Here is a 70,927-nt window from a genome sequence, read left to right as displayed (position 1 = left end):
GGTGTTATGGTAGCTGCTGATTCTCGAGCTAGCATGGGAGGATACATCTGTATGTTTCTCTTTGAATATGCTTTTATGTTTATTTCAGATTTCTGTATGTGTTTAGTTGTGACTTGTGACCTCTCTAAAGATTGAATTAGATTCTTGCTGGCTTTTATTTATGTGTTGGATTGTTAAACGAAGTTCTGATCTTTATTATGTTTGCCAGTGATATTGTGGGTAGAAGAAACTAGGCATTTGTGTGATTGCTGATGTTTTGTTTGTGTGTTTTACTTTTTTTTTCTAATCCAGCGTCGCAGTCTGTGAAGAAGATTATTGAAATTAATCCTTATATGCTTGGTTCAATGGCTGGTGGATCTGCTGATTGCCAATTCTGGCACAGAAATCTGGGAATTAAGGTACCTAACGATCATTTTTTGCTAGCTTTCTGAATTGATGACTACGTCTATCAGTTATCTTCATTGCTGTGGGAATCTGGTTACGTCTCACCTCTCCTTTTTTCATATAGCTAATCTACTGATATCCAAAAGCTGCTGGGTCATTTGTTGGAGACTTAAATGTTTTCTATGCCGTCTGGTGACCTAAGAACATGTGTCTCTTTATATTCTAGGCATGTATTTTTTTTTTTTTGGTTGGTGTGGAGGCTTTAGCTCCTCTGTACTGTGAACTAAACATTTCTATATGGTTATGCATCAATCTTTTTTGTTATGGAGTTGATGTAGGCAAAGGGCATACATATGGGTTCTTTGATTTCTTGTATCTAAAAGCTTGTCCCAGTTTATGCTATTGTAGTTTGTTTCCTAACTTGTATACCAAAACTGGACTCTATGTCTCTAATAGAGAGTGTGGTTTGTTTGTTTATCCTAGTGTCGTCTACATGAGCTGGCAAACAAAAGAAGAATCTCTGTTTCAGGAGCTTCAAAGCTTCTTGCTAACATGCTCTATTCATACCGTGGAATGGGACTTTCCGTTGGCACAATGATTGCTGGATGGGATGAAACAGTCAGTACCCCAATCTTTATATCCAAACCGTTATTTCCTTTCCGGTCTATAGTTTCACTCAGCAAAGCGAAATGTTGAGACGCTAAAATTGTATAATCTTTATTGAAATAGGGCCCTGGATTGTACTATGTTGACAACGAAGGAGGAAGACTTAAGGGAGACAGATTCTCTGTTGGTTCCGGTTCACCATACGCCTACGGTGTTCTCGACAGCGGGTATTTCTCTATTTCAACCCTACTTCTCTTTTAGTCACAATCCCACACCAAAGTTTTAGTAGTATTATAACCACTCAATCTTATGATCGTTTTGTCAACAGATACAAATTCGATATGTCGATTGAAGAAGCCTCGGAGTTAGCAAGGAGATCCATCTACCACGCTACATTCCGTGATGGAGCTAGTGGTGGAGTTGCTAGCGGTAAAAGAACAATCCTTTCTTCTGCCAATACATTATTTTTTGTGATTGTAACATTATAGATGTATTAAACTTTCCCTAATCTCTATTATTGATCAGTGTACCACGTTGGGCCTCAAGGATGGACGAAACTCTCTGGAGATGACGTTGGCGAGCTACATTACCATTATTACCCAGTGGCTCCAGCCACCGCGGAACATGTTATGGAAGAGGCCGCCTAGTAAACACAGTGATTCTCTTATCTTTTAAAGAGTTTTAATGGCTAGTTTTCTTTGTTGATGCTAAGAACAGAATCATAGATTCATGTTTCTCCTGTATCGTTAATGATGTAGACTTTAGAGTGGCCACCATTTTCCGTGACCCTATTTATATGGGGATTGCATGCGGGCAAACATTTCTTCATCGGGATAAAATGTTTGAGCAAAACTTTCTATGAGCTTTTCTTTTCTAGCCAATTGAAGTTAAATTATGCTACGATGATTATTAAAGTAATTAATTAGACTTGATTGCTAATGGAAACCCAATTGCTCTCGATTAGCTTCAGTCTTGTATTAGGTCTTGTGTTGGATCAACCCCTATGTATTACACTATTCCAGTGTTATATTCCTGTCTTTGTGAATCCTTTGATCTTCACTTTGACCTTGCGAAGCTTTGGAATCAGATCAAAATCATTACATGTTTGCTACGCTAAAACAATATCATTAGTCATGACGTAAGTCAAAGGTTTTAGCCTCCTGTAGAGATATTAAAAAATCTATGATAGTAGTTTTGATTTTAGATTAAAACAATATCGTGACGTAATTTTCAATTATAAATTTTTTAAGTAATTTTTTTTGTGTGTAAACTAAAATAAAATGTGGTGACAAATAATATTCTTGTGATTCATGTGATTCATGTTATTGTCAGAATCTTGGATTCTTTGGTCACCTAACCAAATTATTCGACTTTTTTATTTTTTTTCTTCTAAAATAGTACTTAACGATTTGGAATGGTTTTATTTTGAATAAAAAAATGTAAATTATTTTTGAGTGAGAAGAATTGTTTGTAGAAGAAATTGTTCAAGGACAGTAGTTTGAAGATCATAATTTGTCTTCCTTCGTCTCAGAGCACATCTGCTTACTCAATTTAATTCACATCTCTTTTCACCTGAACTTTTTTTGTAACCAAAACTTTATCAAATTAAGCTGATGTGTGTGTAGGTGTACTAAAAGAAACTAATTTAATCATTTTATACAGTAAAAGAACCCATGACACATATAAGGTTTTGAAAAAATGATTTATTATACATGCAAATTGAGTTAAATTATTATTTCTTTTAAAAGTTAATATTAGTGAAGATGTCAGAAAATAATTGAAGAGAGCAATATTGCTATACATATATGTCTTTCTTTCCCTTCATCAACCATCAAATCAACAAATGGCTACAATTTGGTTTCTATCACTTCTCTTTCTCTCTTGTATTCTCCTTCTTGCCGCTTTGAGACTCAAGAAGCGGCGGCAACATCAAGGGAAACCACCGTCTCCGCCTGGATTTCCGATCATCGGAAACTTGCATCAGCTCGGAGAATTACCACATCAGTCTCTATGGAGACTCTCCAAAAAGTATGGTCCTGTGATGCTTTTGAAGTTTGGAAGTATCCCAACAGTCATAGTTTCTTCATCTGAAACAGCAAAGCAAGCTCTGAAAATACATGACCTCCATTGTTGTAGCCGTCCTAGCTTAGCAGGTATCACTCAACACATACTTAATTTTTGATTTTTGGTTTCTTTGTTCATAGGATTAAACAAAACACATGATTTTTTAGGACCAAGAGCGCTCTCATACAACTACCTAGACATAGTTTTCTCTCCTTTTAATGATTACTGGAAAGAGTTAAGGAGGATTTGTGTCCAAGAACTCTTCAGTGTCAACCGAGTTCACTTGATACAACCCATTAAGGACGAGGAAGTCAAGAAACTGATGGATTCCTTCTCGGAATCAGCTGCTCAGCAAACTCCGATTAACTTGAGCGAGAAGTTAGCTTCTTTAACTGTAGGCGTGATATGCAAGGCAGCATTTGGTGTGAGTTTCCAAGGAACTGTACTCAACAGTGACAATTTCGACAAGTTGATTCATGATGCATTTTTGTTTTTGGGGAGCTTCTCTGCCTCGGATTATTTTCCAAGTGGCGGTTGGATCGTCGACTGGCTCTCGGGTTTACAAGGGCAGAGAGAGAGAAGCGTGAGAGGTCTCGATGCGTTCTATGAACAAATGTTTGATATACATAAACAGGGGAACAAAGAAGGAGTTGAAGATTTTGTGCACTTGTTCTTGAGGTTAGAGAAAGAAGGAACTGTTCTTGGATATGGCAAGCTCACAAGAAACCATATCAAAGCAGTCTTAATGGTAAATATACGCAATTCAGTTGTAGGATTGTGTATTACCTGATTATTATAATAATTCTTTTAATGGTCTTATTACAGAATGTTCTTCTTGGAGGCATCGGCACATCTGCAATAACAATGACATGGGCAATGACAGAACTTATGAGAAACCCGCGAGTAATGAAGAAAGTGCAATCCGAAATTAGAAATCAAATTGGTAACAAGTCAGTGATCAGCTTGGATGACATAGATCAGCTCCACTATCTGAAAATGGTGATCAACGAAACATGGAGGCTACATCCTCCAGCACCTCTTTTGGTTCCAAGAGAAGTTATGTCTGAATTTGAGATCAACGGCTACACGATTCCAGCCAAGACACGACTTTATGTGAATGTTTGGGCTATCGGACGTGATCCTGATACTTGGAAAGACCCAGAGGAGTTTCTTCCAGAGAGGTTTATTAATAGTAACATTGATGCAAAAGGACAAAACTTTGAGCTATTACCATTTGGAAGTGGTAGGAGAATGTGTCCTGCCATGTACATGGGGACAACCATGGTGGAGTTTGGTCTTGCTAATATGTTGTATCATTTTGATTGGAAGTTACCGGAAGGCATGGTGGTCGAAGATATTGACATGGAAGAATCTCCTGGCCTCAATGCGAGCAAGAAAAACGAGCTTCCACTTCTTCCTGTAAAGTTTTTACATCACTGATCAAGTAAAATAATATTTTCTTGATTTTAATAAATATTGTAGTATAGTATCGATTGTACTAAATAAAACTAAATGGTGTGTTTCCGGTTTAATCACGATTGTTATGTCAAGTTTGAGAAAACCCTAGAAGTATTTGTTTTATTGTTTTCTTTACATATGACAATAAAAACTTTGAAAATGCAAATCCTGTATCGTATATATGTTTGTAAATCAAGTTATCGATTAATATTTATATAACAAATTTTTTTGTTAGTTCCTCGGTAAACAAGATTCTTGAAGATGTGATGATTGTCTTAGGAGATTTAGTCAGATGTACCCAAATTAGGTAATATTACAAGAATCAACAAATCTTTTTTTTATTATTAGGATATTTAAGATATTTTTAAAATACCCAGCGTGTCCTTGTTTTATCGTACAGAAAAAAACGTAATTATAAAAATGTCATTGTCACGTCAGACGACACGTCAGAAATCGCTGACGTGTATTAAATAACTCAGCCGTAATGCGTTACAGAGGTAATGACGGCTGAGTTATGGTATGTTGCGGCTGATTTATGGAAAAAACAGTTGAGTAAGAGCGGACGGCTGACTTAGAGCATAACTCAGCCAAGCGTTACGTCAGACTTAATGAAATCTGGTTGAGTTATGCCATAACTCAGCCGTCCTTACGGCTGAGTTATAATCCGATGGTTGAGTTGTAAAATTTTTGGTTGAGTATCACTACGACACGGCTGAATTATCATTCTGAATCTAGTTGAGTTATGAACAACGACTGACTTATGAGATGTGCTTATGGCTGAGTTATGGTTAAGTTTTATAACTCAGCCGCCATGAGCTGACTTATCGTAAAACTCGGCCATTTTACGGCTGACTTAGTAGCAAAAGATTAATTACTAGAATATCATTCAGTTACGGCTGAGTTACAAATTTTCAGTTGAGTTATGACATTAAGCGGCTGAATTTGGCAGCCATTTTTTTGCTTTTTAATTACTGTAATATTATTCATGTTGCGGCTGAGTTATAATTTTGTTTGATGGCTGATTTAATTAGGCTGATTTACATGTTCGTTTGGCGGCTGACTTGCCACTTCGGACGCATCATCCATGTCAGCATTCCATGTCATCATGCTGACTACAGATTGAACGCGATAAGCCATGAGCTAAATGCATGTTCTCGATGTAAACAAGTTGGGCGCAAAGCGAAAACTTGTCCGATATAGTATTATTGTAATATATTTGTTTTATTTTGTGCAATAACTCAGGCATCAAGCATTATAACTCAGCTTTTATATTAATTGACGAGACCTTTCGTTTTTCGCTTTCAGATTATTCCTTGTGATAACTCAGCCACAGAGCATTATAACTCAGTCACAAAGCATTATAACTCAGTCGTCATATAAATCGATGAGATCTTACGTTTTTCCGTAAATACTATAACTCCGCCGTCAAGTAATATAAATCAACTGTTTGCTTTCAGATTATTTCTTGTGATAACTCAGCCACAAAACATTATAACTCAGCCGTCATATGAATCGATGAGATCTTTCGTTTTCCCGTAAATATTGTAACTCAACCATTAATTTTTTTTTTTGGGGTTGTGACGTGGATTATGGAAGATGACGTGTATTTTAATTTGCTGATGTGTGTTTTTTATTATTTTTTTAATTAAAATTGAAAAAATAAACCCAAGGGGTAAATTGTAATTACACCCAGGACACTAAATATCTGAGCAATTTTTAGAAAATGTATTCATATCAGGAATAAACCAACTTTTGGATACCATCTGTGTAATTTTTTCTTGTCTTATAGACCAAGCATATAATCTCATTTTTTCGTGATTTTCATTTCCATAGCCCACTTTAGCTACGTGGCTTGATGCCATAGCTGTAAAAATTAGAACGACGACAGGCCAATCCCCTATATAATAAAACAGAAGTACACAACATTGTTTTATAGACTATATAATTTTAATAAGTTGGTTACAAATATGTTATAGATTAAGTTTTATATTATTTATATAGTCCGAATTTATTGTTTCCAAAAATCTTAAAGAGAATATTCTAAAGAATCATTTGATATCATCTAACTTACCATATTAATTTCTTTTATTAAATTATTCATCAAATAAAATCCTTTGATATCTAACTTAACATATTAATTTGTTAATTATCATTATACTTCACCTTTCATTTTTATATATGAGTCTATTTTGTGAAACAAATAAATTATCATATTATTTATTATAATTAAAAAAGAGTTTTATTTCTGGATATACCATAAGTTAAATTTTTAAAAACAAATATAAATGATTCAATTTATAAAATATTCAAGTTTTATTATTATTATTCTTAAAAAATAATATCTATTGAATTAAAAATTTTACTGAGTAACGGGTCAAAATTTGAATATTTAAATTCAGTTATAGACTTTTTTGTTGAATTTTATAATTTTATATAATATAATAAACTTTATATAATTTATTTTGAAATATTTTTAAAATATTGAAACTTGATATTAAAGTTAGAAACTATAAACACTCTGAACTGGTTTGTTATAGCAATGTCAATAATATGTCACTATAATATGAAAGAATTTCAAAAAACCAAGTATATTAAAACAAAAAGTATAACAATATATTAAATTACTCATAATATAATAACTCGCTTTTTAAAAACCAAATTCACAAAATTATGTCTTATAATGTCATTCAAGTCATGAGGTAGAATATACATTTTTGAAATAACTTCACGTACATAAACTAATACAACATATTAAATTTTTATTTTAAAATAGAAATATACAAAATTTTGTATAAAATAAATTTTAACCATTGTTATAGTACGAGTACTTATCTAAAATCATTAACAATAGAAAACTTACAAAGTAAGTGTCTTTTTCAAGTCATCATATATAGCATATGATTTTATTGCAAAATATTTTATCAAAAAAACTTTCAAAAATAATCTTATAAATTATATTTTATATAAAAATTATAATATAAATAAAATAAATTTCAACCCGTGCTCTCTAGCACGGGTCTTAATCTAGTCTATTAAATATTTCCATTACAACCACACATAACTTTTATAAAAACAAATTTGATGGCGCAAAAATGTATTTTTTCTTCTCATTATGTGATAAGGAAATTTTTGAAATTTGGGGAGGTCAGCTGGTGATTCCCCATTCATTAATTTACATAGGTCCGCCACCGTTTACTAAGAGACAACATTTCTTATCACAATCAAAATATCTTCATGCTATTTTCTTTTCCTCTATAAAAGAACAGTAGAGTCCATCATCTATAGTGCATAAATCATAGCAATGGCAAACATTAAAGAAAAGAGTGGAGAATATGGAACCAAGCTCCACGTAGCAATGTTTCCATGGTTAGCCTTTGGCCATTTGGTTCCACACTTGCAGCTCTCTATGCTCATGGTTCAAAAAGGTCACACCGTGTCTTTCATCTCCACTCCTCGTAACATCGACCGCCTCCTCCCACGGTTACCAGAGAACCTCTCCTCCGCCCTTAATTTCGTCAAGCTCCCATTTGCCGGCCACAACAAACTCCCGGAGGACGCCGAATCCACTACAGACGTACCATTGGATCTCGTTCCTTATTTGAAAATCGCGTTCGACGGATTACAAGTTCCGTTGACGGAGTTTCTTGAATCTTCAAAACCTGATTGGCTTCTCCAAGATTTCGCGCCTTATTGGCTTCCTCCAATAGCTAGCCGCCTTGGAATCAAAAACGGATATTTCAGTGCTTTAAACTGCTCGTTTCTCGGAATTCTCAAACCTCCAGGGTTCGAGGAGTACCGTACATCGCCGGAGGCTTTTCTAACGCAGCCTAAATGGGTTCCATTCCAAACTCCGGTACCTTTCCGGTTATACGAAATCCAGCCCATGTTCGAAGATATAATGCTGGAACACACCGAAGAGAATATCCCCGACATGGACCGTCTCGCCGGCGTAATCGACGGTTGTGACATCATCGTCGTACGGAGCTGTACCGAGTACGAAGCAGAGTGGTTTAGACTTATTAAGGACCTTCATCGGAAACCGGTTATACCGGTGGGAGTTTTACCTCCGAAACCGGAAGAGAAGTTTAAAGATACCGACGCATGGTTGTCTACTAAAAAATGGTTAGACTCACGGAAAACTAACTCCGTGGTTTACATAAGTTTCGGTTCAGAAGTGAAACCGAGTCAAACCGAGTTAAATGCGATCGCTCTTGGTTTAGAGCTTTCCCGTTTACCTTTTTTTTGGGTGTTAAGGACTCGCCGCGGTCCCTGGGATACCGAACCGCTTGAGCTTCCTGAAGGATTCGAAGAGCGTACGGCTGAGAGAGGGATAGTGTGGAGAGGTTGGGTGGAACAACTGAGAACGTTGAACCACGATTCGATCGGTTTGGTACTAACTCATTGCGGTTGGAGTACAATGATCGAAGCTGTAAGGTTTGCTAAACCGATGGTGATGCTGGGTTTTGTGCTCGACCAAGGATTTAATGCTAGAGTAGCCGAGGAAAAGAAAGTTGGACATATGATCCCTCGGGATGAAACAACAGGTTTCTTTACTAAAGAAGATGTTTCGAAATCGCTGAGGTTGGTAATGGAGGGAGAAGAAGGAAAGGTTTATAGAGAGAATGTGAAGGACATGAAGGGAGTGTTTGGAGATATGGATACACAAGATCGTTATGTCGATTCTTTCTTGGATTATCTTTTTGCTCATCGTTAACTCCGATCATTGTTTTTGATCCAATGACGGATCGACTGAATGAACGTATGATAATTAAATTTGATCAAGTGTTGTAAGATGATCAATGAGTATATGATGTTTTGAAATGGTCAAGGTTTACGAACAAAAAAAAGTTATAAGTGTTGGATGTACTATAGTCCATGTGTTGAATTTAATATGAATGTCTTCCATTCTTTTATAACTATGTAAGAGCATCTCCATTGGTTGCATTTAAGCAAAGTTGCTAAAAACATTAATTTTGAATAAAAGTGAAATTAACAAACTTCTTAAAAAACTTTCTATTTTTATGGCCCATTTGTAGTATCTAAAAATGTGGTCCTTAATTTAAATTTGTTATTTTGGAAATTATTATAGTATAGTAAATTTTGTTATATATTTTTAATATTGTATATATTTAAAAACTTGAAAATGAATATATTTCATAAGATTTTAAACAAACAATTCATAAAAGCATATTTAAAACACATTACAAACGATTAATTGTAATCTTAATTGGTTCCGAATTTTCGCAAATAAGAAGGAAGGCCACTTACCAACACAAACATACAAGAGAGCGGGAGTAGAGTGGAACAGCTGGTCGTGGAAGCACAGGAAAAGAAGAAACCATTGTCAAGGATTTGGCAAAGCCATGAAGTGATGAATTACAAGAGAGACGTAAATCTTCCAGTTTCTGGAGAGAAGAATCATAATCCTGGAGAAATACAACCTCTGGTTATGAATCTAGCAAGGGAAGCACTTGATGCATTCAACGAATCCTATGAGGAACTGATGGATATAAACGACTACTCAGAAGATGATTTACAATGTGAGAATGAGCGGCAAGAAGAATCTTCATTGTCTTTGACAAGCAAAAGTTCACCTTGGAGCCATAAAGATTACGTTGTCCTCCGTTCTTGGTGTTGAACTCATCTAAGAAATAGTCATAGTGAGGCTCATACTTCTGCCCAACTTGGTAGTGAAGAACTTGAAGACCTTCTCCATTTTCTACAAAACAAAAGAGCGATCCACAAACTCACAAAAGGCTTTCCAAAGTAAACACAAGACAAGATAGCAAGAGTAACTGCAACCAGTGTTTTAAGATGTTACAATACTTCCTACAGCGCATCAAAGTACTGGAGAACTAAAGCAAAGGGCAATTACCAACAGGAATGAAGGTGAAATCTGAAATCCTTTTCTCAATCACCTTGACAACTTCTTCATGTCCTGTTCTAAGGAAAGTTCCTGAGCTAGTCCTTACTCTGCACAGGATTGAACTAAAAACAACAAACCATTCCAAGTTAAACTAGAAGGAAAAAAGAGAGGAGTGGCTACAAACCTGCTATCTTTGCTCCCACCAGTTTTCTCATCAACCACAGTTGACTTAACCATGCTCGGTTTCGCAAGGCTGATCAAGTGCTCGCATTCTTCATTGGTCTAAATACACAGAAATTATAAAAGAAAGCTCAAGATCACATCTGATTTGCGAATTTGGGATTGTTCTCCCATATTCTAATTTTGTTAACATCAATTCACAATAACAATTAGCAATTCCCAATCGACTAAACAATTTCCAATTAGCAATTCCTAATCTTAACCAAACAGATCAAAACAAAAGAGTAAACAAACAGTAGAGAGATCACTTTCAAAGATCTATTTTTTTTTCAAATCAAACGTTGATTGACAAGAGAGAAGTGTAGAAATTGGATCATACCTCGTTAAGATCGATTAGACTCCTGCTTGGGTTTCCCGAATAGTCGATTCATGATAGTGCTCAATTTCACCGAAACCCAATTCGCCAAGAACACAGGCCACTAAAAATTTCAGATTTGGGCACCATACTGATATATACAAGCCAAAAATCTTCCTAAATCAAGCCAAAAAATTCAGATATTGATCTAGATGGATGTATGATGAGTTTCTTCCTCCATCCAGATGAAACTCTTCTTCGATGACGAAAAGAGAAAAGACGACAGAGATAAACAAAAAAAGAAAAACACCGCTTTTTTTTTTGTTCCTAAACTTTTACTCAAAAGGCTGACACGTGTTAGCTAAGCACCGTTTGTTTCTAAATTGTCTAAGCTAAAGATTGATTGTTAGTTAATTAAGATTTTTGATTTATTTTTTTAGCTTTTTAAGCTAACAACTTTGCTTAAATGCAACCAATGGAGATGTTCTAAGAACCAAATAGACCACTGATTGTCACCTCTATTGCATTCTCACTAATATATAGAAGATGTTTTCTACTCAAATTTAAAGTGTAAAAAAAAAATCAAAGCATTAAATATACAGTCATTTTGAAAGATTAAAAATATGGTAATAATAGAGAAGTAAATCTAGAAATCATAGATATTAAAATAAAAGGAAGGGTGATTGATTTAGTGCTTTAAAGAAGATGAGGACAAAGAAAGATATGTATGGCAAATGTGATAGTATATATATATATATATATATATTTAAATGATTTACAAGCTGTATTGGATGTTGGAACCTAGACCTATGATTATCTGAGTATGGTTTTGGAAAGATGGGTAGAGAAGCCGCCTGAGGATAACTTCAAGATACTTCCAATCTAAATTAGACTTTAGATTTTTTTTCTGAAAAATGGTAAGAATCAGGTTTTCATTTGAGGAACTCAAAGAACCTTTTAAGATTTTTTTTTTTGTATGGGACACATATATAGTTATATACTAGTATTTTTGAAATAAATATTAATTTTCATAAGAATTATAATCTATGTCAGTGCTTATATCCATATCAAAATAATTTTATATCCCTACTATCCATATAACCAAACACAGTTAAAAAATGTTCACATTAATAATAAATTAGAAATGTTCGTATAATGTTTCACAATTAATATTATTTAGAAGATTAATATTAACCAAAAAAAAATATTATTTAGAAGATTTTATCAAGATTTAAAATCAGAATTATCTTATCATTTTTGTTTGATTTTTTTAATTGTTTTGAATATTTCATATAATAGATAAAGTTAATAAAAATATAAAATTTGTTTATTCATATATCGTGATTCAAATTTTAAAAAATGAACATATATTACTCTTTGCTTTATAACCATTGATAGCCGTTCTTCAATTTGGTAGCCGTTCCCGTACCGGGGACATGTTGGGAATGGGAACTCTATGGGGACGTCTTAGATGCTTTAGGGGTAGATAACATCAAATTTTTTATATTTGCATCCATTTCATTTCATTCAAAGCACTCGTATCATAAGCATAGTTTCATTTCTTTGTGTTTTTTTCTACTTTCTAGACTCTTTTCCCCTCTCTTCTTATCCCATTAGCTTTACTAATCAGCTCTTACTAAACGTATAGGTATCTTTTCTTATGTGTTTATCGAAGTACCCATACCGTACTAGCTGTATCTATAAATTTTACTTTGTCGTTTTCCGTCCCCGATTCCATACCTGTTTCTAGTTCCCGTACCCGTTTTAGTGCAACATAGATTAGACCCGTACTTCATACGGGAAAAATATAGCTTCAAAGATTAATATGAGAAAAATGTAAAGCTAGCCTGAAAAATTCACACAACGTTTAACTTGATACCTTATACAGAAGACTAATCCTCTAATCACTTTTCCATCTACACGGCTACACCATTGTGTTTGTATGGATAAAGCGGGTAATCGTCCACCTTCAAGAGATAAACATAATAAGATGAGATGAGAAAGATAGTTATAGCTAGAAACGTACGTAGAGTCAGAGTCAGAGATATAGCAAAGTCAAATCTATATATTTTTTAATCGTTACACATATATTATACGAAAAATACTGTAGTGCAAATGACAGTAGTCAAATTTATATTACCATGATCGGATATTTCAAGTAAACATTTGAATAACATACAGAATTGATTACTTTACCAAAGTCACCAACTCTCGTTAGTTTTCATTCTTGTATTGCTTGCCATATGAAAAAATAAGTTTGCGTGAGTTTGCTACCACAGAAAAGTTGCTTTAGATTGCTTACGATGTCGTCTTCATTCTATACCAGATATGAGGTAACAATCCATGATATCTTCTATGAAAATTTGAAAGGGCTGAGTGAGGATCAGTTATTGATATAAGAGAAGACAATTGTGAAAATAAGTGGGGTGAAGGTAGGGCTGGGCATTAGGATAACCCGTTCGGGTTCGGGTATTACCCATTCGGGTTCGGGTAAACTGGTTTAGAAATATAGAACCCATTAGGTATTTCTATATATATGGGTTCGGTTCGGTTTGGGTACTATCGGGTTCGGGTCGGTTTGGGTTACAAATTTTAGAACCCGATTAGTACCCGAACTACCGGATACCCAAAAAAATATAATTAAAATTAATTAAATTTAAATAAATTTAGTTAAATTTTGACTTATGTGACAAAATATTTTAGATATTTTGATTATTTTTGATATTTAGGTATAAAACTAAATGAAATATTCAAAATTATAATCATAATTTTGAGGTAATTACATTATATTAATGATAAATATTATAAATATGTTTATATGTTCGGATTTAATGGATACCCAAACGGGTACCGGGTATTATCCGATCCTAATCCGAATCCACGGATATTTGAAAATAGAACCCAATAGGGTTTTATAGGCAAACCCGTACCCAACCCGAACTCGATTTTTAGGTCGGGTTCCGAGTTGGGTATTCGGGTATGGTTTTTACGCCCAGGCCTAGGTGAAGCTTTTGAACAAAAAAAAAAAAAGGGGGGCGGAAAGAAGAACAACAAAGATGGTCTCGGTGATTTTTTGGATTTTTTTGATAGTTCTGTAATATTTAAATGATTTTAGTCAATTTTTTAAAAAAAATTGCAAAGATCGTGGAGGAGTGGGAGAACAGTAAACAAAATTTANCTTGATCCTTTTTTTTTTTTTTTTTTTTTTTTACTTTTTGAATTTATAATTTTGTTGTATTATTGTAAAATTATTTTTAATATAAAACAAAATCTATGTGGTAGATTTTTATTGGATAGGTGACTTGTGCTATGATAAAGGATTCTGAATAAAGCGTGCAATAATTTTTCTTGTAAACTTTATAATATATGCTTTGAAAATACAAGCTCATGTTTTATAAAGTTACAATATGAAACTTGATGACCCGCCCAATCAAGAAAAGTGAGAGGCTGAGTGAAAGAGTTGTGAATCCGCTGTTTCCTGATTCGTTTCCTCATTGTATCGTCTCCACCACTCCAAAATAAGTCATTTGTGTGAAGATCAAGATCAGAGAAGTATTCCTTTCCTTGTTTAAATGTATTTACTCATCCCCTCGAAATACACAAGTACAACAATTACTCTTTTTTTTTGTTTGGACAAAGTACAACAATTACTATGTAGAGAATGAACATTTTATAAAAGTTCTCTCCAAATTATTACGATAGAAACCAATCTTGTATTATATTTTATATATTTACTAGATAAGGGCTTGCACGATGTGCGGGTTTAAAAATTGTTGATGAAAATAAATCCTAAACCTTAAACAATTTTTTGAATATATAAAGAAATTTTATTTCCTAAAGTAAATTTATAAATAATTTAAGTTTCTTCATACATTTATTTATATTTATATATTTTTAATATATTATAATAATTATTTTAATAATCTAAAGCTAAATTATATCCCACTAAAATTTTTGCCAAATACTCATCATTACAAATATTATTATTGTCAAATTTCAAAAAACGTTTCACAACTTATTTACAAAATATTTTACATGCAACAAATTCATCAAAGCAATATTTAATAAGTAACCATGTATAATTTTACTCTATGTTTTATAATTAAAAATATGTTCTTACACCCAAAATTATTTTATTGTTAAAGTATGATCTTTATCACCACCTATAAAATGTCTTCTAAACAAATTAAACAAATTTTATGTTGCTTTACTTTCATTTTGGCATAATTATAGTTCTTATAATTTCTAAAATTGTTTTGTTACATAATTACTTTAACCATGAATTTTTTTTTACTCCAAAGATATTTTGGATGAACAACTGGTGAAAATTAATTACTCAATTACAATGATTTTATGACTAACCCAATAAAGTTAAGAAATTGAAAAAAAGTGACTATAATATAATAAAAATAAAAATTTGAAAATTATAATCAGGATGGTATATATAATTCTTAGATGATTCAGATTTACAAAATAAAAACTTTATATACAATCAAAGATATGACATATGTCATAATCACGTTAAGGATCAACGACATTTTTACTCTTCAGAAATATCCAATTTTACCAAAACAACTTAAAGCTATGACCTCGTCTCAAATATTCTCGAATCATAAATTCTCAACTTATTTTTACCTGAATCAAAAATTCTCATATATTTCTCTATATACCTGGTTTAAACGGTTTTGCGAACCTAATTCGATAGAAAACCACATAAATCCGGTTTGAAACCAATTTTAAAATGGTATACCATTCCAACTTCCCAAATTTAAAACCGCTTCTCAATTACTCGATCAAGCAGCTCTTGTCAATACCAGAATCATCAACATTATTCAGAAAAGACAACTCTAAATTTTGACTAAAAACATCAACCAACAACTTATCTTCCAAACTTATAATGCTACTAACAATCACTTTTGGAACCTCCATCAGTGTCTCCATTCTCGATTAAATTAGCGGGCTTATATACTTCAATTCTATTGCATCTCATAGCTTCCATTGAAAAACTCACACGAATGAAAAACCCACGCAATAGATCGACAAAATTATATAAGAAAAAAAAATCAAAGATCAAAGTTTTTGATAAAAACATGTAATGTTATGTAGATATAATGTTATTTTCTTGATTAGCTGTCTTATTATGTTTCAAAAATAATAATTCTTTTGACATAACTTATGTTATTCTTTTTAAATTTGTTATTCACTATTTATTTATTAATAAGCTAATAATATACATGGTTAGTGAATTACTTTTTTGTTTATACATGTCAAAATCTTATTGAAAAAAACGTATAATATAAGTAACGTACAATGGAAAATAAATTAGTTTTGTTAATTTTCTTTTTTGATTTAGATTTTTTTTTAGATATAAATATGTAAATTTCATTTAGATCTGTTTTGAAAAATAATATTTTTTTGACACGTGTCAGTATCTCATCAGTGTACTTGACATGTGTCATGATCATATTAATAGCTAATTTGAAAACCCTACTTTATATAGTAAATTAAAGTTTTAATATAATAAAAAAATTAGTTCAGACTTCAATTCAAGCTTTTTTTCCAAGACTGCCAATCGGTTCTTCATGATTTTCGTTTTCTTCGCATGTGCCTTCACAAATTGACACGTGTCACGATCTGATGAGTTACTAACTTTGATATTTAATCGTTAAAATTGACATATGTCACGATCTGGTGAATTTTTAATTTTGATCGATTAAAACTAACACGTGTCACGATCTAGTGAGTTACTAATTTTGAGAACCAAAGTTTATATAATAAGATATGTATCATGAATTTTTATATTTTTAAATTATTTATTTATTAATTTTCTAAACTAAAAAAAAAAATATTCACGTTTCATGGTGTTTTCAAACAAAACTTTATAGGAATTAACATTTGTATGTTTCTACGAATTTCTAATTTCGAAAACGAGAAACGTACGTCAAAAGAGAGGTTTATGCAACATATATCTCGCTGACACAAGAATAAATGATATTTTCTCTGCCTGGCTGAGATTATTAATCACTTTTTAATAATTTTTTTTAAGAGTGTCGTCTCTTTTGGGCTTACTTCAAGAGCGACGATGGACCAATCTAATATTAAATATTTCCATTACAACCACTCATATTAACTAACAAACTACATGAGTTATCACAATCAATAAATGAATAACCCTTCCCTTGCCCGTAAGAGAAGTAGGGTTATTAACCACACATATTAACTAACAGACAACATGTCTTACCGCTTTCCCTTATTCCATCTCCATTATTTTCTTTTCCTCTATAAAAGAACACTAGAATATAATTGATCATCTATAGACTATATAGTACATGAATCAAAACAATAGAAAATATTGAAGAAGAGAATGGAGATGGAACCAAGCTCCACGTAGCAATGTTTCCATGGTTAGCCTTTGGCCATTTGGTTCCACACTTGGAGCTCTCTAAGCTCATGGTTCAAAAAGGTCACACCGTATCTTTCATTTCCACTCCTCGGAACATCGACCGCCTCCTCCCACGGTTGCCGGAGAATCACTCCTCGGCCATTAATTTCGTCAAGCTCCCATTTTCCGGCCACAACAAACTCCCGCAGGACGCTGAAGCCACTACAGACGTACCTTTCGATCTCGTTCCTTATTTGAAAATCGCTTTTGACGGATTACGAGTTCCGTTGACGGAGTTTCTTGAATCTTCAAAACCCGATTGGCTTCTCCAGGATTTTGGGCCTTACTGGCTTCCTCCAATAGCTAGCTGCCTGGGAATTAAAAACGCATTTTTCAGCGCTTTTAACTGCGCATGTCTCGGAGGTCTTAAACCGCCGGGCTTCGAGGAGTACCGTACATCGCCGGAAGATTTTCTGACGCAGCCTAAATGGGTTCCATTCAAAACTCCTGTACCTTTCCGGTTATACGAAATCCAGCCCATGTTCGAAGGAATAATGCTGGAATCCACCGAAGATAATATCCCCGACGTGGACCGTATAGGCCGCGTAATCAGTGGTTGTGATATCATGGTCGTACGGAGCTGTAACGAGTACGAAGCAGAATGGTTGGGACTTTTACAAAATCTTCATCGTAAACCGGTTATACCTGTTGGAGTTTTACCTCCAAAACTGGATGAAAAGTTTAAAGATACCGACGCATGGTTGTCTACTAAAAAGTTGTTAGACTCACGCAAATCTAACTCCGTAGTTTATGTAAGTTTCGGCACAGAAGCTAATCCGAGTCAATCCGAGTTTAATTCGATCGCCCTCGGTTTAGAGCTTTCCGGTTTACCTTTTTTTTGGGTGTTAAGGACTCGGCGCGGTCCGTGGGATACCGAACCGCTTGACCTTCCGGAAGGATTCGAAGAGCGAACGGCTGAGAGAGGCATAGTTTGGAGAGGTTGGGTTGAACAACTGAGAACGTTGAACCACGATTCGATCGGTTTGGTATTGACTCATTCCGGTTGGAGTTCAATGATCGAAGCTGTACGGTTTGCTAAACCGATGGTGATGCTGGGTTTTGTGTACGACCAAGGGTTAAATGCGAGAGTAGCCGAGGAAAAAAAAATTGGGCATATGATCCCTCGGGATGAGACAACAGGTTTCTTTACCAAAGAAGATGTTGCGAAATCGCTGAGATTGGTAATGGATGGAGAAGAAGGGAAGGTTTATAGAGACAGTGTGAAGGACATGAAGGGAGTGTTTGGAGATATGGATACACAAGATCGTTATGTCGATTCTTTCTTGGATTATCTTGTTGCTCATCGTTAACTCCGGTCATTGTTTTTGATCCAATGACGGATCGACTGAATGAACTTATGATAATTAAATTTGATCAAGTGTTGTAAGATGATTTATGAGTAATATGTTGTTTTGAAATGGTCAAGGTTTATGAACAAAAAAAAGTTAAAAAGTGCTGAACGTAATAATGTACTATATAGTCCATGTGTTGCATTTTTAATATGAATGTATCTTCCATTTTTTTAAAACTAGGGTAAGAACCGTGCATGGCACAGTTAAATCTTATAATGTTTACTTTTATTATTAGTTTTATTTATTTGACAAAACTACTAGTCTATTTTAATCTATAAATGATGTTATACTCAAATTTAAAGTGTAAAAAAAATCAAAGCATTAAACATATAGTCATTTTGAAAGATTAAATATGGTAATAATAGATAACTAAATCTGAATATTATATAAAATAGAAGGAAGTGTGATTGGTTTAGTGCTGTAAAGAGGATGAGGAGTTGAGGACAAGGAAAGATATGTATGGCAAATGTGATAGTATATATATTTTTTTAAAACAATGATTTACAAGTTGTGTTGGATGCTGGAAGTTGGACCTATGATGATTGGAGTATGGTTTTGGAAAGAAGCAGCGAGAGGATTACATCAAGATACTTCTAATCTATATTAGATTTTGGAATTTTTTAGAAAAAGCGGGTTAGAATCGATTCTTATTTGAGAAATTTAAAGAATCCTTTAAGAATTGTTTTGTATGTGGAAGACATTTATACTAGTATTTTTGAAGTACATGTTTGAAATAAATCTTTATTTTCAAAAGAATTACAATTTACGTTATTGCTTATATCTATATCAAAATAACTTTACAATTATTTCTCTCTAATATTCATATAGCTAACAGTATTAAAAGATTTTAACATTAATTATAAAATAAGAAATATCCCTATAATGTTCCATGATTAATAATATTTAAAAGATTTTTTCAAGATTTAAAATTATGATTGTCCTATATATCATCTTTGTTTGTTTTGTTTTTTTTTTAATTATTTTGAATCATTCATATAAAAATATCTAAAACAATGGAAAGAGACTTATCTAAATTTTAAATAAAGAATAAAAGAGATTTTTAAATATTTGGAGGTTATCCAAATATTACGCATTTACGCTACATCATAATTATACAGTTTATATATTGTCATTATTTTTATAGAGATCATAAAATAAAATTATATATATCTAACAAATTTCATTATGCATAAATTTAAAAATTATAGAAATATTTGTTAAAAGATAATCATACTAAATTAATATTATTTAAGTTAATATAATAATTTGAAATTGATTAGGTAAAAATTTGAGATTTGAAAAGTTATATATATCTATATATATGGTTTGATATTATTAAAATTATATATATATTTATTTTATTAAATTGCACTAAACTATTAATACTAATAAGAGATTTAGTGTTTTTTACTATTTAAAATAAAAATAAAAAATTCTAATACTAAAATATATTAAAAATAATAATATTATATTAATAAGAGATTCATAGTTTTTTTTCTTTTTCAAAATAAACTTATATTGCTTTAAATATATATTGTCATTACAAAGAGGAACATATAGTCATTCTGGCACAAAGACAGACTCGATATAGGACTCTTGTGATAAGCATCCAAACTTTGCTAAAGTATGAGCTACTTGATTACAATTTCGTCTTCGAAATTTAAAAGAAACAATGTTGAACGTTGAAACCCCGTAGCTGAATATCATGTAACAAATTGGATAAAGATGCATTTTGTAAAGTACCCTTGACTAATTTGCAAATTAGTTCACTATCTCCCTCAAAGATGACTGAATCATAACCTTGGATCCATATTTGATCAAGATATTAAAGCCTTAGAGCATGTGCATTGGGGATTTCTCATGAGAATTTCTCACTTAAAAAAGAAATAATAAAATATGATATAATAATTTTTTATTATGAGAGTTTCTTGTTAAAGTTGAGAATTATTCTCATTTGAGAATCTTTGAGAAATTTTTTTTCTTGTTTTGAGAAATTTTATAATAAAAAATTATTATTTTTTATTTTATTAATATTTTGGTTAATGAGAAACTTGGTGAAAGACTAACCAATGCACATGACCTTAGTCTCTGCTTCCAACAGATTTTCTGCGTGATTTAAATTCTTTGCTCCCCAAACGACAAGATTTCTCGGGTGGTGTCCGGTGATACTATTAAAACATGCATCAAAATTGCATTTCATCATAGGAAAAGATGGAACAATCCATGTAGAAGAGGCCGTTTGAGTATGCCTGTTGTCATGAGGTCCTTCATTCTTCAAAGTATTTACCCACTCCTTTGTTTCTCCCATTGATATTAGTACCGTTTTGAGATTCATAGATTTTAATGGATATGTTCTTGCCAATATTTTCGCTGCTCGACGGGGTTATTAGTTACTCTCTAAATTTTTAAGAGTGTCGTCTCTCTATTGGGCTCTCTTCCTCTTCAAGAACAACGGCCCTGTTTTTTTTTCAGGTCGTGACGACAACAGTGCGACTGAAAATTCTTCTTTCTTTTTTCCTTTTCAGTTGTTGTTTTTTTCTTGATGGTGCTTTTTTTCCATTTTTTTTCCGTCAATATTGCTGAATTTTCTCGCAATTATTGAGTAGGTTAATTTTTATGTCGATGGATTGGATCGTTATCTGCAAAAGAAAATTCTAGAACATGAATGGAACGTGGATGATGGAAACGACGCAATCGGAAAACAAAGAGTGTTGTTAGCCACCGATGTTAGCATTGGATTCCGCATAAACCCTAATTCCACCGATGTTAGCCTATCTATTGCATCTCTGAAATTGAGAGTTCACAGTTTGGGATTTAGCCAATTGCGAAAAGAACAAGCATGAAACAACTTCAAGCCACCATCACCAAACCCAATTCGAAAGTTCAAAACTTGATCACACAAACACCGATAAAAACAGAGAATCATATGCACGACAATCCAATGTTTCGAAACAATTTACACCAAAAACAAAGAAAAGATTCGAATGAGGAGATTAGAAATCGAAAAACTCACCGGAATCAAAAAGCCGAGAAGGGCAATATCCGAATTCAATCTCCTTCGAGTTCAATCGAGAGAGAGAGAGGGAGAGGAAGAGAAAGAAAAAAAATCAATCGACCATCAAAAATATCCTCCGACCCCAACATCTTCGCGACTTCGATCGAGAGAGAGACAGAGAGAGGGAGAGGAAGAGGAAGAAAAAAATCGATCAACATCAAAAAAAAAAAAATTCTTCTATTATTCTGTTTGGCCAACGAATACGTGACACGTATGGTCTCTTATTCCATAAATGAGTATACTAAAAGAGGCTCTCTTATATTTTTTTGGTTTCTCTGATTTATTTTTTTTATTTCTTTTCAACAACAACCCCTCTTAAAACTTCCCATTGAGGATGACCTAACAGTCTAGTTTTTTCTTTCTCTTGGCAAACAGTTGCAATAATTGTAAAAACGTAACTTTTTTCTTTTTGAATCTAATTAAACATTTTATTCAAAAAAAAAGAAAAAAAAAATTCTTCTTTCTTTTTTCCAAATCTTTTTTCGTCAATATTGCTGAATTTTCTCGCTATTATTGAGTAGGTTAATTTTTATGTGGATGGATTGGATCTTATCTGCAAAAGAAAAAGGCCGACGGTGGACCAATCTAATAACAATTATTTCCATTACAACCCCCACAAACAGACAACATGTTATCACAATCAAATAAATAAATAACACGGACGAGAAGGGTAGGGTTATTAACCACACATTTAACTAACAGACAACATGTCTTACGTACCTTCTTGCCCTTGTTCCATCTCCATTCTTTTCATTTCCTCTATATAGAACACTAGAGTTGATCATCTATAGACTATAGTCCATATACCATAACAATGGCAAATATTAAAGAAAAGAATGGAGATGGACCCAAGCTCCACGTAGCAATGTTTCCATGGTTAGCCTTTGGCCATTTGGTTCCACACTTGGAGCTCTCTATGCTCATGGTTCAAAAGGGTCACAACGTATCTTTCATTTCCACCCCTGGTAACATCGAGCGCCTCCTCCCACGGTTGCCGGAGAATCTCTCCTCGGCCATTAATTTCGTCAAGCTCCCATTTGCCGGCCACAAGGAACTCCCGGACGCCGCCGAAGCCACTACAGACGTACCTTTCGATCTCGTCCCTTATTTGAAAATCGCTTTTGACGGATTACGAACTCCGTTAGCGGAGTTTCTTGAATCTTCAAAACCTGATTGGCTTCTCCAAGATTTTGCACCTTATTGGCTTCCTCCAATAGCTAGCCGCCTTGGAATTAAAAACGCATATTTCGGCGCTTTTAACTGCGGGATTTTCGGAATTCTTAAACCACCAGGGTTCGAGGAGTACCGCAAATCGCCTGAGGATTTTGTGTTGCAGCCTAAATGGGTTCCATTCGAAACTCCGGTGTTTTTCCAGTTATTCGAAAGCAAGGCCATTTTCAATGGAGCAGTGGTGGAATCCACCGAAGGGAATATCCCCGACTTTGACCGTATTGCCGGCGTGCTCGACGGTTGTGATATCATTGTCATACGGAGCTGTTACGAGTACGAAGCAGAATGGTTGGAACTTTTACAAGATCTTCATCGTAAACCGGTTATACCTGTTGGAGTTTTACCTCCAAAACTGGATGAAACGTTTAAAGATACCGACGCATGGTTGTCTACTAAAAAGTGGTTAGACTCACGGGGAACTAACTCCGTGGTTTACGTAAGTTTCGGTACAGAAGCTAAACCGAGTCAATCCGAGTTTAATTCGATCGCTCTCGGTTTAGAGCTTTCCGGTTTACCTTTTTTTTGGGTGTTAAGGACTCGGCGCGGTCCGTTTGATACCGAACCGCTTGAGCTTCCTGAAGGGTTCGAAGAGCGTACGGCTGATAGAGGGATGGTGTGGAGAGGTTGGGTTGAACAACTGAGAACACTGAACCACGACTCTATCGGTTTGGTACTGTCTCATTCCGGTTGGAATACATTAATCGAAGCTGTACGGTTTGCTAAACCTATGGTGATGATAGGTTTTGTATACGGCCAAGGATTCAATGCGAGAGTAGCCGAGGAAAAGAAAATTGGACATATGATCCTTCGGGACGAAACAACAGGTTCCTTTACTAAAGAAGATGTTGCTCAAGCGCTGAGATTGGTAATGGAGGGAGAAGAAGGAAAGGTTTATAGAGAGAGTGTGAAGGACATGAAGGGAGTGTTTGGAGATATGGAAACACAAGATCGTTATGTTGATTCTTTCTTGGATTATCTTGTTGCTCATCGTTAGCATTGAGCTGCATGTCTTTGATCCAATGACGGGTCAATATTGAGTGTTAAAAATGATCAAGTGTATACGATAGTTAAAATTGATCTAGTGTTGTAACGATGATCAGTGAATAATATGTTGTTCTGAAATGGTCTATGAACAAAAAAGTGTTGAATGCACTATAGTTCACGTGTTGCATATTTAATATAATTTCTCCCATTCTTTTATAACAATTAGGTAAGAACCATGATGACACATGTAAATCTTATACTATTTTACAATTAGTTTTATTTTATTTGACAACAAAAAATATTTCCAAATTACTCTACTTTAATATACAGAGGATGTTTTATATTCAAATCAAATGAAGTGTGATTGGTTAGTGGTCGAAAGAGAATGAAGATATAATGAAAGATGTTTATGGCAAATATGATAGTATACATAAGCAAAAGCAAAAAAAAAAAAAAAAACAGAAAAGGGTGTGAAAAATTGTGAGATTGCCACATAAACAAAAAAACCCTCTCTTTTTTTTTTTTTTTGAATGAAGGTTAAATTTATTCAAGCAAAAAAAAAGTTCTGCCTTGACAATATTTACAACTTCAAAATCTGAAAAGAGTTTGAAATCAAAAACAGAGGTAACCAAGTGATTAGTAGCGTGTAGCTAACCAAACGCCAAAAACATCCTTTGGTCGTGAATCTCCTACAGTGAGACTTGACAATCGATTACGGATGACTCGATCAAGCAGCTTGACAAGGTGACCATTAGGCTTAGGAGCCTCCCCATGACGACGACCATTGCATTCACCCGAGAGACAGTGAACGGTGGTTTGAAAAACATACTTGAGTATGAAACGAGTGACTGGAGGGAGAACAGTACCAGACAGGAGGGATAAGATATCACCAAAATGCAGCCTAAAGTGCATCTGCAATAGTGGACCTGCTAGATTCGCCCATACATTGGAAGAGTACGAGCAAGAGAAGAACAAATGATCCCATGTCTCCCACGGATCAGAGCAAAGAACACACCGTGTAGAGACCACCCCAGTCCAGCCAGAATACAATCACCCATGGTTAAACGATTAAGAGCAGCCAACCAAGTGAGGAAAGCATACTTTGGGGTTAAGTTGGAGAACCAAACCGCTTTAGACCATTGCTGTGGAGGCCCTCGACAACGAATTTGAGACCATGTCTCTTTGGTAATGAAATAAGGACGAAACTTATCACTCAATCCTCGCCAAAGAGAAACATCAGCCTCATCACCATGCTGCTTAGCCCGAACTCTATCCAGTTCGTCCTCAATCTGATTTAATATAAGCAAACGGTGTCGGCACTGCCTATGATAAAGAGCCTCAACTACCATAGCAGAACGACGTATTCCGAGGGCTATAAACCCAAAATCCCCTAAAGAAACATTGAGAGGACCTAGGGGACACCAATTATCAACTTCGAAGTGTTTTTACGCTCCGCACTTCCTTGCGCAAGAAGTCTCTAGCTGCAGCCGATATTTAAGGAGTTTCCTCCACAGCTATGAACATGAGGTTGTATTCCCCTTAACATACCAAAAATACTCGTCTCGTAAAAGCTCACGTTTTATCCAATCCACCCAAAGAGAACTAGCAGAGACGATACGCCAAATCAGCTTTGAAACGACCGACCCATTTTTTTTATAATAATAATAAATTGACTAGTGGTCACATATCCACTATCCGCCTAACCACAATCAAACCAAACAGCGGAAAATAACCAACAAATACTGATGTGTCTGTATTTTTTTGTAGATTTTAACCATAGTTTTAACATTTGTTTTGAGTCTTTTATTGAGTCAAAGTGTGCTTTTAGAGTCTTTTTAGTGCTTTGTGAGTCTGTACAGGTTCTAGGCTACTTTGGAAGGAAACTGAGTGTTTTGGGGATGAAGACAAGCATCTGAAGCCAATTTGGTGAAGACTGATCGGACTAGCAAGCAGATGGAGCAAACAGAGAAAAGCATCCAGGATCGGCTGATCTACATTCGGGATCGACCAGTCCCGTACCCGAAGCAACTTTTCCTTTTTTGTTTTAAACCGACTTTTAGGGTTTTATTTTGATATTTAAGTTTGAGGCTCGGCCTCCAGAGACATAAGCTTTATTTTCTGAGACTATTTGTATTGAGAGCTGGGGGAGAAGATCTCTAATCCTTCTTGACACTTTGGAGAAGATTTCTAAACCCTATTTCTTATTTCTCTTTGCAATTCAATTATGTTTTCTTCACTTTGATTTGCTGTTCTTTTATCTCCATGTCTGAGTAGTTTCACTATTGGGTTTTGGGCTTCAAAGGGGTTTATGATTTTCTAAACTTAGGTTGTTAGATTTGGGATTGATCTATTTTGTTCTTCATCTATTGTTGTTCTTAATGCTTAAACTAGATTAGCTACCTAGTTTCTGATTTTAGGTTTAATTCATCGTGGCACCAAAAGTGTTGTTGAGTTGCTGGAAAAGAAAATATGTGAGCAAGGTGGACTTTGGCCAAGGGAAGTTGAAGTTGTGGCACCTTGTGAACTAATCAAACTTGAACTAGTTATTGCTTGCTTGGTTTGCTAGATCCAAACGACGGTTTAGGGTTTAGTGAATACATTGCATAGACAGTTAACGCTGCGAAAGTAGGTTAGCTTTACAACAGTAATTTGAGTTCTAGAACAGTATCTAATGCAACCCCATCTAATTACCTAGATCCGAGAATCGAATCCCCCAATGATCCCCAACGCCCAATACTTTCCTTTCTTGAACCAAAACAGTTTATTTACTTTCCGATTTTTGTTAGTTGCTTAAAACACAAATTTTCTCTTTTTGCTTTAGCTATATTCGAATCTATACAATTTCATAGTGCATCGCTTGGTCTCTGTGGATTCGACCCTGAAGTGTTACAACGATACCACTAGATCGTGGTGGAGTACACATTAGGTTATTAATTGACCTTTGATCAGATACCAATAATCAATAACCAATAATCAATAATTATTAAACCAATAACAATAATAATTCAACCAAGTCATAAAGCATAAAACCAGCAATGTTCTACTAAATCAACTCTAGCAACCTAACAGAAGCCAAACAACACATCAACGAGCCACTAGAACATCCTCCTCTTCATCGTCTTGATTCCACGATCACACTTTGCCTTTACCTGCTCCACAACACATATGAGATGCGTGAGTATTTTATAAACACTCAGTGAGGTAATCCTCCCATCTACTGAGATATACACACAAGAAATTGAGATATCTCTATCCATCATCCAAAAATCAATAACCAAACAACAAACCAGGACAGATGCATCGACCGACACCAACTGAGGTTACATCGACCGACACAAGCTTGCATCGACCGACACAAGCTTGCATCGACCGACGCAAGGTTCACCTGCATCGACCGACACCAACACTGCATCGACCTATGCATCTTTGACATTGCACGAAATCCCTAATTGCATCGATCGATGCCTCCACATAGCATCGACCGATGCTCCTAGGTTAAATCGCGCCGTCCTCGCATTGCATCGATCGACATGCAAAGTACATCGATCGACGCACATGCCGAGCATCTTCTTCCCCGAAGCTCCTCGCCAGATCTCTGTTCCCAAAACACGATCCAAAGCCACCAAGAAGCTTCCCAAAGCCTCAAGTGACACACAAACAATCTAGCAAGCCAAGAAATCAACCACATAACACAAAAACAAGAAAGATCAGAGAATTTCAAGCTTAGATAAGCCATGGTTATGCACTCACCTTTTCCAAGAAGATTCTGACACCCGAACAAGCAGATCTACACTCCTAGCAAGCTCCTACAACGATCCCAACTACAGATCTCCACAGGAACAGCCATAAATCTCTCAAAACTCTCAAGAACACTTAAGAACTTCTTTCTCACTTTCTTTTTCTCCAAAAAACAGCCAAAGTCGGCCAAACCCTCGAGTTCCTCTTTTCATACACGTTTTCAGGGTTTTACTAACTCCAAAACGCAACATTTAACTTAAACTCGTTCGATAAAACCGACCTTGCATCAATCGACACCACACTTGCATCTATCGATGCACATACCAAACCGGAATTCCGGTTCGCGGATGTTACAAGCTTGAAACAACTGACTTTATTAGCTTCCAAAATCGATTTTAGGCCCAAACCGCCTTCAGCTTTAGGTCTACACACATCACACCAAACAATTTTTGCCTTGTTGGTATTCAAATCAGGCCAAGACCAGAGGAAAGCAGAGCAAATCCGTTCAATCTCTATAATACACACACTAGGTAAACGGAAAGCTGAAATCCAAAAATTTGTCAAGCTAGATATGAAAAAGCTGAGTAGTTACAGTTGGCCTGCATATGAGAGAAACTGATTCTTCCAAACTATTATACGAGAATGTATCTTTTCAAGCAGAGGGAGGCAATCATCTAAAGACATTTGCTTGGTTAAGAGAGGTAACCCCAAATATCGGACAGGTAAAGTTCCCGCTTCAAAAGGAAACCTCTGTAGGATCTCTTCACGAGCTGAGCCTCCAACACCCGCCAAAAAAAGAGTGGATTTCTCCAAACTTATCTGCAACTCTGAGATTGCAGCAAACTCATTAAAGATTCCCAAGAACTGATCCAGAGAACTAGCTTTGCCATCCGAAAACACCATGATGTCATCAGCAAAACATAGATGAGTGAGCTGCAGATTTTTACATTTCTGATGAAAACCAAACTCTCTGTTCACTGCAGTCCTATCCAACATCTTTGACAAAACGTTCATGCACATGACAAAATGATATGGTGAGAGAGAACAACCCTAACGCAGCCCTCGCTTGCTTCTGAAGAAACCTGTCAATTGTCCATTCACTTATACAGAGAATGATGCAGTAGAGAAGCAGAGATGAATCTAGTGAGCGAACTAAGGGAAAAAGTTCAACGCAATAAAAATGTTGAGGATAAAAGACCATTGTACTGAATCAAAAGCCTTGATATATGTATAGAGAAAATTTATATTATATATATAAGTAGGATATAATGATTTTTTTTAGCTCACTACAACTTTAACATTTTATAGAACTTTAGAAACTAATAATAAAATAAATCATTTTCATCAAATATCAAAGTATATTTATACATTATATATATTTTTAAAAATAACTATAATTTACTAATAATATATTTTTTTTAAAATGCATCAACGTTTATGTATTTTATCTTATTTTCGTAATATATTTATCTATATTTTTCTAAATTTTATATTCGGAAAATCAGATTTGAACTCTTCTTCTAGTATTTTTCACTTAAAGTCATGTCCTTTTTTTTTTTAATCCAGTTTTTCGTGAAGAAGACATTATTGGTTGTAAATGAAGTGACTTGATAAGATTTTGCATTACTATCAACCCGGATCACCAGCTAAGACTTAACTAAGACAACGATGGCTGTCAATAACGTAGAGGAGATAGGATGGTCAATTGATGGACCACTATCGTATGGATTATAGTCGGGACACACAATGACAATTTGATGGACCAAACAAGCAATACAATTAGGAAGAATGCCATGGTGTTTCATCCTTAAAGTAAACTTACTACTTTCAAGAATTACCATTTTTTTTTACATCTTCTTTTTTTCTTGACATCTAAGAATTACCATTTTCATGTAAATGGATGATTATACCCTCATCTCATGTGGGCAATTATTCACCAAATTTCTTTCTCCAAATTTCAGTAGTGTTTTTGCTTTTTACTTCATTTTGTTTACATTCTCCTCTTTATATATCTGCCTCAACTCAATATTTAATTTTACTATTTTTTCCTAACAATATCCCATATCTACATCCGAGATGCTCAATCGAAATAGTTGAAGATTAAAAATAAGAATTTGTCTTAGTTTGAATGAAGGAGAACACGGTGTAACATTGTTGCCAGTTGGTGTTGGATCCCGACAACGGCTTCCGTTTGTTCTTCAACAAATAAAAAGATAACAACGGCGAAGATGAACGACAGACATGACTTTTCTCACGCTTAGTCGGCATCGGAACGGTAATTACTTGTAAATTATATGGTTAAAAAATCTTGATCCACGACATATATGTATGTACAAACTATATACGTATTTGGTCCACTACATATCTATTTGATCTTTGATATACATGTTATTTTCGTAGATCATTTAATTCTAGTCGATAATATGTGATTTTTAAAAGATTTGTCTTCCTAGCTAGCGTATACAAGTCAGAACTTGAGAATTTTTTAATTATCGGAAGTACAGTATGTGGTTGTGAATATAACTATCTTTGGAAGATATGTATTATCGGTGAGTTCTTATAAGTGGGTTGTTAAACACTGTTTGATTTTTTTATGAATTAATTGTGTATTGTTTTGAATATAAGAACTCATGATCTCTTAGTTAAAGTTTTCTTCTCCAATGCTAGGTTCTAATTTTGGGTCTCTTATTTTTGAAAATATTGTTTTTTGAAATTTAAAATTTTTAAATAGAATAGAAGTAGTATAGAATATCAATGATTACATTTATATGAGGAAAAAATCAATGTAATTTAGTATTCTACTACATAACATTTACAAGAAATTTACAACATATTGTAAAAGAAGAAAGAAAAAAAACTAAAGTTGTTGATTCTGGTTAAACATTCTCAATAATCCGGGTTTAGTATCCAGGAACACAAGTTATGGTCAAAGATCAAGCCAAAGACCTTGACTGCACTCTCAATGTCTTTACATCTACCATACATGGTGATCAGTGTGTTCTGCAGTTGGGTGTCAGGTTCTCTCAGACTTTTAATAGCTAGACCATGAAAGCACCTTCCTTGTAAGATCAGTCCGAGGTTTCCACTAGCCGATACAGTACCCAGAAGAGTAATCAAGTCATGACAAATTTTCCCTTCACGACTCATTGCTTGAAAGCTCTTAATGAATCTAAATGGTGACCACTTGATGCACAACCATAGATAACAGAGTTCCAAGATGTGAGATCCCTTGTATCAGATACCGTCTCTAACAGCAGGAATGCTGTAGTTAAGTCCCTGCAACCGATGTACATGTTTATTACTGAATTAGCCTGACTTGTTAAGCCACATTTACCATACATATCAATAATGCTGTTTATTACCTCTAATGCTCTGGGTTGCATCTCCCTGCGAACCGTATAACCATGAACTGCTCTTCCCTCTCGTGACAAACATAAATCACCGCACATGGAAGTTATTGTAACCACAGTGGCGATATCAGGCTGAATCTTATCCACTGATTGCATTTCCTTCAAAATACCAGGACTCTTCAAGCCAGGACTCTTCTCTCTCCCCATTTCCCAGAGAATCTTCAAGCCAGGACTCTTCTCTCTCCCCATTTCCCCTAGCATCATCACAAATTCATTCCAGACCTTTTAGCAGCACCAAACTAAAAATCCAATTATAACAAGGTTTTAGACTAAACAAGAAGAAGCACTCAATCTAGCTGGTGGTTTTCGAAACTAAACAAGGTTCACTTAGTAATCAACCATTGCGAAACAAGATCAATCTGCAGTAAGCTAAAGGTGATCTAAACGAGTTCTGCATAAACACCTTCCACCTAAAACTGAATGATTAAGATATATATACACATAGTCGAAGCCAGATTACGAAAAATCTCGTATCACACTGTAATCCCAACAGATAAGAGCCTCAAGAACTCTCAGATTTCAGAAACGAAACTGGTTACAACTAATCAGAAGAAATCCTAAACCCTGAACACATAAGAGCCTTAAGAACTCTCTAATTCCAATCTCGTCCGATTCTATCTCCAACGATTCCGACCGATTCAATCTCCTCGGATTGAGAGGTTCACAATAGAGAGCGAAAGAGAGAGAGGAAGAGAAAGAACACGATCGGGCCAAAAATTTTTTTTTGTTCTCAATAAAACTCTTTATCCAACCACGCGCTGACACATCAGCGCCTTTTTCATTATATGAAAACGAGTATACTATATAAGAGGAGCTCTTCTTTCTTTTTTTCTTTCTGATTTATTTTTTTTCTTACTTTTCCTTAAAACCCCTCTTACAACCTCCGATGGAGAAGGTCTTAGTCTCCAAATTATCTAGTTGCAAGACTTCTTATCCTAAGCGTCCCATTACCTTGATGTAGTTCTATGCCTTTATCCTTTTGATGTCTCAACTTTGTCGTTTTTTCTTCTCTGATTTTTACTTTCAAACTCGAATCCTTTTCATTAATAAAACCAGATGAAACGGTATGGAATAGTTTTTGCATAAGCAAATTAACAAAGGGAGGAGGAATAGAGTTAAAAGGACATACGCTTCTTCAAATTTTCGTGACCAAAATTAAGCTAAACCATTTTTTCCCGTAGACGAAGACTATTCAATAATCTATAATACTAGTAGCGTCAAGCCCTTAATCCGTAAGCTCATTGCTACCATAATAAGAGAAGATAGAAATCACCTTAACTGTATAGCTGTTCATCAGCCATATAATTAGATATGGCTACGATTTTGTTTCTCTTATAAACAATACAGCCTCCAATAACATTGTTTGTGATAAAGGCCCAACAGAACTCAGGTCCAGCTCAAGCCCATCAGCTTCTGCAAAAGAAGACAAAGACAAAGACAGAACAAAACAAGTCAGAGGTTTGGTAAATGTTGCGGAAGACAAAAAAAACAGAGGAAACAGAGAATCAACAGAAGCTGCAGGAGGTCCGACAGTGACATTACAAAATAGGTTTGAGCTTCTAGGATTATGTGATATTGAAGACAACTCACACCAGCTGGACAAGTGTAGAAGGATCTAGACTTTAGGGTTTTAACATTGTATCCCTATATAAACACTATGTCTTTGTAAGAGAAACTTAAGGTTGAAGAAATAAGAAAACAAAGTTATTTCTATTTCTCTCTATCTTCTTCATGGTATCAGAGCCATGGATAGAAACATGGACCTCTACTCTACTCCTTCACTACACATCTCAAATTGTGTTACTCTAAAGCTCACTGAGCAAAACTATATTATCTGGAAATCTCAGTTCGAATCTTTTCTCCAAACTCAAGATCTACTTGGCTTTGTTAATGGCGCCCTCAAATCACCGGAGAAGACTATACCTATTCGCAACAAAGAAGGGAAGGTTGAAGATGTTCTCAATCTGGACTTTGAGAGTTGGTCCAGGTCTGACCAAGTCGTTAAGGCATGGCTGCTTGGCTCAATGACTGAGAATGTTCTTCGTCTAGTCGTTGGCGTTGCAACTGCTCAAGAGATCTGGGATACTTTAATTTCTCACTTCAATCGCACCTCTTCTTCCAGACTGTTCGAACTGCAACGTCACCTGCAAAACTCTGAAAAGTTGGACAAGAATATGTCTGACTATCTTCGGAGCATTAAAGACATTTGCGATCAGTTAGCTTCCATTGGTGATCCTGTTAGTGAGAAGATGAAGATTTTTGCTGCTTTAAGAGGCCTAAGTCGTGACTATGAGCCAATAATCACTGTCATCGAAGACTCAATGGATCGAAGTCCTCAACCAACTTATGAAAATGTGATCTCCCGACTAACTGGTTATGAGGATCGACTCCAAGGCTACTCCAACTCGTCTGATGTCACTCCACACCTTGCCTTTCACACCATGCGGTCGTCCAACTTCTCAGGCAGAGGACGTGGTAGCAGAGGAAGAGGACGTGGAAACGGTTTCTCAACCAGAGGACGTGGCTTCCACCAACAGTTCTCAGGATCTCCTCAGTTTTCAGTCTCTTCTCAGTTTCCAAGCTCTTCTCACGGTTCCACTAAACCTGAGTTACCAGTCTGTCAAATCTGTAGCAAACGAGGACATAATGCTCTAGATTATTGGTACCGCTTTGATGAAGAGTATCAGAAACCGGAGGTTGCAGCTGCAGCTTTCTCTGCTCTTCATATCACCGATGTAACTGACGATGGTGCTTGGTATCCAGATTCCGGTGCAACAGCTCATATTACCAACACCACTCAACGTTTGCAGAAAGCTCAGCCTTACACCGGAACAGATACAGTCATGGCAGGTGATGGTAATTTTCTCCCTATAACTCACATCGGTTCAGCAAATCTACCTTCTACTTCAGGTAATCTCCCATTAAAAGATGTGTTGGTTTGTCCTGCAATAGTGAAATCTTTGCTTTCAGTTTCAAAATTGACTAAGGACTATCCTTGTGCAATCACGTTTGATTCTGATGATGTTCTTATTAAGGACAAGCAAACAAGGCATGTTCTGACAAAGGGAAAGGAAAATGATGGTCTTTACAAATTGGAGGATGGAAAGTTTAAGACGTTCTAATCTACCAGACAAATCAAAAATTCTGATGAAGTCTGGCATCAAAGATTGGGACATCCTAACACTCAAGTTCTCCAACTTCTTTCTGCGAATAAGGCGATTCAAATCAATAAAAGTACCACCAACATGTGTGAATCGTGTCGGTTAGGGAAGAGTTCGAAATTGCCGTTTGTTTCTTCTGATTTTCATGCATCTAGACCCTTAGAGAGAGTTCATTGTGATCTCTGGGGTCCTTCTCCTTTCTCTTCCATTCAGGGATTCAGGTTCTATGTAGTCTTTATTGACAACTTTTCAAGATATTGTTGGTTTTATCCTCTTAAGAGAAAGTCAGATTTCTGCTCTATATTCATCAAGTATCAGCTTCTTGTTGAAAATCTTCTTCAAAACAAAATTGGCATATTTCAGTCTGATGGTGGAGGTGAATTCATAAGTCAAAGGTTCTTGAATCACTTGCAAGAGTCTGGTATACAGCACTATATCTCATGTCCACACACACCACAACAAAATGGGTTGGCAGAAAGAAAACATAGGCAACTTACAGAAATGGGTCTTACTCTTATGTTTCAAAGTAAGACACCTCAAAGTTATTGGGTAGAGGCATTTTTCACTGCAAATTTTCTCTGCAATCTCTTACCAACAACCTCACTTGATCGTGATCATAGTCCATATGAAGTTTTGCACGGCAAGGCCCCAGATTACTCAGCTCTACGCACCTTCGGATGTGCCTGCTACCCAACGCTTAGGCCATATGCATTAAATAAGTTTGATCCACGGTCTCTCAAGTGTATTTTTCTGGGTTACACAGAGAAATACAAGGGATATCGTTGCTATCATCCTCCTACAGGTCGTGTATATTTGATTCGACATGTTATATTTGATGAAGCCTCATTCCCATTTGCGGATACATACTCTTCTCTGTATACAACATGGATCAAAGGTTCTTGCAGCGGTTCTCAACTCTCTCCAGTCACTCCAGTTACTTCAGTCACTGAACAAGATTCAAGTGAACCTTTATATTCTGCAGACTCTGCTCCCACTCTCTCAACTCCAGCTCAAGATGATTCTGCAATTCCAGCTCAAGCTGATTCTGCTCCCACTCTCTCAACATCTAATGACTGTTCACCCGATTGCTCAGCTGATAGTGATGAGGAATGTACTGAGTGTACGGAAAGCTTAGACCTTGTTCCTATAGGCAACAGTATTCTCTCATCACCACCTCAGCTGACCACATTCGGTGCTATAGATCAACCTAAAACATCAACTGCAGAACTTCAACTGGCGTTGACTCATCCGATGATCACAAGATTAAAATCAGGCATTAGCAAACCAAATCAGCGCTATGCCCTTCTCTCTCACAAAATATCTCATCCAATGCCTAAAACAGTCACCGAGGCTCTCAAGGACGAATGGGCATTGACTATCTTGAAACATATAGTCCAGTTGTTCGCACTCCTACAGTTCGAGCTGTTCTCCACATTGATACTCTTCTCAATTGGGAACTCAAACAAATGGATGTCCACAATGCTTTTCTCCATGGGGACCTTACAGAAACTGTTTACATAAAACAACCTGCAGGCTTTGTGGATGAAGAACATCCTGATCATGTATGGCTACTGCACAAATCACTCTATGGACTTAAACAAGCTCCAAGAGCGTGGTTTGATAAGTTTAGCAATTTTTTGCTTGAATTTGGTTTCTTTTGCAGCATTCCTGATCCTTCTCTCTTCATTTGTGCTAAAAATGGGGATGTTATCTTCTTGTTGCTTTATGTTGATGACATGGTGATCACAGGAAATTCCTCCAGCCTCCTCAACAGCCTTCTTAAAGAGCTCAACAAACGTTTTTGAATGAAGGATCTCGGTCAACTGCATTATTTTCTCGGGATTCAGGCTCATTTTCACTCGGGTAGCCTGTTTCTTTCTCAACAGAAATATGCGGAAGACCTTCTTATTGCTGCAGCTATGTCAAATTGTTCTTCTGTTGCTACACCGCTACCACAACAACTCAACAAAACTCCACATCAAGATCGCCTCTTTGAGAATCCTAAATACTTTCGCAGTCTTGCTGGCAAACTGCAATATCTGACTCTTACAAGATCAGATATTCAGTTTTCTGTCAATTATGTGTGTCAAAAGATGCATGCCCCTACTGTCTCTGATTTTCAACATCTCAAACATATACTTCGCTACATAAAGGGTACTACTACAATGGGAATTTCTTTCAGCAACACCACCAATTGCAAGATGAGAGTGTTTAGTGATAGTGACTATATCGGCTGCAACAAAACAAGTCGTTCCACTGGTGGTTTTTGTACATTCCTTGGTGATAACATCATCTCCTGGTCTTCTCGCAAACAACCTACGGTCTCCAAAAGCTCTACAGAAGCCGAGTATCGAGCTATGTCCGAAGCTACCTCCGAGATCACCTGGCTTGTGAATCTTCTTCGCAGTCTTGGTTTCCCTCAGTTTGAAACACCTGAGTTGTTCTGCGACAATCTCTCCACTGTGTACCTCACTGCAAATCCAAGTTTTCATGCTCGCACAAAGCACTTCGCTAACCATTATCATTATGTTCGTGAGCAAGTGGCTTTTGGTAATCTCATTGTCAATCACATCTCTGCAGATTACCAGATTGCTGATGTCTTCACCAAGTCACTTTCGCAGGGTCTTTTTGAGGAATTGCGATTCAAACTTGGAGTCGTTGTTTGCGGGGGCTTATAAACAATACAGCCTCCAATAACATTGTTTGTGATAAAGGCCCAACAGAACTCAGGTCCAGCTCAAGCCCATCAGCTTATGTACCCAACTCACGCCAACGTTTACCTGCAAAAGAAGACAAAAACAGAACAGAACAAGTCAGAGGTTTGGTAAATGTTGCAGAAGACAAAAACAGAGGAAACAGAGAATCAACAGAAGCTGCAGGAGGTCCGACAGTGACATTACAAAATAGGTTTGAGCTTCTAGGATCATGTGATATTGAAGACAACTCACACCAGCTGGACAAGTGTAGAAGGATCTAGACTTTAGGGTTTTAACATTGTATCCCTATATAAACACTATGTCTTTGTAAGAGAAACTTAAGGTTGAAGAAATAAGAAAACAAAGTTATTTCTATTTCTCTCTATCTTCTTCATGGTATCAGAGCCATGGATAGAAACATGGACCTCTACTCTACTCCTTCACTACACATCTCAAATTGTGTTACTCTAAAGCTCACTGAGCAAAACTATATTATCTGGAAATCTCAGTTCGAATCTTTTCTCCAAACTCAAGATCTACTTGGCTTTGTTAATGGCGCCCTCAAATCACCGGAGAAGACTATACCTATTCGCAACAAAGAAGGGAAGGTTGAAGATGTTCTCAATCTGGACTTTGAGAGTTGGTCCAGGTCTGACCAAGTCGTTAAGGCATGGCTGCTTGGCTCAATGACTGAGAATGTTCTTCGTCTAGTCGTTGGCGTTGCAACTGCTCAAGAGATCTGGGATACTTTAATTTCTCACTTCAATCGCACCTCTTCTTCCAGACTGTTCGAACTGCAACGTCGCCTGCAAAACTCTGAAAAGTTGGACAAGAATATGTCTGACTATCTTCGGAGCATTAAAGACATTTGCGATCAGTTAGCTTCCATTGGTGATCCTGTTAGTGAGAAGATGAAGATTTTTGCTGCTTTAAGAGGCCTAAGTCGTGACTATGAGCCAATAATCACTGTCATCGAAGACTCAATGGATCGAAGACCTCAACCAACTTATGAAAATGTGATCTCCCGACTAACTGGTTATGAGGATCGACTACAAGGCTACTCCAACTCGTCTGATGTCACTCCACACCTTGCCTTTCACACCATGTGGTCGTCCAACTTCTCAGGCAGAGGACGTGGTAGCAGAGGAAGAGGACGTGGAAACGGTTTCTCAACCAGAGGACGTGGCTTCCAGCAACAGTTCTCAGGATCTCCTCAGTTTTCAGTCTCTTCTCAGTTTCCAAGCTCTTCTCACGGTTCCACTAAACCTGAGTTACCAGTCTGTCAGATCTGCAGCAAACGAGGACATAATGCTCTAGATTATTGGTACCGCTTTGATGAAGAGTATCAGAAACCGAAGGTTGCAGCTGCAGCTTTCTCTGCTCTTCATATCACCGATATAACTGACGATGGTGCTTGGTATCCTGATTCCGGTGCAACAGCTCATATTACCAACACCACTCAACGTTTGCAGAAAGCTCAGCCTTACACCGGAACAGATACAGTCATGGCAGGTGATGGTAATTTTCTCCCTATAACTCACATCGGTTCAGCAAATCTACCTTCTACTTCAGGTAATCTCCCATTAAAAGATGTGTTGGTTTGTCCTGCAATAGTGAAATCTTTGCTTTCAGTTTCAAAATTGACTAAGGACTATCCTTGTGCAATCACGTTTGATTCTGATGATGTTCTTATTAAGGACAAGCAAACAAGGCATGTTCTGACAAAGGGAAAGGAAAATGATGGTCTTTACAAATTGGAGGATGGAAAGTTTAAGACGTTCTACTCTACCAGACAAATCAAAACCTCTGATGAAGTCTGGCATCGAAGATTGGGACATCTTAACACTCAAGTTATCCAACTTCTTTATGCGACTAAGGCGATTCAAATCAATAAAAGTACCACCAACATGTGTGAATCGTGTCGGTTAGGTAAGAGTTCAAAATTGCCGTTTGTTTCTTCTAATTTTCATGAATCTAGACCCTTAGAGAGAGTTCATTGTGATCTCTGGGGTCCTTCTCCTGTCTCTTCCATTTAGGGATTCAGGTTCTATGTAGTCTTTATTGACAACTTTTCAAGATATTGTTGGTTTTATCGTCTTAAGAGAAAGTCAGATTTCTGCTCTATATTCATCAAGTATCAGCTTCTTGTTGAAAATCTTCTTCAAAACAAAATTGGCATATTTCAGTCTGATGGTGGAGGTGAATTCATAAGTCAAAGGTTCTTGAATCACTTGCAAGATTCTGGTATACAACACTATATCTCCTGTCCACACACACCACAACAAAATGGGTTGGCAGAAAGTAAACATAGGCAACTTACAGAAATGGGTCTTACTCTTATGTTTCAAAGTAAGACACCTCAAAGTTATTGGGTGGAGGCACTTTTCACTGCAATCTCTTACCAACAACCTCACTTGATAGTGATCATAGTCCATATGAAGTTTTGCACAGCAAGGCCCCAGATTACTCAGCTCTACGCACCTTCGGATGTGCCTGCTACCCAACGCTTGGGCCATATGCATTAAACAAGTTTGATCCACGGTCTCTCAAGTGTATTTTTCTGGGTTACACAGAGAAATACAAGGGATATCGTTGCTATCATCCTCCTACAAGTCGTGTATATTTGAGTCGACATGTTATATTTGATGAAGCCTCATTCCCATATGCGGATACATACTCTTCTCTACAACATTTTGTTCCCACACCTCTGTATACAGCATGGATCAAAGGTTCTTGCAGCGGTTCTCAACTCTCTCCAGTCACTCCAGTTACTTCAGTCACTGAACAAGATTCAAGTGAACCTTTATATTCTGCAGACTCTGCTCCCACTCTCTCAACTCCAGCTCAAGATGATTCTGCAATTCCAGCTCAAGATGATTCTGCTCCCACTCTCTCAATGTCTAATGACTGTTCACCCGATTGCTCAGCTGATAGTGATAAGGAATGTACTGAGTGTACGGCAAGCTTAGAACTTGTTCCTATAGGCAACAGCGTTCTCTCATCACCACCTCAGCTGACCACATTCGGTGCTAGAGATCAACCTGAAACATCAACTGCAGAACTTCAACTGGCGTCGACTCATCCGATGATCACAAGATTAAAATCAGGCATTAGCAAACCAAATCAACGCTATGCCCTTCTCTCTCACAAAGTATCTCATCCAATGCCTAAAACAGTCACCGAGGCTCTCAAGGACGAACGTTGGACTGCTGCTATGGGGGAAGAAATGGGAAATTGTAAAGAAACAGGAACTTTTTCTCTTGTTCCTCCTCCATCTTATATGAATGTGCTTGGCTCAAAATGGGTTTTCCGAGTGAAACTTCATGCTGATGGTTCATTAGACAAATACAAAGCCAGATTTGTTGCTCAAGGTTTTAATCAAGAAGAAGGCATTGACTATCTTGAAATATATAGTCCAGTTGTTCGCACTCCTACAGTTCGAGCTGTTCTCCACATTGCTACTCTTCTCAATTGGGAACTCAAACAAATGGATGTCCACAATGCTTTTCTCCATGGGGACCTTACAGAAACTGTTTACATGAAACAACCTGCAAACAACCTGCAAGCTTTGTGGATGAAGAACATCCTGATCATGTATGGCTACTGCACAAATCACTCTATGGACTTAAACAAGCTCCAAGAGCATGGTTTGATAAGTTCAGCAATTTTTTGCTTGAATTTGGTTTCTTTTGCAGCATTCCTGATCCTTCTCTCTTCATTTGTGCTAAAAATGGGGATGTTATCTTCCTGTTGCTTTATGTTGATGACATGGTGATCACAGGAAATTCCTCTAGCCTCCTCAACAGCCTTCTTGAAGAGCTCAACAAACGTTTTCGAATGAAGGATCTCGGTCAACTGCATTATTTTCTCGGGATTCAGGCTCATTTTCACTCGGGTGGCCTGTTTCTTTCTCAACAGAAATATGCGGAAGACCTTCTTATTGCTGCAGCTATGTCAAATTGTTCTTCTGTTGCTACACCGCTACCACAACAACTCAACAAAGCTCCACATCAAGATCGACTCTTTGAGAATCCTAAATACTTCCGCAGTCTTGCTGGCAAACTGCAATATCTGACTCTTACAAGACCAGATATTCAGTTTTCTGTCAATTATGTGTGTCAAAAGATGCATGCTCCTACTGTCTCTGATTTTCAACATCTCAAACGTATGCTTCGCTACATAAAGGGTACTACTACAATGGTAATTTATTTCAGCAACACCACAAACTGCAAGATGAGAGTGTTTAGTGATAGTGACTATAGCGGCTGCAACAAAACAAGTTGTTCCACTGGTGGTTTTTGTACATTCCTTGGTGATAACATCATCTCCTGGTCTTCTAGCAAACAACCTATGGTCTCCAAAAGCTCTACAGAAGCCGAGTACTGAGCTATGTCCGAAGCTACCTCCGAGATCACCTGGCTTGTGAATCTTCTTCGCAGTCTTGGTGTCCCTCAGTTTGAAACACCTGAGTTGTTCTGCGACAATCTCTCCGCTGTGTACCTCACTGCAAATCCAAGTTTTCATGCTCGCACAAAGCACTTCGCTAACCATTATCATTATGTTCGTGAGCAAGTGCCTTTTGGCAATCTCATTGTCAATCACATCTCTGCAGATTACCAGATTGCTGATGTCTTCACCAAGTCACTTCCGTAGGGTCTTTTTGAGGAATTGCGATTCAAACTTGGAGTCGTTGTGCCACCTACTCCAAGTTTGCGGGGGAGTATAAACAATACAGCCTCCAATAACATTGTTTGTGATAAAGGCCCAACAGAACTCAGGTCCAGCTCAAGCCCATCAGCTTCTGCAAAAGAAGACAAAGACAAAGACAGAACAGAACAAGTCAGAGGTTTTGTAAATGTTGCAAAAGACAAAAAAAAACAGAGGAAACAGAGAATCAACAGAAGCTGCAGGAGGTCCGACAGTGACATTACAAAATAGATTTGAGCTTCTAGGATCATGTGATATTGAAGACAACTCACACCAGCTGGACAAATGTAGAAGGATCTAGACTTTAGGGTTTTAACATTGTATCCCTATATAAACACTATGTCTTTGTAAGAGAAACTTAAGGTTGAAGAAATAAGAAAACAAAGTTATTTCTATTTCTCTCTATCTTCTTCATCTCTCACTTCTCTTTCTCTCTTGTATTCTTCTCGCCGCCTTCAAACACAAGAAGCAGCGGCAACATGATCAACAGAAACCACCGTCACTTCCTGGTTTTCCGGTCATCGGAAACTTACATCAGCTCGGAGAATTACCACATCAATCTCTATGGAAACTCTCCAAAAGTACGGTCCTGTGATGCTTTTGAAGTTTGGAAGTATCCCAACGGTGGTAGTTTCTTCCTCTGAAACTGCAAAGCAAGTTCTGAAAACCCAGGACCTCCATTGTTGTAGCCGTCCAACCTTAGCAGGTACCGTGACTATCACTCAAAACATTTTAGGTTTTGTTTGTGTGTTCATAGGTTTAAACAAAAGCCAATGATTATTTAGGACCTAGAGCGCTCTCTTACAATTATCTGGACATTGCTTTCTCTCCTCTTGGTGATTACTGGAAAGAACTAAGGAGGATGTGTGCGCAAGAACTCTTCAGTGTTAAACGAGTCCACTCTTTTCAACCCATCAAGGAAGAAGAAGTCAAGAAACTGATCGATTTAGTCTCTGAATCGGCTTCTAAGGGAACACCGGTTAACTTGAGCGAGAAGTTTACTGCTTTAACGGTAAGCGTGATATGCAAGTCAGCCTTTGGAGTGAGTTTCCAAGGAACTGTGCTCGATAGTGACAAATTCAAGAAGTTAATCCTCGATACATTTTTGTTTCTGGGGAGCTTCTCTGCCTCAGATTTTTTTCCAAATGGTGGCTGGATCATCGACTGGTTCACAGGGTTACAAGGGCAGAGAGAGAGAAGCGTGAGTATTCTTGATGCATTCTATGAACAAATGTTTGATCTACATAAATATGTAAACAAAGAAGGAGTTGAAGATTTCATTGACTTGCTCTTGAGGTTGAAAAAAGAGGAAACTGTTATTGGATATGGCAAGCTCACAAGGAACCATATGAAAGCAATCTTAATGGTAACTAATTAGCTATATATACGATTGATTTATAATCCAACTTAAACTGTAACCAATGAAGGTTCTAAGATTTTTTTTTTTTTTGGTGTGATCGTGTCACAGAATGTTCTTATTGGGGGCATAGGCACATCTGCAATAACAATGACATGGGCAATGACAGAACTTATGAGAAACCCACGAGTAATGAAGAAGGTGCAATCTGAAATCAGAAGTCAAATTGGTAACAAGTCAGTGATCAGCTTGAATGACATAAATCAGCTCCATTACCTTAAAATGGTGATCAATGAAACATGGAGGCTACATCCTCCATCGCCTCTTATGGTTCGAAGAGAAGTAATGTCTGAATTTGAGATCAATGGCTACACGATTCCTGTCAAGACACGGCTTTATGTGAATATATGGGCTATCGGCCGTGATCCGGATATCTGGAAAGACCCAGAGGAGTTTCTTCCAGAAAGGTTTATTAATAGTGGGATTGACTCAAAAGGTCAGAACTTTGAATTGTTACCGTTTGGAAGTGGTAGGAGAATGTGTCCTCCCATGTACATGGGGACAACAATGGTGGAGTTTGGCCTAGCTAATATGTTGTATCAGTTTGACTGGACATTACCAAAAGGCATGGTGATCGAAGATATAGACATGGAAGAATCTCCTGGACTCAATACAAGCAAGAAAAATGAGCTTGTATTGGTGCTTGTGAGATAGTTAGATCATTGATCACTAAAATTGTGTTTTTTCTTTTCTTGAGATTACAAAATATAATACAGCATAGATTGCACTAAATAAAACTAAACCTTATGTTCCTTTGTTTCTTATCATGATAAGATTTATTGGTCTAGTTGTGGTTCCTAAGAGTTTCTTGTGACAATTTTTTCATAGACAAGAAAACTATATCAATATCTTTGAATATAAAACTAACTAGAAGTAGACTCGCGCATCGCGCGAGATAACTTTATAATAATTTCAACATATTTTAGATTTATTAAAATATTTAAAACTTTATATTTTGTGTTTCTATAAATTATCTAATGTTTGTTATTTGTTTTGTTTTTAAATAAGTATTCAGTCAATTAAAATGAATGACTACTGATTAGTTAAGTGTTAGACTGAATTTTTTTGTTAATATGAATGAATACTTTAAAATATTTAGTTTGTATCCCACAATATATAAAACACTTCATGTTTTGATGCACAATCAAGACGTACAAGTATTTTTTTACGTTGGGAAAAAAAACATTGATTACATATAAAATAAAATGCGGCTGAGCATGGACATTATGTGTTAAGGCCTCTCCAACCCCACTCTATTTTAGAGTCAAAACCCTATTATAGAACAATATTTGCTCCAGATTGCTCTATATATAGAGCAAATCTATTCTCACCTCTATTTTTTTACACTAACTATTGCTCTATTATAGAGTTATTCTATTTTAAAGGAAAAATTTGAGATATACATTGGATATGGTCTTAGTTTGTCCGCTTTTAAAATAATATATAAAACATCAATATCTTCTAAAACCATACACCTCCAAGAAGGACGAGAAATTAGCTTGAATTTCTCGAATAACCTCTTCTTGAGCTGAAACTCATCCTCTTCCTTCATTCTCTGTGTAATTAATTTCAGTAATTAGATAACTAAAGGCGGTATAAATAATTTTGATATTTATATATTACCAGCATGCTTCACACATGCTTTAAAAGTTTTATTATTATAATTTGAATGTTTTAGAAATAAAATATTTTAATTGTAATGAATTATTGTTCTAGAAGTAGAATTCTTTGTGTTTATTGATTAATTGCATTTGGAAAAGAAAGTTCTTTGTTAGATATTTCTATATTTTTATCACGCACTTTATATCTATTCAATATACTAAATGCAAACTGAATTTTAGTTTAGAATTGAGTAAATAAATGTTATTTATTATATATTGATATATTGTTATATCAAATAAAAAATGTTTTTTGTGTTACACGTTTCTATTGAAAATAATAATATATATATATATATATATATATATATATATATGTTGTATTATACTCAAAATGACCTACGAAAAAGAGTAAAAACATACCATCGTATTTCGAGTTACTTTTTTTTAATGTTAACTGTATAACCTAAGAGAACATAAAATAATTATTCACCAGATATTTTATTTTTTTCTTCTATGTTTTTATTTCTAAAATCATGCGATGGATGGAAGACGAGATAACTCAAATCTTCCTATTTCTCATAGACATTGTTTTCTTCTCTCTTTCCCTCCGTCTCTCTCTAGAATGCAATTGAGATTAGTTTAGGGTGATCTTTGGATCTTTCGACTTGATAAACATGTGGTAGAGGTGAGTTTTGTTAAATGTGTATTGATGAAACTTGCACACATGGTCAAATCCCATTGCCATGCTCTGCTTGCGGGTAAGCCCTATCATCATATCATCAACAATCGATCATGGCTAGGAAAAATAATGGAACATATGAGAAGAGAAAATAAGTGCATACATGGTATAACCCAAACAATAATGTTGTGAAAAGAAATTATATGTTAATTATATTTTAAGAAAATAATTAAGACTAAATTGTGTAAGAAAATAAAAACTGAATTTAGAAGAACCACATGGCTTTAGAAACCCATATCATGAGATTATCACCTAGACCTCCAAATCTTCCTCTTCCCTAAACCCTAAACCATCGCAAAACTTTTCTCATCAGAAGTCATAACCTATAAATAAAATAAAGGACCATGGAAATGGTTATCGGAAAGAAAGTTAATAAATACATACAAATACAGTTGTAACATTAAGGAACAAATTTAAAGTAATAGTATTTGAAACAGTTAATATTTGTTTAAACTCATTTTCATGGGTAATACATACAAACACACTTGTATAAAATATAGCACGGGTAATAAGTAGCATAAATATTATGACTAAGATATAAAATTTATTAGGGTTATGAATTATGATCTAAACCTAAAAATTTTATATTACTAATTTATCAAATGGATAAAAAGAAACACAAATTACAATATTGATATACAAAATAGGCATTCGAAACAACATTTACAAGTGAAAATATGTTATGTTCCCAAGGCTTTCTTCATCTAACTCTTTCTAATGAATAACCACCACATTTCACATGTTCACTTCTATATATGCTCCAAAATTTTGACTCAACTTATATATTTTAAAACCTACAAATATCACATAAAGGAGAAAATAAAATATTACAAAATTTAGAAAATTATGTGAGAGATAGAATATGATTTTTTTTGGTCAAACATTATGGGAGTTATGATTACATTTCAAAGAATAAATATACCGTAGGTTTTGTCTGTGTCTTTTTTTTTTTTGTTGGAAACACACAAATTGTATTGCAATTAATACATTAAAGTGTATTCATATGATGAAAGATTTTTTCTTAAATTTTTTCACACATCATGGGAGTTACATTTTGAAGAATTAATATACAATAAATTGTGTGAATGATTACTATTGAAGAAAAATAAATATCATATTGTTTTATATTATGAAATTATTTTAGAATAAATTGATTTGATCTTTTGGCACAAAAACTGTGAAACAAATATTATAATTTTTTTGTCAACAAATAATTATTATAATATTATAATATTTTTATAGCTTGAAATTAGTAAAGAATTTAATAACCATCAAATTATATTTTCCAAAATTATGATATTAATATTTAAATATTTAATTATTGGAAATTTATTTTGTCCAAAATTATATTATTAATATTTATTTTTTTCCTCTTTGCAAAATTATAATGTTATGGTAATTATAGAAAATACTGATAAATAATACCTATGCGAAATTATAATGTTATGATAATTATAAAAAATATTGATAAATGATATCTATATATAATTACTAAAAGGATATTGCATAAATGTCAATATATTTTTTAGTACAGAAATATCATTTAAATTTAGTGAATATAAAAAATAAGGTATGTAATATTGAAAAAAAATAAATTAAAAGAGTTTAATAATTGAGAAGTGAGGACATATGTCAAAAATATATGCTGCCAAATGTTGTTGTGTTATGCAAAGTTAGGAGAAAACCTTCTCATATTATATAATATAAGAGTGTTAAAAAATATATTAAATTTTAATAAAACTATTATGATATATGTAGCCAGCAAGAAAAAAAAAACAAAAGATAGGGTCCCTAACTTAACACCATTAGAAAAAAAGACTTTAAAATGACAAATTTTTCAGACAAAGGAAAAACAAAAAACAAAATAGTTTTTTCTAAATGTAAAATTAAGAATCTTAAATAATATTTGAAGAAAATAATTTGAAGACAGCAAGGAGGTTATACATTTATAACGGTTTCCCTACAACAATCAATCCGAAATGGCTAACATTTGGCTTCTCTCACTTGTCTTCCTCATCTGTTTTCTTCTCGCCGTTTACAACCACAAGAAGCATCGAAAATATCGGCAGTTACCGTCTCCGCCAGGCTTACCGGTCATTGGAAACTTACACCAGATTGGAGAATTACCGCATCAGTCTCTATGGAAACTCTCAAAGAAGTATGGTCCTGTGATGCATTTGAAACTTGGAAGAGTACCAACAGTCGTAGTTTCTTCCGCTGAAACAGCAAGACAAGTTCTGAAAGTTCATGACCTAAACTGTTGTACCCGTCCAGGCTTGATAGGTACCACTTTTTGTTTCTCTGTTCCATAAGAGTTCAACAAACATCATGAATCTTGAATCTTGGATCTTGATCATTCTTTAGGGCAAAGAGAGCTCTCTTACAACTATTTGAACATTGCTTTCTCTCCTTTTGATGATTACTGGAAAGAAGTAAGGAAACTTTGTGTTTGAAAGTTAGCCATTAACAAAATTTTGACATGTGCCAAGTTATTAATCTCAGATTTTGACATGTGTAAAAGTTAATATTTAATAGGAGTAATTTGATTACAACAAAAATAAATATTTTCTTTTAAAAAGTATTAATATTTTTGAAAGTTAGCCAATAACAAGATTTTTACTTGTGTCAAGTTATTAATCTCAGATTTTGACATGTGTAAAAGTTAAAATTTCATAGGAAGAATTTGATTACAACAAAAATAAATATTTTCTTTAAAAAAATATTAATATTGTAAAAATATAATTATCAAAAATTACAGAATTTATAAAAAAAAAATACACAATTTTTTAAAATAATTATCAGGAGATTATATATATATATATATATATATTTCATAAAATTAGAAATTATAATATTATTTACTTATTTTTAATTTTAAGTTATTAATTCTACAAAAAAAATATAGAAAAAGGGATTAAGGAAAATACACAGTTAATTATTAATTCTAAATTTTGTAAATACTCACTTCTATATAAACATAGATCGTCTCATATTTAATTAATTTATTCAAAAACAATGTTTTTAACCTTTTTAATTGGGAATTTTTTTTAATGGGAAAGTAAATTTTTCTTATTTTTTTAAACCAAAATTTTCTCCTACATTCTCCTTTTTCAGTTGGGAATGTAGGTAAGATTAATGTATTGACCAAAAAAAAAGATTAATATATGCATCTTCTTTTCCTAATACTGTTTTAAAATTTATTGTAGTATTTTTAGATTGTTTTATTTAATGTATATTTTCATCTTTCAATTATTTGGGATTTATATATTACCGTGCTTATAATTTTCTATTGTTTTTTTAATTATGCCAAATTAATTTTCTTTTAATTTCTCAACCTTGATTGGTTGGTCATAAACCTTTCTTTTTTTTGCAAACATAATTGTTACCATTATTCATTCAATCCCAAAGGGAGATAACGAGTAGAAGCTCATCAACCTAATGGATGTATAAAATAGGCTAATCAAATACAAGCTTACAACAAACATAGATAGATAGATTCGAAAAACATAAATCGTTGGTATCAAAGACTGTGACACCCTGTGATATATCATAGTTTTTAGGTGTTTTTAGCCATGATGTAAGTCTTATTTATAGAGTCTTTTTGGTATTTTTAGAGTCTTTTGAGTCTTTATAGGATTTAGCATGGATGAGAGCTTAATGGAGCTAAATAGGAATATTTGAAGCTTAATCAAGCATTGAGGCTGAAGTTACGAAGTTGGGAGACCAGTTCAAGCGAAGGCATCGGTCGATGCTTCATATGTGTCGATCGATGCTGGGCCAAAGAAGAAATCAGAAGTTTTCCCACAAGTTTTGAAGATTTACAGAACCGCCCCAAAGTTTCCTTATTTGCATCATTTGTCCATGGACGTGTTTAAGGAATATATATAGGATTTTTATGGTCATTGTATAGACCTAAGCTTTATTTTTCATGCAACCTTTTTAGAGAGAAATCCCTGAGAGATTTTTAGAGAGCTTTTGGAGAGAAGAATCAAGACTCCTTCCAAAGAAGATTCAGAACTCCTTTTCTTCTTCCTCTAATCTCTTAATGCTATCTATTTTATTCATGATTTGTGTTCTTGCAATTATGTCTGAGTAGATCTGCTTGTTAGGTTCAGAGTTTTTCATAGGGTTTTTATGATTTATTAGATCTGTTATTTTTAGGATTCTTTTATCTTTCTAGATCTTCATCTTAGGTTGTTCTTCATATTAATTCTTGATTGATCACCTAGAATTAATACCTAGGAAAATAAATTGATATGAGAATATAATTGATTTTCCTGATAAAATCTTTTGATGAGCAAAATTACTTTATGCAAAGAGATTTGATTTAGTGATTTTGTGAACAATCTAAACTTGTTTTTAAAGCTGATTCATTACCTAGAATTTTGCAAAGATATTTGGATTTTCTGGTTTTAAATTTAGATAATATTTACAGTGAGAACTGATTTATTTTACAAAAGAGTTTAGAGTTCTAGATCTGATCTTAATTGCTTGAATCCTAATTTATTGATTGATTTAATATTTCATAAATTCCTGAGAAATTCCCTAGGCCTAGCGTTTTTAATTCTTGAATTTACAACACTTTTGAATTCTGTTTTTGCATTGCTTTTAAATTAATATTTCTGTTTAGCATAATTAAAAGATTATTAAATCTATTGTGTGATCTAGAGTCCTTGTGGATATGATCCCTAAGTACTACAATTGATCTCTTAATTGGAGAGAGTAGCTCAGGGTTAAATATGAGCATATCACCCAGGTTTGTGGAAAGGACAAGTTATTAAAGCCTTCCAGACGTAACAAACCGGCCATCAAATATGGGTCGATCCACGGACCGAGAATAGATGTAGGGCCCACTTAGGAAGGAGAGCCCATGGACTGAGAGTGGACATGGGCTCACTAAGCAAGGTGGCGGTTGAGGCGTTATAGAGACAGATGCTACATCATGATATGTCTAAGACACTTCCACGAATACATTGGAAAATTTAAGATTAGTTACTATCAAATGATTTTGTGACGTTGGAAAAATGTTTTTACTTTCATTGGTTGTCGGAGCAAGCCATTTTGAGATAGCAAAAAGATGTGACCATTTTCTTTCCACACAGGAGGAGGGCAGATCCGAGGTTCTCTCTATGGTGGAGAAGGTTGGACACAAGCTTATCTCCCATAGGAAGGAAGGTGGAGGAGATTGGACGAAAGGTTATCTCCCCAAAGGAGGAAGGCAGAGCCAAGGTTCTCTCCATGGTGGAGGAGGTTGGACGCAAGGTTCTCTTAATAAGGGATGAGGGCAGAGCCGAGGTATTCTCCATGGTGGTCATACATTATTGTGATGATACATCATTGATTAGTATTTTTATAATATATAAACACATTAAGCCAACTATTTTACTTTCATTTCTGCATAGTTACTATCACGAATACATTGGGAAATTTAACATTAGTTATTATCAAAAGATTTTGTGACGTTAGAAAAAAGGTTTTTATTTTCATTAGTTGTCGGAGCAAGCCATTTTGAAATAGCAAAAAGACGTGAACATGTTCTCTCCACATAGGAGGAGGCAGAGCCGAGGTTCTTTCTATGGGTGAGAAGGTTGGACACAAGGTTATCTCAATAAGGGATGAGGGCGAAGCCGAGGTTTTCTCCATGGTGGTCATACATTATTGTGATGATACATCATTGATTAGTATATTATGTCATATATTTTATATTCAAAATGTTTTTTGAGCCAACAATTTTAGTGATTAAAAAACTATGCAGAAGTGAAAGTAAATAGTTGGCTTAAGAATATATTTGTAACATAGAGTATATTTAGGTATAAAAATACATATAGACATTTTCTAAGGGGTGATAAAGAATATATTTGTAACATAGAGTATATTTAAGTATAAAAATACACTTTTAATAGTAACATACATAAAGATTTGTAAATGGATATAAATCAATGTATTATAAAAAAATAAAATTTATAAATAAAATACAATAAATTTTCATAATATTTTTTATTAAATTTAATTTAATTTATAAAGCATTAAACCTGCCTACGGGTCCTAATCTAGTTAAAATATGTTTTAAGGATTTATTTTGATGAGTCAATAACTAAAAAGATATTTTATTTTCCACAATTATTTCAACTGACTCCAGAACGAAAATAAATTTTTATAATATTGTTAATTGTTTGTATATTATCAAAATGAAATCTATATTTTTAACCATATAACAGAGGTTTAAAAAAAAAATTTGTCCAGGGGCCCTTAAAAACCTTGAGCCGACACTGGGCTTAGAGGCAGTGCGGTGCTTTGGAACCATGTCTCCTGATTTTTTTTTTATTTATTTTTTTATTTTTTAAGGTTTAAGGCCCTAAATTTAGATATTTTGTAATTTAGGATCTTAAAATTTGAAGTTTTGCAATTAAAACTCTAATTTTCTAGAAAAAAATATAAATTGGACACAAGATCCAAAAAAAGTGAGCCGGTCATGGTGTCAATATTAATAATTTTTTTTTTTTGAATTTACTGTTAAATTATATTCAAAAGAAAAATAGCTTTGTTACATCAAGTGCATCATAGAGCAGAAATGTTTTTAAACAGTCATAGAAGAGGAACACTGAAGATCTTGTGCCAAACCATAGTTGTAACCCATCGTCGGATCTTCGATCTCCCATAAGGCTAATGGCTAGCAGTTGGTCTTGCATGTGTCGATCAATCATGTGAATGAGATGAGAAGCAGGGTATGGAGGCTCACCATGCGCCCGGCCATTACACTCTTGCCAGAGGCAGTAGACTGTTGTTTGCAGAACTGAACGAGCTAGTTATCCCTGAACCCGAGTACCCCAGTTGTCACATGCAAAGGAGAGGATTGAGTGCCAAACAGTAGAATACTTAGCCTTGTAAATTGTTCGAGCAGACGCCTTCCAGACCTCTGAACTAAATCTGCAGGCAAACAATAAATGATCTCTCGTTTCAGTGGTACAATTGCAGAGAAGCCAAGTCCCCTGCGCACCCCTGCTCCACTGGATCATATTAATAAATTCAACAATGTAACGCTCACTGAATTATGTTTGGGTCAATGCAGGACGATATTATTAATTTTTGTGATGTCGTATTAAGTTGTAAACTTGGTGTATTTATTAATTATTACATTCAATGTGAGCAATAAGAGAAAGTATCCTTCTTGTGCAAGCCTAGGTGTGACATAAAAAGCGTTGAGGTTCTTGTTGATTCTTGAAAGTTACATAACGTTCAAAATATATCCAAAATTATGGATCATTTCTAGGTAGGAGAGTCAAAATGGATCTAAAATTATGGATCAACTCAAACCAAACCAATCCAAAAATTTATTGGATGGATAGTTTGGGTTTTAATGGATTAATGGATCAAACTGGTTTATGGATTTAATGGATTGGGATAAAATGGTTGATGAATTAACTTAAACCAAACCAAACATAGTTGAATTGATTTTGAATACCAAATTAAATCCATTTTTATTTTAATTAAATATGTAAACCAAATTGAACAAAACCAAGCTATCTTCCTTTTTCTTCGATCGATTCAAACTTCTTATTTTTCTTCTTCTTCTTCTTATTCTTCGACAGACTCATGCTTCTCCATTATCCTTTCTTCTTTGATCTTCGACGGTATGAATGACTCAAATTTCTGGGGTTTCCTAAATTTTTGCTTATGTTTGATTTTGTGTTTTTTAGGGTTCTTCTGTTCTCTTGTTGGAACATTTGAATTTGATTGATTGGGTTTTGGATTTTGTGTCCTTATGGTTCTTCTAATCTCTTCTAATCACATATTTTTGGAACAAAATCGAGCTTCTTTGCTCTTACCATTCGAGAAATTTCACAGATTTTGGGTTTTTTTTTTATTAGCTTATGTATTAGGCATTTCACTCAGGAATTGTCATGTTTGAAGTGTGCATACACCCTTTAGTCAATCTAAGTCATGACATGGTGTTTTCCGGAAGATGATTATTGGTCTAAGGCATACATTGGAGCGTTAATAAAGGGTCTTGATTGTGTTGTTGAGCGATTGTTAGTGAGTGATTGTCTTAACTGTTTTGTGGTTTGCAGAACAAGTGATGAATGAATGGAATGATGAAGAAGAAGCTCCTAGTGGTGTTGTTGGACAATCATCATCATCAAATACATCACAATCTAGAATACAGTAAATTCTTCTCATCATGCAAAGAGAAATAAGAGATCATCAGTGTGGAATTACTTTGTAATAGAAAAATCTGATAATGATGAAGAAAGGGCCTATTGTAACAAATGTCCAAAGAGTTATTTCTGGAAGCCTACTAGTGGAACATCTAATTTATAACGACATTATGATATATGCTCACTAGATGTAGATGTAGAAAAAAGAGAGTGAAGTTTGATGATAAAATTGCTAAGGAGAAGTTTAATAGGGTGATTATATTTTATGATTTTATAAAATTATAACGACATTATGATATATTTTATGATTTTATAAAATTACACAAAGTCTAAATTTATGATTATGATATAAAATGAATCAACTTTTTTAACCCATTAATCCATTAAGCTAAATGACTTGTGGGTTGATCCAAACCATTTGCTTACTGAGTTGAGTTGACTTATTATCCATTAAATACTAAATTTCTATGGTTATGGGTTAGTTTGGGTTAATTTATCCAACTTGACACCCTCGTTTCTAGGTAATGATATCAAGTTACTAGAAGTTAGTATGAAGTTAGTATGATCGAAACAGTTAGTACTTTTTTTTGTGGTAAAAATAATAGTCAATACTTGATCAGTTTGACTGGTTACAAGCAAGCTGGAAGCTTCATAACTCATTGAAGAAAATATGTTCTTGGTGGGTCATCTAGTCAGGTAAAGCTGTTGAGATCTTCTGGTTAATCAACAAGTTGAGTGGATGTGGTTTGAAGGAGAAATATATATCTAAGCTGACATAATATTGAACACAATGACATGTTGCTATTGTCATACTCACAAAGCTGTTAAGAATATGAAAGACTTAGTGAAGAATATACTCTACTTAATTTTGGGAAGTAAAGCTCAATTTTTAGATTATATATTGATTCTCGTTTAGTATTGTTAATTCACGTTTGCATCGAGGACGCTTTTGTGATGAAATAAAATTGAAAGAATTACTCAGATGTTATCCAAAAGTTAGTTTATTTTTGATATGAATACATTTTCTAAAAATTGTTCAGATATTTAGTGTCCAGAGTGTAACTACAATTTACCCCTTGGATTTATTTTTCGATTTTGATTAAAAAATAATAAAAACTACACATCTGCAAATTAAAATACACATCATCTTCTATAATCCACGTCACAACCCGAAAAAAAACTTAATGGCTGAGTTATAGTATTTACGGAAAAACGAAAGGTCTCGTCGATTCATATGACGGCTGAGTTATAATGTTTTGTGAGCAAACAGTTGATTTATATTACTTGACGGCTGAGTTATAATATTTACGGAAAAACGAAAGGTCTCGTCGATTAATATGACGGCTGAGTTATAATGCTTGACGCCTGAGTTATTGCACAAAATAAAACAAATGTATTAAAGAATACTACATCGGACAATTTTTTGCATTGTGTCCAACTTGTTTAAATCAAGAACATGCGTTTAGCTCATGGCTCAACGCGTTCAATCCGTAGTCATCAAAAACAAGCTTCACAAGCTTGTCGTGTGTTGTTTCTGCATCTATCTGCACAACTCTACACCCTCTATTGTCAGTGTTAAATACATATTTGTGTTTTTTTACCCAATTACCGGAAACAACAATTACAGTAAGTGGATCCATGAAAGAAAATGAAGAAGAATGAGGAAAATTAATAAGAATGAGTGTAATTAAGAAGTGAAGAACAAGGAGAAAAAGAAGGAGAAGAACAAGGTGAAGAACACTTTTTAACCAGTTGAAGAACAAGAGTCGAAGGAACGACGTTTCGTATTTCCGGAGAAGATGATGACATGGAATGCTGACATGGATTATGCGTCCGAAGTGGCAAGTGAGTCACCAAACTAACATGTAAATCAGCCTAATTAAATCAGCCATCAAACAAAATTATAACTTAGCCGCAACATGAATAATATTACAGTAATTAAAAAGCAAAAAAATGGCTGCCAAATTCAGCCGCTTAATATCATAACTCAACTGAAAATTTGTAACTCAGCCGTATCGTTAAATAAGTCAGCCGTAACTGAATGATATTCTATTAATTAATCTTTTGTTACTAAGTCAGCCGTAAAATGGCTGAGTTTTACGATAAATCAGCTCATGGCGGCTTAGTTATAAAACTTAACCATAACTCAGCCATAACCACATCTCATAAGTCAGCTGTTGTTCATAACTCATCCAGATTCAGAATGATAATTCAGCCGTGTCGTAGTGATAACTCAACCACAAATTTTACAACTCAACCAAAAATTTTACAACTCAACCATCGGATTATAGCTCAGATGTAATGGCGGCTGAGTTATGGCATAACTCAACCAGATTTCATTAAGTCAGCCGTAACGCTTGATTGAGTTATGCTCTAAGTCAGCCGTATGCTCTTACTCAAATGTTTTTTCCATAAATCAGCCGCAGCATACCATTACTCAGCCGTCATTACCTCTGTAATGTGTTACGGCTGAATTATTTAATACACGCCAGCGATTTCTGACGTGATGTCTGACGTGGCAATGACATTTTTACAATTACGTTTTTTTCCGTAACATAAAACAAGGACACATTGTATATTTTGAAAATACATGAAATATTCTAGTAATAAAAAAAAGATTTGTTAATTCTGATAATATTACCTAATTTGGAGTACACCCTAAATCTTCCAATAAATTTTTTACTAGTGCATTACGAATAAGTAACACTTGGGTCAAAGTCCATTTAACCAAGTCCAAGTGGTCTGCATGCTGCATGCACACAGTGAATCGCGACAATATTGTGACGACTGACGAGTTTAATTACACTTTTATTTGTCCTTTGAACCGAGGCTACATGCTTGTTTAAAACATAAACTTTAGTAACTTTTGAAGTTTCAGTAACATACCACCGGAAGCTTTTTCAGCTTGTAAAAAACAAAAATTAAAATAAATAAATAAATAATTTTAAAAGCTACAATTTCTCTCTAAATAGATTATGATTAATTTAGTCAACGTAAAATATGTATATAAAAGCACTTCTAAAGTTATTTATTTTCTATAGATATAGTAGTTAACATGCCGAATTTCTATGGATTCAAAGTCATAATTGTGGTATATATATACTTTTATTTTAATAACGAGGCAAAAAATGGTAATAGTTAGTTAACGTGGTGATGACTAAGAAAAGTTAGTATACGTGGCTGAGCTAGGCTCTCTTTTGTCATCATCCGTTTAGTCAAATTTTCACGTCGCCTTAAATTTATCAAGTGAGCAATTCCCAAAGTTGTATATATATACTAAGGCATGAGTTTTCTTCATACATCGGTAAAACAATATAATAGAAAGGATGGCAAACATTTTGATTCTATCACTTCTCTTCCTAATCATCTTTCTTCTTCTCACCGCTTTGAAACGCGCAAAGCGGCGACAACATCAACCAATACCGTCTCCTCCTGGTTTACCTATCATCGGAAACTTGCATCAGCTCGGAGAATTACCACATCAGTCACTATGGAAGCTCTCAAAAGAGTATGGTCCTGTGATGCTTTTGAAGCTTGGAAAAGTCCCAACAATCATACTTTCGTCCTCAGAGACAGCAAAACAAGCTCTAAGAGACCATGACCTCCTTTGTTGTAGCCGTCCTTCCTTAGCAGGTACACTATAAATCAGTTGACATACTAAAGTTTTGAATCGTTACTTCATTCAAATCATACTCCTCAGGGGGAAGAGAGCTTTCTTACAACAATCGGGACATATCTTTCTCTCCTTATAATGACTACTGGAAAGAATTAAGGAAGCTTTGTACTCAAGAGCTCTTCAGTGCTAAGAATATTCACTCAACTCAACCCATCAAGGACGAGGAAGTCAAGAAACTGATCGATTCATTCGCGGAATCAGCTTTTCAAAATAGTCCGGTCAAACTGAACGAGAAGTGTCTTTCTTTGACTGTAAGTATAGTATGTAGGATAGCATTTGGTGTGAGCTTTGAAGGAACTGTGCTTAGCAATGACGGATTCAACAAGCTAATCTGTGAAGCATTCGAGATGATGGGAAGTTTCTCTGCCTCAGATTTTATTCCCTACATCGGTTGGATCATTGACCGGTTCACTGGTTTGCAAGGGAGGACAGAAAAAAGCGCACGAGATCTCGATGCGTTCTATGAACAAGTTATTGATCTGCATAAAGAGGAAAAGGAAGGAGGCAGTGAAGATATTGTGGACTTGCTCTTGAAATTGGAGAAAGAAGAAGCTGTTGTTGGAAATAACAAGTTCACAAGAAACAATATCAAAGCAATCTTGATGGTAATTAGTTATTTAAATATTCAAAACCTAATGGCAAGAAATATGTTCTTTTGACTTGGTAATGTTTTCTTGTAACAGGACATTCTTTTAGCGGGAATCGAAACTTCTGCAGCAACCATGACATGGGTGATGGCAGAACTTGCGAGGAACCCACGAGTGATGAGGAAAGTACAATCTAAAATTCGAAACAAATTTGGCAAGAGAGAAATAATCAGCTTCGAAGACATAGATCAACTCCATTACATGAAAATGGTGATTAAAGAAACATGGAGGCTACATCCTCCAGCACCTCTTCTGCTCCCAAGAGAAGTAATGACTGAATTTGAGATCAATGGCTACAAGATTCAACCCAAGACACAGATTCATGTCAATGTATGGGCAATCGGGCGTGATCCCAATACCTGGAAAGACCCGGAGGAGTTTCTTCCAGAGAGGTTTCTTGATAGCAACATTGATACAAAAGGACAAAGATTTGAGTTGTTACCGTTTGGGGCGGGCAGGAGAATGTGTCCTGCAATGTACATGGGGACAGCAATGGTGGAGTTTGGTCTAGCGAATATGTTGTATCATTTTGAATGGAAGTTACCAGAAGGGATAGCTGTTGAAGATATCGACGTCGAAGAAGCTCCTGGACTCACTGTGAACAAGAAAAATGAGCTTCTACTTGTGCCAGTGAAGTATTTGGATAAGTGATCCCTTGAACGAAGTTCATCATGAGAGTTCGGAATAAAGTGTAGCATCGATCGTACCTAAACAGAACACGCAATCCGAAGATCCTCTGTTTCTTTAGTTAGCCAGTTTTTTTTTTTTTTTTGGTCAAAACTTTAGTTAGCCAGTTAAGTGTTTAAGGAAGTGTCTGAAAAAAAAAGAAGAAAAAAAAAAAAAAAAAAAAAAGAAGAAACTTTTCATCTGTAAGACTGTAACGTAATACGTCAACTGCATAATGAGCTTTAAAATCATCCTAAAATATGAAATTCCGAATCGCTTATTTGGTTTACTATGCTCCTCGCGCAAAGAATTAACTCGTCGAAATCCTCCATCAGAGACCCGTTATCTAAATATCTGATTTCACACTGCCATTGGATGGTAAGACACTTTGTGTTAGGGTTACGAAATTGTCGGATTCTTCCTATATAATAAATGAAAACTACTTTTTTTTCCCTAAAATGTAATGTAGATTATTGAAAAGAAATCAAGAAGTAATTAATCTTTTTATAACCTTCTGCTAATCATTTTTGAAGCAAATATGATTTTCAAAAATATTTTAATTCGAATACAGATAAAGTAATACAGTTTTTTTTTTAATGAATAGAATTTTATATATATATATATATATATATTTTTGTCGTCAAATTTTATATTTATTTAAAGAAATGTTACCGATAACAACTGGTTCATTGAATTTCTATGTGATACGGATTATGGTATCACGTAGACCATGAAGCCTTAACTTATTATTAGATTATTAGGTTTCCATTTCATAATTAGATTAAGGCTTTAGAATATTTATTTATTAAGGTTTAGGTCGGTTGTACTAGGGTTTATAAAAGGACTCCTTATGCTAACGAGAATATCAAGCCCCAAGAATTAACCTTAATCTCTAAGAAATAATTAGGATTAAGAGGGAGCTAAGCTTTCAATCGTTTCTTAGACCTCAAGCAAAGAGTTAGTTCATAACAATTTGGTATCAGAGCGGAACAATCCTATGAAGGGAGCTGAGCCGTTCGATCTGATGGGAAACTTTGATAAGATATTCAATAAGCACTATGAAAAGATTATGGAGATGTTGAAGGAGTTCCAAGCAGCGGTGATGGAGACGGTGACTTCAAAACCAGATCCGGTGTTGGTTGCCGTTCCGGTTTCAAAGATAAAGGAACCAAACCACATGAGGAGAGAGGAGGTGGAGAGAATGACTTCAAAACCACTGGCCGTGAAGACCGTGACGGCAACGTTAGGAGCTGAAGCTTCGGTCGAGCCGGAGATACGAGCTGTGTTGGAGCTAAAATCACCGACTCACATGGCGGAGGGGATCATCAACAAATCACTCCTTGCGATGGAGATTGAGGAGGAGGAGTCTCTATCTGAAGCTATGGCGTTGAGGATTCAACAAGCAAAAGACATGAGACTTGAAAGACAAGTCGACGTGGAGGGAAGAGACGAAGAAGCTAATAGAGACAAACCGGAGCTTGAGGACAAGCTCCTAATCGAGGAGGGGAGTAATGATACGGATCGTGGTATCACGTAGACCATGAAGCCTTAACTTATTATTAGATTATTAGGTTTCCTTTTCATAATTAGATTAAGGCTTTGAAATATTTATTTATTAATGTTTAGGTCGGTTGTACTAGGGTCTATAAAAGGACTCCTTATGCTAATGAGAATATCAAACCCCAAGAATTAACCTTAATCTCTAAGAGAGAATTAGGGTTAAGAGGGAGCTTAGCCTTCAATCGTTTCTTAGATCTCAAGCAAAGAGTTGGTCCATAACACTATGAGAGGCTGAGTCTGATTACTATAGCTGATAAATTTTTGTAAAACTCCAACCTTAGCTTCCTAGCTTTTGAGTAAGCCCATGAAGTGCATTCCTTAGCTTCCTAGCTTTTGCCATAATCTCTTGAGTAATCTCTTTGGCCATAATCTCTTGAGTAAGCCCATGAAGTGCATTCCTTAGCTTCCTAGCTTTTGCTCTAGTCATTGGTCCTTCAGGTACAAACAATGGTTCCTCAGCGACAAGCTCCTCTGATTCAAGCTCGGCTACATATTCCTCAGGTTCAAGCTCAGCTACAAGCTCTGCTACAAGCTCATCCTCATTAGCTCCATCCATGATCACATCATCCCCCTCCTCTTGAAAAGGATTTGACCCAAATCTGGATCATCTACCACAAAAGGAACTAAATCAGAAATATTAGAGCTTGAACTCACATTGTACTTACCTTGAAGATCAAGTTGGTAGGCATAGTCATTGATCTTTCTTTTGATCTCAAAGGGTCCATCAATTCTAGGCATGAGTTTTGATTTCCTTTCAGCGAGAAACCGTTCTTTCCTCAAGTGAACCCACACTTGGTCTCCGGGTTTAAATACCATCTTGCGCCTTCCTTTGTTAACTTATTTTGCATATTGCTTTGTCTTCTCCTCAATGTTTATTATAGCTTTCTCATGGATCTATTTGTCAAGGTCAGCTTTCTTTTTCCCATCCAAGTTAGCTCTTTCACTCAAAGGTAGAGGGGTTAGATCCAATGGAGATAAATGATTAAAGCCATAAACGATTTGGAACAGAGAAAACTTAGTTGAAGAATGAACTGATTGATTGTATGCAAACTCAACATGTGGTAAACAATCTCCCCAAGATTTAATGTTCTTTTTGTTCAAAACGCGCAAGAGAGTAGACAAAGTTCTATTAACTACTTCAGTTTGTCCATCAGTTTGCGGATGACAAGTAGAGGAGAATAGCAACTTAGTCTCTAGTTTAGACCAAAGTCTTTTCCAGAAGTAACTCAAAAACATTATATCCCTATCAGATGCAGTTGACCTAGGCACTCCATGCAAATGAACAATTTCCTTGAAGAACAATTCAGCAACATGCAAAGCATTATCAGTTTTGTGACAAGGTATGAAATGCGCCATTTTTGAAAATCGATCAATGACCACAAAAACTGAATCTTTACCAGTCCTAGTTCTAGGCAAACCAAGCATAGAATCCGTAGAAACATCATGCCAAGGCTGAGTAGGAGTAGGATGTCGATACTTTACCGTGATGTTGTTGATGGCATGACAATCTACACAAATGCGCAAAGAGCCATCCTTCTTAGGCGTAAGGAGAACATGTACAACACATGGGCTTAGCCTCTCCCTGATGTAACCTTTTCCAAGAAGCTCTCCAATATGCTTTTGAAGTTCCTTTGTTTCCAATGGATTGGTTCAATAAGCCGGCCGGTTTGGAAGTGACGCACCTGGGACAAAGTCAATTTGGTGTTCTATACCTCTTATTGGCGGCAAACCATTAGGGTTCTCTTCTGGAAAGATATCTGAGAATTCCTGCAAAACATCTATCAAATCACTCGGGAGGTCCGGTACAAGGTCAGTAAATCCTATTAGTGTTTCTTTATACACAAGCAAAAGCAATGACTGTTGAGAGTAAAAATATTTCCTTACTTGACTCTCTTTGACAAAGAAGTTGGAGTTCTTAGGAGATACCTCAGGTTTTGCTGGTTTAATTTCTTTGTCCCGGCTTTTCTTCAACTCGACCTGGTCTTGATGGACCTCCAACGGAGTTAAATGAACCAGAGTGATCTTCTTTCCTTTATGCTCAAAGGAATGTCGGTTGGTGTCGCCATCATGTATCGTCCTCATGTCAAACTGCCAAGGTCTTCCTAGAAGGATATGACTTGCATCCATGGGAAGGACATTGCACAGGATCTCGTCTTCATATCGGCCGATGGTAAGAGGAACCGTGACTTGCTCCCTGACATATTGTTCACCCGTTTCATTCAACCATTCCAGTTTAAAGGGACGCGGATGAGGTCTGGTCTCAAGTCCAAGCTTCCTAACAAGAGTATCACTAGCAAGGTTAGTACAACTTCCACCGTCAATGATTAAAGAACAAACTTTATTGTGAACTAAACATCTAGAGTGAAAGAGATTATCCCTTTGTTCTCGGTCATTGGACTTAGGCTGAACGCTCAATGATCTCCTAGTGACCAGAAGTGTCCCTTGAGTTGGATATTCAAACTGTTCTTCCTCTTCGTCAAAGATTGGACCGAGATCTTTCTCTTTTTCTTTATCGTCCTCGGACTCCACTTCACCGTCGTATAGGAGGATGATTACCTTTTGATTTGGACACTTGTTGGCATAATGTCCAAGTCCTTGACATTTGAAACACCGAATATCCCGATTGTTGGTCTCGACTGTCTTTCCTTTATCAAGACGAACATGAGCATTAGTCTTAAAAATTGAATTTGATGGGGTTGGAGACTTATCTTTATCTTGATAACTTGGTTTTTGAGCAAATGAAGGTTTAGAGAAACCACTTCTCTTGGTTTGTTGTTCGATTAGAATCGCCTTGTGCAACATTTCCTCCAAGCTTTCATATTCTTGAAACTCCATTCTTTCCTGAATCTCCCGGTTGAGGCCTGCAAGGAATCTGGCCATGGTAGCTTCTAAGGTTTCATCTACATCTGCCTTGATCATTAAGCTTTCCATTTCCTAGAAATAGTCCTCCACAGATTTGGTTCCTTGAAGCAAGTGTTTGAGTTTTTGGTGGAGATCTCTGTGGTAATGAACCGGCACAAACCATTTCCTCATCAATGTAGTGAGCTCATCCCATGAAGCTATTGGTCTTCCATCTGTACTTATCCTGTGAGTCATAACTTGATCATACCAGTTAATAGCATAGCCAATAAACTCAGTTTCTGCTAACCTAACCTTCTTGAGTTCAGAAAATTTTTGACAATCGAACATTAACTCCATTTTCCTTTCCCATTCTAGGTAAACATCCGGATCGTTTTTACCTTCAAAGGTTGGAGTTTTAAGTTTTAAACCACCTAAATTGTCATTTATTGTACCAAAAGGATTAACATCACCTTGATCATGGTTTCTATGACTTCGTCTAGTTCGGTTGGTGGATCGATCATCTTCTTCATGGAACTCCTCTTCTTCCATTTCCTCCTTGGGCCATTAAGTCCTCCTTGAATGTTCTCTCCTGGCTGCGGGTCTAGAACAGGTTTGTTGGCTATTCTGAATCTCGTCGAGCATCTCGTGTAGTTCTTCTAGACCTGTATTCATAAGGTTAGTAATAGTATCATTCAATGCCCTCATTTGCAAGTTAGATAGCCCGGCGACAGAATTTCCTGGCCGATCTCTTTCTCCATCACTTTCCATGGTTTCCTGAAAACTTAACACCAAAAGTTAGCAGATAAAAAATCCTCACACACACAAGTGTTTCTCTCGATTTTGGTAGGTCACTCAAGAGCTTTCTCCCTAAGTTCTAAGAGAACAAATCCAAGCAACCCAATGGAATTCCCAAGCAACAAGGGAAGAAGGAAGATAGAAAGACAAGAGGATTTTGTGAAATCTGTTTTAACCACTCTAAGGCTGGATTTCTCCTCAGCCAGCAAGATTTCTCTTCTACCACCTAGCCAAATGCAAATCTTTTTTCTTTTTTTTTTTTATATTAGAATTGTTTTTTCTTTTGAGAATAAAAATGGCCTAGGTAAGGAGATGACCCAGATTTAAGATAGAAAGAAAAAGAATAAATATTTAGAAATGGAAGATGAGAAGATGAACAGACAAGTACCGGTTGAGTGACTCTGATACCGCTTGATACGCCCAAATTCGAGGATCACTCAGCCGGATTAGAAAAGATAGAAACTCGCCAAGAAGCAAGGTGCAACAAGGGATATTTAATGGATTGAAGGGTCGCACAACAGTTGCGGAAGGCTGCTGATATTCCCAACTCTAATCGCTGCTAGTTATGACACAGTAGTCCAGCAAGAGGAGGCTGTTACGTGGATATTACACACCAAGAAACAAAGAAGTGTTCTAGACAAAGAACAAAGAGATAAACTCATAAAATGAAAAGGAAATTGATTGATTATTCTCAAATGAGATTACATGTGTTTATGTAGGGATAATAAACTTGGTAACAAGGCCAAGTATTAAATGTTCTTGAAACTAAAATATAATAAATATAGGTAGTTGAATGGAGACCCAACTCTTGAAGTTTTCTTTCCCAAGGTTTCCTTTCCAATGTGTCATTCCCAAGGTGAGTTGAACTCCATTTTCGTCATCCCTCTTTGACCACAAAAGAAAGTGATTATTTTGGGCTTTCTTGGACTTGAATTAGGCTCAAAGTGGGCTGGACTTGATAGGTATCATCCCCAATTGATTTTCTCATGCTCTCTTTGGCTATAATCTTTTGAGTAAGCCTATGAAGTGTATTTCTTAGCTTCCTAGCTTTTGCTCTAGTCATTGGTCCTTCAGGTACAAACAATGGTTCCTCAGCTACAAGCTCCTCTGATTCAAGCTCAGCTACATATTCCTCAGGTTCAAGCTCAGCTACAAGCTCATCCTCATTAGCTTCATCCATGATCACATCAAGAGATTTCCGGAACAATATCAAGGAAATTCAGTGTGACGATGGCAACATGACCAAATCAAGTTTGAAGCAGAAAGATATTTCAAAGCTTTCCTCACTTTCACACCTGCAGACTATGTTTGTTGGTTACGTGAGGAGCTGGAAAGTATCTTAGGTTTCAAGTGTGATGAAAGTGATAAAGCCTACTTACGCATGAGGTTACCAAGGAAGAGGTTAGACGGGTTCTCTTTGCAATGCCGAGCAATAAATCTCCAGGTCCGAATGGGTTTAATGTTGATTTTTTCAAGGAATCTTGGTCGACTGTGGGAGAAGACTTACTGGTGGCAGTACAATCCTTTTTTAGAACTGGCTTCTTACCAAAGGGAGTAAATTCCACCATCTTAGCTCTTATTCCTAAAAATAAGAAAGCGACGATGATGAAAGACTACAGACCGATATCCTGCTGTAATGTTCTATATAAGGTAATCTCCAAGATCCTTGCAAACCGGCTTAAGATTATGCTTCCAATGTTCATCTCTCCAAACCAATATGCTTTTGTCAATGACAGATTGTTAATGGAAAACATTCTTCTCGCCACAGAGGTTATCAAATATTATCACAAGGAAACAGTCTCTCCAAGGTGTGCAATGCAGATTGACATATCAAAAGACTTTGAATCATTTCAGTGGAGCTTCCTCCTCAATACCTTGCGAGCACTTGATTTCCCTGAACAATACGTGGGTCCAAACATGTGTTACCACTGCATTTTTTTCTGTCCAAGTAAATGGAGAATTAGTGGGCTACTTCGGCAGCTTGCGCGGTCTCCATCAAGGTTGTTCTCTCAGCCCTTACCTCTTTGTAATCTGCATGAAAGTCCTTTCAAGGAAGCTAGACCAAGATGCTTGCAATAGGGAATTTGGTTTTCGCCCAAAATGTAAACTTCTGAAGCTCACCCATTTATGTTTTGTTGATGATTTGATGGTCTTTGTTGAGGGGGACAAGACATCGATTTCAGGTGCTTTGGGGGTTTTTGAGGACTTTGCAGTGCACTCTGGCCTCCACATTAGCCTCGAAAAATCGACTATCTACATGGCAGGGGTCTCTCTAGAACAACGAGAAGCGATACTTGAACAAATTCCCTTTGCCACTAGCACTCTTCCGGTGCGGTACCTTGGTTTACCCTTGCTACTTAAGAGAATGTTCTCTGCAGATTACTCACCTCTACTTGAGAAGATCCGACTGCAGATAAGTTCTTGGAAAGCAAGGATGTTATTCTTTGCTGGGAGACTACAACTACTAAGCTCAGTAATATTCAGTGTTACTAACTTTTGGATCTTTGCCTTTAGACTTCCAAAAGCTTGTATTCGAGAGATAGATAAGTTATGTTCTGCATTTTTGTGGTCTGGTCCTTCGTTGAATGCAAGGAAAACAAAAGTATATTGGTCTGAGGTTTGCCGACCCAAAAAAAAGAGGGATTAGGACTAAGATCGATTGAAGAAGCAAATAAAGTGAGTGTTTTGAAGTTACTTTGGCGGCTTTTATCTGATAAAAGATTGTTTTGGGTGGAATGGGTGAAGAGATACTTACTTCGCAGTGGTACTATATGGGTTGAGAAGGACAACACCACAAATGGATCATGGATTTGGAAGAAGCTACTAAAGTATCGTGAGACAGCAAAACAGTTTCATCGGATTGATGTTAAGAACGACGAATCCACATCCTTTTGGTTTGATAATTGGTGTTCTCTGGGCTACTTGCAAGAGAAAGTAGGAGAATGAGGTTTTCTTGATCTTGGCTTACCGAGATCAAGTACACTGGCTGAAGTAATGGAAATGACAAGACGAAGAAGACATCGACATGCTCTCTTTAATGCAATAGAGGAAGAGATAAGGAAAATTACTCTTACTCGGTCTCAAGGAGACGATGTGGCTTTATGGAAAGGAAGGAATGATAACTACCACAAGTAGTTTAACACGAAGAATACTTGTTTGAACATTCGCACAACCCATCCACCAATGGAAGGCTACAAAGCTATCTGGTTTCTCCATGATACTCCCAAGTATGCTTTCATTACATGACTGGTGGAAAAAAAACAGAATATCAACAGGGGAAAGGATGATACTATGGAACTCAAATGTCAACACAAGTTGTGTGTTCTACAGCCACCTAACGGAGACAAGGGAGCATTTATTCTTTCAATGTCCTTTTTCGCAGCAGGTATGGGAGGCGCTAGTGAAAGGACTATTGTCAAACAAATTCACGGCTAATTGGACAGAGGTTATGGCTTTACTTGTGTGGGTACTGAACTGGATACAACACAAAGGTTTCTCTTGGGGTACACTTTTCAAAACACTATACATGCTCTTTGGCAAGAACGCAATGACAGACGCCATGGGGAAGCATCGTTGACATCAGACAAGCTGGTAAAATTGATCGATAAGAATGTCCGTAACGACATGAGCACACTTGGGGATGGAGGAGATACTCGCATTCAACGGTGGTTCACCGCCAGATTTTATTCAAGATGACTTAAGATCAAGTTTAAAAACAGTCTTAAACGCAATCTTGCTTTAAACAATGAAACAAAAAGCTTTTTTTTTTTTTTTCTTTTGAATATAATTTAGTATTAGATTCAAAAAAACAAAAAAGAATATTTTTTCGTTTTTTAGTATTCATTTTGAGTTGTTTGTCATGTATGTGTCCATATTTTGTGTCTTTCGAATTGTGTTTTGAATCTTCAGCAGGTGCTAGGAAGTTAACCGAGTTGGAGACTGTTGGACTAGTTGGGTCAAATTAGTGCGAGAAGTAGAGATAAGGGACAAGGATCGATTGGCCCATTTTACCGACCGATCAATCTCCAATCAAAGGTGACCAAAGCAGATTTTCTGAAGGACCAATCGGTCTTTTATTTGGACTGATCGGTCCCTATCTGTAACAACGAAGAGTTTAAGGTATGAGACTAAAGGACCAATTGGTCCGCTTCTCTGATGGGAAAACCAATTTTCTTTAGCCGGCTTTTATTTCTGTTTTTTCTATAATGAATATAAAAACCCCTCAAAATCTAAATCACAAACTATGTTTGTTTATCTACAACTTGAGACTTTTTGTAAGCCACTTTTTGAGATTCTAGAGATTCCATTTTGAAAATTTAGAGAAGATTGCTCCATCTTGCACAGTCGTGGTCGTCTTGCACAATCATGCTCTATCTTGCACAATCGTGCTCAGTTTTACACAACTGTGCTCCTTTCGTGCTCAGTCACTCATACTCAGTCTTCTAAAAAATTTAAATCATTTTAAAATAACAGAATATATCTAAAATATTAGAAAACGATAACACAAATATATCTAAAAACAATAAATGAAAGAGAAAAAAAACTTATTGATGTACAAACGAAACACAAATGTATCTTGAAACAATAAAATAAAAAGATTGTTGGAAAAGAATGTTAGAAAAGGATGTCACCAGTGCAGAAATAAAAGACGTCCTTTTCTGGATGCACAGGATAAGAGTCCTGGACCAGACGATTACACAGTGGAATTCCTCAAAGCGACATGGCCAATAGTCCACAAGGATTTTGTTACTTCTATTCAGTCTTTCTTTCAGTTTGGTTTTCTCCCCAAGGGAGTCAATGCTACCATATTAGCGCTTATCCCAAAGAAGAAGGAGGCTATAGAGGTGAAGGATTATATGCCAATCTCCTGCCGTAATGTTACATAAAAGGTGATTTCGAAACTCATTGCTAATAGGCTTAAACGGCTTCTCCCTGGTTTTGTCTCTCCCAACCAATCTGCCTTCATCAAGGATCGTCTTCTTATGGAGAATGCATGTTCTTTTGGCATCTGAGATAGTTACAGATTATCATAAGGATACAGTGTCTCCTCGAAGAGCTGTTAAGATTGATATTTCCAAAGTATTTAATTCTGTTCAATGGCCTTTTTTGCTAACCATTCTAAAAACTATCAATATCCCACCTACGTTTATTCGATAAAATGAACTTTGTATTACTACAACCTCCTTTTCGCTTTAGGTGAATGGTGAGTTATCTGGACTTTTTTGAAGTGAAAGAGGGCTTCGACAAGGCTGCTCTTTGTCACTATATCTACAATGCTTGATAAAACGGCTTTGGAGAGGCAGATTGGATACCATCCTCACTGTCAAAACATCAAGATAACACATCTGTGTTTTGCTGATGATCTCCTGGTCTTCACAGGTGGCACTAGAACTTCGATTGAGGGGATCCTTAAGATATTTGCAGATTTTGCAGGTTTCTCGGGTTTAAACATTAGCCTAGAAAATAGACACTCTATATGGCACAGGTCAAAGACTGTGATAAGGAATCGAACTTGCGATCATTTCCCTTTGCTTTCGGGGCTCTTCCTGTTTGCTATCTTTGTTTACCTCTCTTAACCAAGCGTATGACGATGGCTGACTACGCCCCCCCCCCCCTTTATAGAAAGAATCAGAGACAAGATTCTTAGCTGGACGGGGAGACACCTCTCTTTTGCTGGTCGTCTCCAACTCACAAATTCAGTTATCCAAAGCCTTACAAACTTTTAGATGTCTGCCTTTAGACTGCCCAACGCTTGTATCAAGGAGATTTTCAGTTTGTGCTCTGCTTTTTTATGGTTAGGGCCAACCCTCAATGAAAAAAAAAGCAAAAGTTTCATGGAACGATGTACCCGTAAAGAAGAAGGAGGGTTGGGTATCCGCTTGTTAAGAGAAGCTAACAAGGTTAGTTGCTTGAAACTCATATGGAGAATTCTCTCCTCTAACTCACTATGGGTTACATGGCTTCAGACTTATTTGCTAAAGAAGGGCTCCTTCTGGTCTCTGAAGAGTAACACAACTATAAGATCATGGATGTGGAGAAAATTGCTGAACTACCTCCACTTAGCCTCAGGTTTTATTCGATATGAGGTGCAGAACGGGCAACAAATTTCCTTTTGGCATAATAATTGGTCGCAGCTTGGTTGTTTGATTGACTTTGCAGGCCCTAGGGGTTGTATGGAATTGGGCATTGGTTTACATGCCACGGTAGTCGAAGCATTAAAAAACGAAAACATAGAGTTGATTATTTGAATCAGATAGAGACAGTTCTTGAGGGAGTTCGTCATAGAGGGCTACTGCAAACTGAGGATATAGTTCTCTGGATAGGTCAGGGGGATCGTTTTAAAACAAAGTTCCACACAAAATAGACATGGGAATACACTAGGATTCAAGGACAACGGAGGATGTGGTATAAGGGTGTTTGGTTCTTACAAGCCACCCCTAAATACGCGTTCATAGTCTGGCTAGCAACGATTAATCGGTTGACAGTAGGATATCGCATGCAGCACTGAAACACAAGAGTTGATACGTCCTGTTCCCTCTGATATGATCCTCGGAAAACGTGGAATCATCTATTTTTCACATGCTCATACTCAGCGGAAATTTGGACAGGCCTTGTCTCCAAGCTTCTAACCACCAAATTCACCACGGATTGGGAGACTATCCTGGCTCTCCTCACGAACCACTCCCTGAGGAAGCCTACACTGTTCTTGTTAAGATACACATTTCAGACCTCAGTGCATTCCCTTTGGAAGGAGTGAAACAACCGCCGACATGAAGAACCTCTAGTGCTGCCTGCACTTTTCATCAAACGCCTTGATAGACTCATACGGAACCAGTTGCTTTTCATTCAAGCCAACAAACACTATGCAGAATATCTGACTATGTGGCTAACTACGCGATAAGAAAACCTTTGTCAGTCTACTTGCTGTTTTCTCGAATAATAGTTTGATTTAAATCTTATCTTTAATTTGAATACTCTTAATCATAAACTGCAATTGATGTAAAACAGTTTTTTGGAATAAATTTTATATTTTATTTAAAATAATAATAATAATAAATAAATAAAATAAAATAAAAGTAAAAAACTTTGGTATTTAGTTTCTAGAAGTAAGAGATTTTCTTTTATCTCGATTTTTGTGAAT

The 70,927-nt window shown here is 35.8% G+C and overlaps 10 protein-coding genes across 12 annotated transcripts in view; 9 read left to right on the top strand and 1 right to left on the bottom strand.

Annotated features, from left to right (window-relative positions):
- LOC104779844 (proteasome subunit beta type-5-B-like) overlaps positions 1-1,866 on the top strand; it is a 2,478-nt gene extending 612 nt beyond the window's left edge. The window contains exons 3-8 of the mRNA XM_010504246.2: positions 1-49; positions 292-398; positions 868-1,002; positions 1,114-1,217; positions 1,319-1,419; positions 1,516-1,866. The exon at positions 1-49 is cut by the window's left edge and continues 81 nt beyond it. Coding sequence (XP_010502548.1) covers positions 1-49; positions 292-398; positions 868-1,002; positions 1,114-1,217; positions 1,319-1,419; positions 1,516-1,637 — 618 coding nt within the window. The 3' untranslated portion in view covers positions 1,638-1,866. The remainder of the gene's footprint in view (positions 50-291; positions 399-867; positions 1,003-1,113; positions 1,218-1,318; positions 1,420-1,515) is intronic.
- LOC104779842 (cytochrome P450 71B37-like) lies at positions 2,811-4,635 on the top strand. The gene is made up of 3 exons (XM_010504245.2): positions 2,811-3,143; positions 3,222-3,802; positions 3,880-4,635. Exons 1-3 carry the CDS (start codon positions 2,834-2,836, stop codon positions 4,492-4,494), a joined length of 1,506 nt encoding a protein of 501 aa, XP_010502547.1. The 5' UTR covers positions 2,811-2,833; the 3' UTR covers positions 4,495-4,635.
- Positions 7,750-9,431, top strand: LOC104783542 (UDP-glycosyltransferase 91A1-like). The gene has a single exon (XM_010508686.2). It carries the CDS (start codon positions 7,814-7,816, stop codon positions 9,224-9,226), a length of 1,413 nt encoding a protein of 470 aa, XP_010506988.1. The 5' UTR covers positions 7,750-7,813; the 3' UTR covers positions 9,227-9,431.
- Positions 9,663-11,235, bottom strand: LOC104779841 (prolyl 4-hydroxylase 5-like). 3 transcript variants are annotated; one of them, XM_010504242.2, is made up of 5 exons: positions 10,938-11,235; positions 10,563-10,660; positions 10,388-10,485; positions 10,050-10,231; positions 9,663-9,938 (listed from the first exon to the last, which is right to left on the bottom strand). In XM_010504242.2, exons 2-5 carry the CDS (start codon positions 10,613-10,615, stop codon positions 9,777-9,779), a joined length of 495 nt encoding a protein of 164 aa, XP_010502544.1. In that variant the 5' UTR covers positions 10,616-10,660; positions 10,938-11,235; the 3' UTR covers positions 9,663-9,776. The 3 variants fall into 3 exon arrangements, with proteins under 3 accessions (XP_010502544.1, XP_010502545.1, XP_010502546.1); XM_010504243.2 differs by having other exon boundaries at positions 10,107-10,231; XM_010504244.2 differs by having other exon boundaries at positions 9,663-10,012; positions 10,107-10,231; positions 10,938-11,233.
- On the top strand, positions 17,152-18,875 carry LOC104779840 (UDP-glycosyltransferase 91A1-like). The gene has a single exon (XM_010504241.1). The coding sequence runs from the start codon at positions 17,307-17,309 to the stop codon at positions 18,663-18,665; it is 1,359 nt and encodes a 452-aa protein (XP_010502543.1). The 5' UTR covers positions 17,152-17,306; the 3' UTR covers positions 18,666-18,875.
- On the top strand, positions 22,461-24,150 carry LOC104783541 (UDP-glycosyltransferase 91A1). Its single transcript, XM_010508685.2, has one exon. It carries the CDS (start codon positions 22,577-22,579, stop codon positions 23,984-23,986), a length of 1,410 nt encoding a protein of 469 aa, XP_010506987.1. The 5' UTR covers positions 22,461-22,576; the 3' UTR covers positions 23,987-24,150.
- On the top strand, positions 32,870-34,246 carry LOC104783539. Its single transcript, XM_010508683.1, has one exon. It carries the CDS (start codon positions 32,870-32,872, stop codon positions 34,244-34,246), a length of 1,377 nt encoding a protein of 458 aa, XP_010506985.1.
- On the top strand, positions 42,253-43,809 carry LOC104783538 (cytochrome P450 71B36-like). The gene is made up of 3 exons (XM_019244050.1): positions 42,253-42,394; positions 42,453-43,054; positions 43,157-43,809. The coding sequence occupies exons 1-3, from the start codon at positions 42,253-42,255 to the stop codon at positions 43,757-43,759; spliced, it is 1,347 nt and encodes a 448-aa protein (XP_019099595.1). The 3' UTR covers positions 43,760-43,809.
- LOC104779839 (cytochrome P450 71B35-like) lies at positions 47,388-47,954 on the top strand. The gene is made up of 2 exons (XM_019244535.1): positions 47,388-47,728; positions 47,810-47,954. The coding sequence occupies exons 1-2, from the start codon at positions 47,425-47,427 to the stop codon at positions 47,896-47,898; spliced, it is 393 nt and encodes a 130-aa protein (XP_019100080.1). The 5' UTR covers positions 47,388-47,424; the 3' UTR covers positions 47,899-47,954.
- On the top strand, positions 56,895-58,841 carry LOC104779838 (cytochrome P450 71B26-like). Its single transcript, XM_010504237.2, has 3 exons — positions 56,895-57,234; positions 57,302-57,882; positions 57,961-58,841. The coding sequence occupies exons 1-3, from the start codon at positions 56,928-56,930 to the stop codon at positions 58,573-58,575; spliced, it is 1,503 nt and encodes a 500-aa protein (XP_010502539.1). The 5' UTR covers positions 56,895-56,927; the 3' UTR covers positions 58,576-58,841.

This window comes from Camelina sativa, chromosome 4 (genome assembly GCF_000633955.1).
Source record: "Camelina sativa cultivar DH55 chromosome 4, Cs, whole genome shotgun sequence".
Lineage (NCBI taxonomy): Eukaryota > Viridiplantae > Streptophyta > Magnoliopsida > Brassicales > Brassicaceae > Camelina > Camelina sativa.
Note: the sequence above shows the minus strand (reverse complement) of the source record. Positions and strands in the feature narration are given on the sequence as shown.

Bases quoted from the DNA above. Each gene is read 5' to 3' on its own strand.
- LOC104779842 (XM_010504245.2), top strand. From the start codon at position 2,834: ATGGCTACAATTTGGTTTCTATCACTTCTCTTTCTCTCTTGTATTCTC. The intron at 3,144-3,221 runs GTATCACTCAAC...ATGATTTTTTAG, and splicing joins TAGCCGTCCTAGCTTAGCAG to GACCAAGAGCGCTCTCATAC. The intron at 3,803-3,879 runs GTAAATATACGC...GTCTTATTACAG, and splicing joins ATATCAAAGCAGTCTTAATG to AATGTTCTTCTTGGAGGCAT.
- LOC104783542 (XM_010508686.2), top strand. From the start codon at position 7,814: ATGGCAAACATTAAAGAAAAGAGTGGAGAATATGGAACCAAGCTCCAC.
- LOC104779841 (XM_010504242.2), bottom strand. From the start codon at position 10,615: ATGGTTAAGTCAACTGTGGTTGATGAGAAAACTGGTGGGAGCAAAGAT. The intron at 10,486-10,562 runs GTTTGTAGCCAC...AATCCTGTGCAG, and splicing joins GGTGGGAGCAAAGATAGCAG to AGTAAGGACTAGCTCAGGAA. The intron at 9,939-10,049 runs GTAAATCATCTT...GTATTTCTCCAG, and splicing joins TTGCCGCTCATTCTCACATT to GATTATGATTCTTCTCTCCA.
- LOC104779840 (XM_010504241.1), top strand. From the start codon at position 17,307: ATGTTTCCATGGTTAGCCTTTGGCCATTTGGTTCCACACTTGGAGCTC.
- LOC104783541 (XM_010508685.2), top strand. From the start codon at position 22,577: ATGGCAAATATTAAAGAAAAGAATGGAGATGGACCCAAGCTCCACGTA.
- LOC104783539 (XM_010508683.1), top strand. From the start codon at position 32,870: ATGGATAGAAACATGGACCTCTACTCTACTCCTTCACTACACATCTCA.
- LOC104783538 (XM_019244050.1), top strand. From the start codon at position 42,253: ATGGAAACTCTCCAAAAGTACGGTCCTGTGATGCTTTTGAAGTTTGGA. The intron at 42,395-42,452 runs GTACCGTGACTA...CATAGGTTTAAA, and splicing joins TAGCCGTCCAACCTTAGCAG to CAAAAGCCAATGATTATTTA. The intron at 43,055-43,156 runs GTAACTAATTAG...ATCGTGTCACAG, and splicing joins ATATGAAAGCAATCTTAATG to AATGTTCTTATTGGGGGCAT.
- LOC104779839 (XM_019244535.1), top strand. From the start codon at position 47,425: ATGGCTAACATTTGGCTTCTCTCACTTGTCTTCCTCATCTGTTTTCTT. The intron at 47,729-47,809 runs GTACCACTTTTT...ATCATTCTTTAG, and splicing joins TACCCGTCCAGGCTTGATAG to GGCAAAGAGAGCTCTCTTAC.
- LOC104779838 (XM_010504237.2), top strand. From the start codon at position 56,928: ATGGCAAACATTTTGATTCTATCACTTCTCTTCCTAATCATCTTTCTT. The intron at 57,235-57,301 runs GTACACTATAAA...CATACTCCTCAG, and splicing joins TAGCCGTCCTTCCTTAGCAG to GGGGAAGAGAGCTTTCTTAC. The intron at 57,883-57,960 runs GTAATTAGTTAT...TTCTTGTAACAG, and splicing joins ATATCAAAGCAATCTTGATG to GACATTCTTTTAGCGGGAAT.